Source organism: Thamnophis sirtalis, unplaced genomic scaffold, assembly GCF_051295495.1.
Source record: "Thamnophis sirtalis isolate CommonGarterSnake01/CBP01778 unplaced genomic scaffold, rThaSir2_p1.2 scaffold_4, whole genome shotgun sequence".
In the NCBI taxonomy this organism is placed as follows: domain Eukaryota; kingdom Metazoa; phylum Chordata; class Lepidosauria; order Squamata; family Natricidae; genus Thamnophis; species Thamnophis sirtalis.
The window spans coordinates 110081554-110153642 of NW_028261384.1; the positions used below are offsets into that span (position 1 = coordinate 110081554).

The 72089-nt window shown below is 39.1% G+C and overlaps 5 protein-coding genes and 2 pseudogenes across 5 annotated transcripts; 2 read left to right on the top strand and 5 right to left on the bottom strand.

Annotated features, from left to right (window-relative positions):
• The first annotated feature begins 8945 nt into the window (after positions 1-8945).
• Positions 8946-9878, top strand: LOC106553283 (olfactory receptor 14A16-like). The gene has a single exon (XM_014071752.2). It carries the CDS (start codon positions 8946-8948, stop codon positions 9876-9878), a length of 933 nt encoding a protein of 310 aa, XP_013927227.2.
• Positions 9879-16287: 6409 nt separating this feature from the next.
• Positions 16288-17229, top strand: LOC106553282 (olfactory receptor 14A16-like). Its single transcript, XM_014071751.2, has one exon. It carries the CDS (start codon positions 16288-16290, stop codon positions 17227-17229), a length of 942 nt encoding a protein of 313 aa, XP_013927226.2.
• Positions 17230-24968: 7739 nt separating this feature from the next.
• On the bottom strand, positions 24969-26113 carry LOC148046138 (olfactory receptor 14L1-like; annotated as a pseudogene).
• A 4961-nt stretch (positions 26114-31074) lies between these two features.
• Positions 31075-32002, bottom strand: LOC148046139 (olfactory receptor 14C36-like). Its single transcript, XM_087714541.1, has one exon. It carries the CDS (start codon positions 31996-31998, stop codon positions 31075-31077), a length of 924 nt encoding a protein of 307 aa, XP_087570667.1. The 5' UTR covers positions 31999-32002.
• A 10779-nt stretch (positions 32003-42781) lies between these two features.
• Positions 42782-43714, bottom strand: LOC148046140 (olfactory receptor 14I1-like). The gene has a single exon (XM_087714542.1). It carries the CDS (start codon positions 43712-43714, stop codon positions 42782-42784), a length of 933 nt encoding a protein of 310 aa, XP_087570668.1.
• A 3107-nt stretch (positions 43715-46821) lies between these two features.
• Positions 46822-47369, bottom strand: LOC148046141 (homeobox protein Hox-B5 pseudogene; annotated as a pseudogene).
• A 17789-nt stretch (positions 47370-65158) lies between these two features.
• Positions 65159-66070, bottom strand: LOC148046142 (olfactory receptor 14L1-like). The gene has a single exon (XM_087714543.1). It carries the CDS (start codon positions 66068-66070, stop codon positions 65159-65161), a length of 912 nt encoding a protein of 303 aa, XP_087570669.1.
• Between the last annotated feature and the right edge of the window lie 6019 nt (positions 66071-72089).

Consider the following 72089-nt stretch of genomic DNA (forward strand, 5'->3'; position numbering starts at 1 on the left):
TGGCCATGTATAGCCTTATGGATGCTTTCAGAGAGCTCCTGGGGGCTGGGGAGGGCAGAAATGAGCAAAAACAGGCCATTTTTGCCCTTCCAGCCCCCAGGAGAACTCTGTAAGCCTCCACAAGGTTATCCATGCCCTTCTTTTGAAGAAAAATGGGCCCGTTTTTGCAAAAAACAAGCAGTATTTTGCTCATTTTGCCCCCTCCCGGGAGCACTCTACAAGCCTCCTAAGGACTATTCATGCCCTTTTGGGGGGGGGGATGGGCCCCTTTTGTGAAAAATGGGCTGTTTTTTGAAGGTTTGTAGAGAGCAAAATAACCTTGGTGAATCTTATACTCTGAAAAATATGGTATTCCTTTACATGCAAGTTTGATCTCTGAAGAACTGTCAGAGTTTTGAAAAATATATAACTAATGTTACTAATCTACAACTCCTTTCATTCTTAGACTGCTAGGAATTTAGTTCAACAAATCTATGCGATCAAAAATCCCCTATCCTTAATGTTCATTAGATCTTCAGCTTACAAATATACATAGAAATGTTTCTTATTGTTGAAGATAAAAACAAGTTATTCATTTATATCCTTTGCTTTTTTTACCTTTTTGCAACTAGCTTTACCAATTACTTGATCATATTGTATTTAACAACACAATTGGAGAAACAGTTTGATTTAATTCAAACAGAGAAATCAGAGCTGGATTTGACATCATTAATTTAATAATATTCCCAAATAATTCAATGCATAGAGTGAGAATTGAAAAGGGATAGCAGTATGCCCTGGCAGAAGAAGAATTTGCTATTAATGAAACCTTGATTGTGTGGCATAGAAATGTCAACCAGGTGCAGTCTTTTAATATCTTTGGGGGCTACTTCTTTAAGCAAATGACTACTGGAAACTGAAAAATTTGATCTTATCATGAAAAACTAATTTGATAATATGTTTAAAATTTCATATTACATTCAGATTTTTTTTTTTAAAAAAAGAGTTTAAAGAGCAAATTGCAAAGAGCCAAGGTGGCGCAGTGGTTAAAATGCAGCACTGCAGGCTACTGCTAGATCAGCAGGTCAGCGGTTCAAATCTCACCGGCTCAGGGTTGACTCAGCCTTCCATCCTTCCGAGGTGGGTAAAATGAGGACCCAGATTGTTGTTGGGGGCAATATGCTGACTCTCTGTAAACCGCTTAGAGAGGCCTGAAAGGCCTATGAAGCGGTATATAAGTCTACTGCTATTGCTATATAAGTCTACTGCTATTGTTCTACAAAAGATATAAACATAATTTATTATTGCTATAAGTATGAAACATGTCAAATAGATGACATTGGTGAGATTTTAAATTATGATTTTGGGTTCTCAATAAATATGTTTTGCTACAATAGCCATGCCTAGTGCTCTTGTAAAAGCAATGGTCTGAATAGATAACATTTGTTGCACAATCTGAATTAATAAGTGTGAAAATTCCAATTGTTAAATTGGAATTTTCACAATCTATTATTAATTATTCATATATTATTAATTTTAAATTAAGGTTAATTTAAATATATAACATGTGTTATATAATGTTTCATATGAACACTACAGCTGATAATTATTTTTTATTTTAAATATATTCTCATTTCTCCCAACTAGGGCTTATTAATAGACAAAGCCCACATTGTTTTGCAGTCACTCTTGCATTCCTGGTTATCAGAAAAAAAGAAAAAAAGAAGGAAAGAAATTCTGCTGTTATGATTGCATTCCATGTCATTAGGGGATGGTTGCAAATCAAAATGGTTGGTGATATAACATGCACACATTTATGTACATGCCTACCTATCTGTCTGTCTCTCTGTTTGCCTCTATCATCTATCTATCTATCTATCTATCTATCTATCTATCTATCTATCTATCTATCTATCTATCTATCTATCATCTATTATCTATCTATCTATCTATCTATCTATCTATCTATCTATCTTCTATCTATCTATCATCTATCATCTATCATCTATCATCTATCATCTATATCTATATCATCTATCTAGCTATTTAGCTATCTAGCTATCTAGCTATCTATATCTATATCTATATCTATATCTATATCTATATCTATATCTATATCTATATCTATATCTATATCTATATCTATATCTATATCTATATCTATATCTATATCTATATCTATATCTATATCTATATCTATATCTATATCTATATCTATATCTATATCTATATCTATATCTATATCTATATCTATATCATATATATATATATATATGTGTGTGTGTGTGTGTTTGTGTGTCTGTCTGTCTGTCTGTCTGTCTGTCTGTCTCCCTCCCTGTCTGTCTGTCTGTCTGTCTATCTATCTATCTATCTATCTATCTATCTATCTATCTATCTATCTATCTATCTATCTATCTATCCACCTTCTAATCATTTATTATCTATATACGCAATATCCATCTATCTCTATGTATCATCCTTTTTATATTACAAAAATAAACTGAGCAACAGTTATCTATCCAGACTTGGAAGTCTGTAGGGCTATATTAACCTTGAGCACATCAGGATCAAACTACAGACTCTGGGCAGAGTTACCCTGTTGTACTATATTCTCATTACTGTGCCATCAGGGCTCTTTCTGACTTTCTGAAAACAAATAGGGAGGGGGACAGCAATTGAGGAATCATGATTCCATGCATTTGTAGATGACAATCTCTAATTAATACTTGAGATGATAGCTCCAAAATTCCCATGTCCTGAAACAGGGCTGAAGGTACATATAAAATTATTTAAGCTATTGAATTCTGGATCAATTATAGCTACTTAATGCCTTTTAAGACCAACTCCATGAAATACTCCTGCATTATATAAAATATATAAAGACCCAAATGTGCTTTTTCAAGAGGCAACCGGACTTTCTTGTTTTTCTTTAAAGATGTTTCATTTACCATCCAAGAAGGTTCTTTAGCTCTGACTGGATGGTGGGGAATGGAAAGATTTATATTTCTTGCAGAGCTATCCATCTGTATTTAAAGGACAAAAGCCAGTCTTTTGAAATCAGCAATGTCCACATTTTGTACAGAGAGGCCTGCTGGTTGGAAAGAGGGGTTAAAGAGGCCATCTATGTCAAAATTGTACAGGCCTCTCTCAACAGAGGGGGGGAATATAATGTTATCTATCTCCTGTCTACAACACAGTCCTTTCAGCACTTCCAAGAAGGCTCCACACCCATTAGCACTACTCACGTGAGCCTGAGGGGACAGATAAACCTCCAAGTGGCCTCAATGACTCTCTAAAAGAATGCAAATGACCAGCTGTCTGCAAGGAATATAAATCCTTCCATTCACCACCATTCAATCTGAACTGAAGAAGTTTCTTAGATGAGAATTAAAACATCTTCAAAGAAAAGAAACCTTATTTTGGAGTATAAGACGCACCGGATTATAAGACACACCCAAGTTTTGAAGAGGCAATTGTTTTTTTAAAAAATGTAGGTAGGTAGATAGAGGGATAGAGAGGGAGAGAAATACAGTAGATATATATGTGTGTGTGTCTGTCTGTCTGTCTGTCTGTCTCTGTGTCTCTGTGTCTCTGTGTCTCTGTGTCTCTGTGTCTCTGTGTCTCTGTGTCTCTGTGTCTGTGTGTGTCTGTGTGTGTCTGTGTGTCTGTGTGTCTGTGTCTGTGTCTGTGTCTGTGTGTTTGTGTGCAGGGATAAATAGAAAGATAGATGGAGAGATAGAGAGAAATACAGTAGATAGGTAGGGAGAGAGAGAATAGGTAGGTTGGTAGGTAGAGGGATAGAGAGAAAAATATATAGAGAGAAATACAGTAAGGTGGGGGGAGAGAAATACAGTAGGTAGATAGGGAGAGAGAGAGTGTGTTTAGATAGGTAGGTAGGTAGGTAGGTAGGTAGAGAGATAGAGAGATAGAGAGAAAGAGAGAGAGAGAGAGAAATACAGTAGATAGGTAGGAGGAGAGAGAGAGGATGTAGGTAGGTATTTAGGTAGAAGGGGAGAGAGAGCAAAATATAGTAGGTAGGTAGGGAGTTATTTCCTGGTGTATTTATCCATGTGCTGGAGAAGAAAATTACAACCTATAGCACCTAAAACTTTGTTTCTGCTGGCATAGCACTTGATCAATGTAATTGTCATCAACCACTCTAACTAAACAGCTTTCTGAAAGGGGAAAATGTTTGTGCACTTTGCAAATCTCCCCAAAACAACCTGTTTTCCACAAAAAATAGTTATAATGACAAAGGAAAAAAAAACTTTCCACAGCAATCCCATTTGGATTATTTTCGCCACTCAGTTCTTTTGTTTAAGGATCAATTTGGCTTTAAAGAAACATTTCTTTGGGCAGTCTTTAGCAAAATAGAAAAAATGCCTCACCAGATGGGCTCACTTTCTCTTTTCACTTCCTTCCTTCCAGAGCATCCTGACTTCATCAGCCTAGGGGCTACCTGTTTACTGCAGGCTTGAAACACTTCCCTTGAGTCTATCAGGGATTTTGCAATATTCCTGAGACCAGCAAGGCTTTGTCTTCCTGATCACCATCTCTACAGGACTGTTTAGGTCTCAATGGACCCTCCCAGCGGCAAAAGTGTCAACGGCGGTCTCAGATTATCGAGATCGTACATTGTAACATTGCTATGTGGCTCCTCCTTCCAAGTTGTTAAATTGGAGAATCATTTGTATATTCAGCTATGATAGATGTAAAATTACTGTATCAATGCAGTTGTCTGAATTGGTTAATGATGCAAGAAGTATACTTTACTTTAGCATTTATAACAAGTATATTTAGAAATAGGTACCAGCTGGATATCTTAAGCAGATTAAAGGAAAGCTCATTTGTCCAAGTCTCCAACATTACATTCGGTCTGTTATTGGCAAATATAACAGTGTTTGTTTACAGCATTCCTTTGTGCTGATACTACAAATTGGAAACTGTTTTTTTGAATATAATACCTGTAAATTCTCCACACTTCATTATCTGCATTGTTTTCTTTAATTAGTTAGCATTCTCTTTTATTTTTCACTCAATATAAATAGGTTGGTGATTTGTTAGAGTATTTTCCTTACAACACTAAATAAAATCTACTGTTGAAGCTGACAAAAATTGCCACCTGTTCTCACATTAATTGTTGCAAATCTGTTCTCCCAGGTGCCAAAAAATGTTTCAGATGCCAAGAAGATCAATATCCTGGCAAGAACCAAGATCAATGCATTCCCAAAATGACAACCTTTTTGTCCTACAATGATCCATTAGGAATAAGTTTAACTTCAGCTGTAGGATTTTTTACCTTGATCACAGTCTTTGTGTTAGGAATTTTTATTAAAGAAAAAGACCCTCCCATTGTCAAAGCCAACAATCTGGTCATCAGATATATTCTTTTGATTTCTCTCCTGTTTTGTTTTCTCTGTTCTTCATTTTTTATTGGACAACCCAGAAAGGTGACCTGCCTTTTCCAGCAACCTACTTTTGTTATCATCTTCTCTGTAGCCATTTCTTGTGTACTGGCAAAAACCGTGACTGTAATTTTAGCATTCATGGTTACCAAGCCAGGATCAAGAATGAGAAAATGGGTGGGGAAAAGGCTGGCCACATTTATTGTTCTTTGCTGTCCTCTGATTCAATGAGTGATTTATGTAGCTTGGCTTGCAAGCTCTCCTCCTTTCACAGATGTTGATAACCAATCTTTAAGGAAGCATCCATTGCTATGTTCTACATTGTCATGGGCTATTTGGGCTTCTTGTCCATTATAGGTTTTACTGTAGCTTTTATAGCCAGAAAGTTATCAGTGTGTTTCAATGAAGCTAAGTTTATTACCTTTAGCATGCTCATCTTTTGCAGTGTCTGGGTTTCATTTGTTCCTACTTACTTAAACACCAAAGGCAAATATATGGTAGCTGTGGAAATCTTCTCAATTTTACCTTCAAGTGCTGGTTTATTGGGATGTATATTTTTCCCTAAATGTTACATTATTTTAATGAAGCCTGAACTGAACATTAGGGAGCAGCTAGTAAGGAGAATGAATGGGGGGAAAAAACCTAAGAATGCTTGATATGTATCCTTTATGACCATCCATTTTTAGTCATACAACCAAAGGAAATATAACCAATATGTACATATAATAATGCATGTAACAAAGGCTGAAAGTCTGTGATGCATAATTATTTTTATTGCTACCAATTTCTCTGTTATCTGTGAATGCATCCATTGATATTTTACTATCTTGTGTTGCTTACATATTCTATTGTTTTGCAAGCTCATTAGAAGTTTAGAAGTTTTAATAAACAAAGTCAAAATAATAATAAAAATAAAAACTACTCTACTTCTGACTCTAGCTTCTTGGGGAAAATCTTGGTAGAAAAGACCCTCAAAAATCACAACGTTGTGATAATTGCACATATAAACACATACCCTTATATCCAGAGCAATAGAAAGATCATAAGAAACAAACTACCAAAGAACTGAAAAATAATTATGGCTAGCTGGTAATAGTAAGTGAATAGTGTTGGTGTATGAGGGGGGCATAGTAGATTGTCCAGCTTTATTGAGGATCAATATACTGGTATTTGTTAGTTCCACAGGTGAATATACAAAGAAAATGGAAATTTTTGATTGATTGATTTTTAAGCAAATGAGATACAGGCTTGCTATGCCAAAACTTTGCATTAAAAACATTTTAGGAAAGATGAATATCAAACTCCAAAAGGGTAAGAGCTTAATCAATCCTGTCAATTTGAAAGAGCCATAGACAATGGCTCTTGCTTATGGCAGGATATGGGACAAAATTGGATAGAGTTTGTGTCTCTGGATGGATAATTATTTCTTTGGCACTGTTACTTCTTCAAAGCACACTTTAATAAAATAAATGTTTGGAAACATGGCATTTAAATAATGGATTGAAGCTGTATTTCCCACATCTCACCAACAGGTTGTTTGCTGCTTAAACTTAAATAAAATGAAACTCATGAAACTTCATGAAATACTCTTGGGAATAAAGGTGACTAATTCTATTCTTTCCTATGTGTGTGTGGGCAAATAAAAAAAAGACTCAAGTATACAAACACCTTCATTTCCTACCAGCTCTGGTTTCAACTATAGGTAAGCAATTTTCTAAATCTCATTGGGTACAAAAATTAAAGTTCTGGGTTTCATTTCTAATATGGTAACTCTGTAAGCAAGTAATAATATTCAGCTAAACATTTTTAAAATTAAAATAATATATGGCTATGCTTAAAATTCTCATTTCTTTTCATAAAAAAGATTTGCACAGAAACTTTTAATTAAGTGTATAGTAGATGACTGAAATTTGCAAGACAGGGATCAATGGATTTTGGTAAAACAAAAAATACTTTATTATGCCTATTTTATTAAGTATAGATGGTTAAGTATATGGCTGCATCTTTTGAAATGTATGTCTCATATTGTAGGTAAAGCAAGAGATTCATGCAAGGCTTTAATGAAATTTTGATAGGAATGGTGCTTTTAATTTACAAAACCATTCCATTCATAGTTGATTTGCACTATGTTCAATGGGATGTATTCTCATGTAGTGTGGAAAAACTTGTTAGCCTTTTACATCTGAGAATTTTGTTGACAGATTACTTAGGATATAGTTTGTAAAAGGAGGTGTGTATGGAAAAGATTAGCAGAAAATCTGCTAACATTACTTTTTCCCATTTTAGCTAGGATTTTTTTTGTCATCACAAGCATAAAACTTTGACATTTTTCATTATGAAATCTTCAATACACTTTGCCAATATTTAATCATATAATTCCTTTCAACAGGAAAACTTTCTATTTGCTTAAAACAGTTTAGAACATGGTCTTTTAATCTATTATTAGTCTACATATAGGAAATTGGAGTTACATGTGATTATATATTGCAATACAATAGCAGAGTTGGAAGGGACCTTGGAGTTCTTCTAGTCCCCCTGCCTAGGCAGGAAACTCTATATCATTTCAGACAAATGGCTATCCAACATCTTCTTAAAGACTTCCAGTGTTGGGGCATTCACAACTTCTGGAGGTAAGCTGTTCCACTGTTTAATTGTTTTAACTGTCAGCAAATTTCTCCTCAGTTCTAAGTTGCTTCTCTCCTTGATTAGTTTCCACCCATTGCTTCTTGTTCTACACTCAGATGCCTTGGAGAATAGTTTAACTCCTTATTCTTTGTGGCAACCCCTGACATATTGGACTGCTATCATGTCTCCCCTAGTCCTTCTTTTCATTAAACTAGACATACCCAGTTCCTGCCACTGTTCTTCATATTTTTTTAGTCTCCAGTCCCCTAATCATCTTTGTTGCTCTTCTCTGCACTCTTTCTAGAGTCTACACATCTTTTCTACTTCATGGCAACCAAAACTGAATGCAATTACAGTTGAATTTATGCCTATTTATCCATTTCTCAATATTGGATGCAATAAAATAAATTGTGTTCTCTATGATTATACATTGACACTTAGGTTTATATTACTGTAATCCTAGGAGTATCTGTATGCATTCCAGTTTGAAGAATGCAGGTAAATATCATCCTCAACAGAATATTGATTCTGAAAGTAAATTCACCATTTAATAGTGGAACATATGGAATGGGAAAGAGAACTAAGAGTTAACGTAGACCAATATTTACTGATTTTCAAAGGCTCCCAAGTGTTAAAATAAATCTATATAATAATATTATTAGCCCAGATGTGTGTCTTGCATTAAGTGACTATTTTTCACTCATTGTTTCTGAAAGAGTTGAAGCAAATATGATGGGATTACAATTTAGTTCAGGAGAGTTGATTGTAAAATAATTTATCATTTATTAATCTCAGAGAATACTCCAACAAGCTTCTCAGATGATGATATTGTTAATTCTGGAAAAAGGTATATTTCTCTAAATGTATATCCTTTCCTGTAAGAAATCATTGACCATTTTGTAATCTATTTTTTGCAGAATATTTGGAATAAATGAAATGGGCAACCAATCCATTGTGACAGAATTCCTTTTAATGGGATTTGCAGATGACCATGAAACACAGATTTTGCATTTAGTTATATTTCTGTTTGTTTATTTAACAGCTGTAGTGGGAAATCTTCTGATCATCATGGCTGTCGCCCTAGATCATTATCTTCACAATCCCATGTATTTCTTTTTGGTTCATCTGTCATTTTTAGATCTCTGCTTTATTTCTACTACAGTTCCTAAATCCATAGCCATTTCAATTACACAAAATAGAGCAGTAACCTTTACTGGATGTGCTGCACAGCTATTTTTAATTGTTACTTATACTAGCGGTGAACTTTTTTTGCTCACTGCCATGGCCTATGACCGTTATGTAGCCATCTGCCACCCTCTGCAATACAGTATGATCATGAACTGGAATGCTTGCATTCAAATGGCATCTGCTGCCTGGATAAGTAGCTTGATTCATGCAGTAGTAGAAACCAGTCTAACTTTCAGAGTGAACTTTTGTGGATCCAATAAAATTAGACAATTTTTCTGTGATATGCCTCTGTTACAAAAAATATCTTGCGCTGATTCAAATGTTCACACATTTTTCATTTTCATTCTTGGGCTCTTTATAGTCACATTTTGCATTGGAGTCCTGTTTGCTTCTTATGGATATATCTTTTCCACAGTGCTGAGAATAACATCAGTTCATGCAAGAATCAAAACTTTCTCAACCTGCACTCCTCATATGACTGTGTTTTCCTTATTTGTTATCACTGCTGTATTTTCATATATGATACCAAAAAACCTTTCTACTCCAATTATGGATGTGGTTGCTGCGTGCCTGTATACACTTTTGCCACCAGTTCTAAATCCCATCATTTACAGTTTAAGAAATAAGGATATAAAAAAATCTTTGTGGAAAATATCCACAAGATTAAAACATCTCCTATAGTGATTGATAACATTCTTACAAGAGTTGTGCAAGTAACTTATAATTGAATAAGAATATCATGGCCAAGTGGATTCTGTGTGGAGATTAGAGATTTGAAATGGTTGTAATTGTTGATAGATCATTTTTCCAGAGCCCAAGATGTAAAATATTGGCCAGTTACTCTGCCTACGTTCTAATTCCCCCCCCCCCCCCACAATTCACAATCAACTTTCTCTATATCCTTTTTAGAATAGGAAATTGAACATTAAAGCAATTTGAAGTTGAAGTTCAGCTTGGCTGGTCCATTAATTTTAAACAGTTTTTGTCTGATATTCTTCGCTTGCAAAAGACAGGTTCGGTATAATTTTAAAGTTCTCCAAATGTTTTGAAGCTGAGTGGAGGGAAAGATACAATGCCTAACTGTTCTTTAAAACCAAAAATCTGATATGTATATGATGAGATATGATAACTATTATGATTAAATCCTATTCTTGCCAAATTACAAACAATTTGTAAGAGGTCCAAAACAGGGATGCCAGCAAAAGAAATTTATTAATCTGCCATGAGGTGACAGAGCAAGAGAAAAATCTGATCAAATGTGTGTGTGTCTGTGAAAAGAGAGAGGGAGGGAGGGAGCACACTGCTGCCAGTCCTGGTATAAATCTGTGAGGTTGGATCGGATCTCTCCCCCCCCCCTCCAGAGGCAGTGGCAACGCTTTAGTGCCTGTCCAGCCAGGCTGGCCCCACTTTCCCTCTTTCTTCTCCTTGCTTCTCCTCCTCCTTCCCTTGCTCTGCTTTTTGTCTTTGGGGCTTGAGGGATGGTCAATCCCAATTTGTGGCATAACTGCAGACTACAACAGCGGTGAAGGAGGAAGGCAATCCCACCCACCAGACCAGGGGCTGGAGTGGGAAACTGAATGGCACTGAAAGTAGCTGAAAGTGTGGTGTTCAAGTCCTGGAAGATTGTTTGAAAGGAACAGCATTGCCTGCAATTCTCATCACTATGCATTGCTTCTAAGCACACAATGTCCACAATATTCCAGGGCTTGATTACACAAAGGCAATTTGCTCTGGAAGGGAAGCAGGGAAGAAGTTTCTTTTGAGAGGTCCTGCCCAGCAGTGGAAAGTTCAATGCCACACTTTCAGCTGCTTTCAGCACTGCTTGGTTTCCCAGGCTGGTCTGGTGGCTGGGATTGAATTTTGCCTTTCCCACCACTGTGGTTTGCGACCACGCTGTGAATGGGGATTGACCATCTGCTTTGCACCCCTCACCTTAATTCATCCTCCACCCCACTCCCCACTGACTTGCTTCTCAGTTGCTGGCCTCTCATGGTTACTGGCCTACTTCTTCTCATTGCTCACCACTGTAGGAGACTAAGCAATGCACTAGTGCAGATGCCATAAATCGAGGTGGTGGAGGATGGAGGATGAAACAAGGCAGGGATGTGGAGCTTCCCCAACAACCCACACCGGCTTACCTGAGTAACCTGCAGCCATGCATCAACATCCTGACAACTGCTTCATATTGCAGTGGCTCCAGAAGCCCCATCCAGGGCCCCATGTGGCTTGTGCATCACCCAGCCTCCTGCTCCATTGCATCAGCAAGCAACAAGAAGATGTGGGCTTTGCAGCATTCTGCTCTGAGTGGCGGCACCAGCTCAATACGCCATGTGGCATCTGGCTGCAAATGGCTGCAAGAAGCTGCAGAAAAAGTCAGAAGTCCATGTCAGGGCATGGAAGCATGGTTGCAGCAGTCCTAAAGTAAGCAGGTGCTGGGCACATAGGGTAGCTCCACCCCCTCCTCCACATCTTAGCTTGATTTTTATGCCTGTGCCTCACCTCCATCTTGTACAACCAGATGGTTGAAGGTACTTAGTTAGGGTTTGTTTTGGGGGTAGAGCTTATTTTAGGCACAGGCATGAAAATCAGGCTCAGGCTTGTTTTGGGGGCATAGGTCATATTTTTAGGGAAACAATATTTACAAACAAAAAGTGCTTGGAAAATAGTTTCCACACTAAAGCAACTTCTTGAAAAATTGCAAATAATCTTACAGTAATCATTTAATCATTCCATTCCATTCTATTCTATGCCACTCCACTTCACTACATCACACCACACCACACTACACCATACCATACCACACACCACCACACCACACCACAATCCACTCCACACCATTCTATTCTTTTCATAACTAAGACAAAACAAAACAAAATTTTAAAAACCTGCTTAAATATAGCATGGTTTTTTTTCTGTAGTTCTTTACTGTGTTTGAATCCTATCATTAATATCTTGAGAAATAAAGATATTTTGAAACTATCCTCCATATTGAAATATTTTGGAGATCAATTCTTATAACAATGATGAAACAAACCCTTAATCTGTGGAAGTTAAATAACTCTATTTATATGTTTTCTATATTTAAATAGGGTAATCTGTCATGCCCTGTTGGAAGCCAGGTCTGATGAGGAGGAAAAGATGGAGCCGGGGTTGATAGAGAGGGAGGGCACAGTCTCTATGGCCTATGATGAATGACCTTGGAATGAGGACGAGGCAGTCCTGAGTGCCTCAGGCTTCAGAAGAGTAGGCAGGGAGGAAGAGAGGATGTAGGCTGACTGAGGAAGGAGATAGAAAGAGCAGGCAGCAGAGGAGAGCACAATTCCAGAGATGAGCAAATGCTTCCTACAACTGATCCCTGAGTGCATAGACTGGAGAGGAGGCAGTGTAAGCACAGGGCGACCGACTATTCAGGAGGAGGGCACTCCATCCCTTCTCCTGGAGAGTAGCATTGAAGGAAATGCCATGGGGAGGAATTACTGTCAGGAACAAATGTTGTATTTCGTGGCAACATATTCCACAGCTCTAAGAACTTTACTCCAGAATCCTTGCTGGTGTGAACTGAGGTTTGATCCTTTCCTGTGACATTCATCATGAACTTTGCCAAATTTGAGAGCTTTTCTTGCCCCTGGGGTGGTGCTGGTCCTGTGGACCTTCATTCCCAAAAAGTTTCATGAAGCCTGTGCAGGAACATGTGTTTGAGTCTTCCTTTTGGATTGTAAGGGTAACCTGGGGGCAGAGATCTTGGAGAACAGACTGGGAATTACTGGATTGGGGGGATGGTGGTTGAATAAAAATTGTCAAGCTTCCACTTAACATGTGTTGCTTGCAAGCCAACCCTGAGTCAAAACACATAATAATGCTTTCTCTGTTTTATTGGCATTTGAGATATATTTTGTCTCCTCAGTAATGAATTATCATTTTATCTACCATTATATAGCACCATGAAGTCAGTAGGATAAAGACTCAGGATAAGACCCCATAGTACTTCTCAATTTACCTACTTTCTAACCTACTATAGATAGAAAAGAGCTGTCTCGGTCCCTCATTCTAAAGGCTTCTGGGTAGAAGGACTTAAGTGAGAGGAAAATTTCAGGTATACTAAGTATTTCAGAGAATCAGTTTAATGTAGTTATTAGAGCACCAAGCTGGAAACCAGGCAACCGTGAATTCTAGTCCCACCTTAGGTATGAAAACTGGCTTTGTGTCAATCACTTGCTCTTAGCCCAACCCACCTCACAGTGTTGTTGTTGTGGGGAAAATAGGAAGAGAAAGGAATGTTAGAAATGTTTGGTGCCTTGAGTTATTTATAAAAATAATAAAAGTGCAATAAAATTAAATAAATAATATCTTTATTTTCAATCTTTGTATACTTGCAACAGATAAACCAATTTTCTTCCAGTATTCCTGAATATACTTGTATAATTTTGCTCTCCATATGTTTGCTTGAAAAGCAGTTGGAAAATAAATAAATAAAATTAGGAACTAAAACCACCATAAGGCAAATATTCTCTATAATTGAAAGGATAAGAAATACAACATGTCCATTCCACCTTAGAAATTGATTTGCTCTTTGCATAATTTATTAGTTGATTTGATTTAGTGAGTTAATCTAATTAAGAGGTTTCCACTAAATCTGTAGATCCCTGGTTTGATAGTCATTTGAGGCAGAATTTATTTATTTAGTCAATGATCAGCAAAAGAAGAAGCATATTAATGCTATGGAAGTAATAGGCACATTTTCAGCCCAAAAGTGAAACAGTTCAATTTTCCTAATGAAAAGTAGAAGTAGCATAATGTATCTCAAGAGGAATAAAGCAAATAAATTAGTTGGGTTTTTGTTTTTTTTCAGTTTCTGTTTTTTCAACATTTGTTTAATACCTTGCTCTGGGATTCTGTTGAGCACATATAGATCTCTTGTGAATAGTTGTTTAAACTCTAAACTTGTCAATTTACAAATACAAATCAGTATGTTCTACCAACTTACAGTTCCATTAACTGTCTGCTCTGCAAAGTAAAGAGGTGTGTGATAGTAACTATTTTTTAAAGGGTGAATAATTATTTTGACTTAGGATTTTTCAGCACCAGGAAGAAAAGCATGCTGGAACACAGTCTGGGGGTACAATTTCTCATTACTGTGAGGTTTTGTATATGTTGAGTTCTCTGTCACAATGCTTCCTAATATTATGAATTTTGAAGATTCTCAAGGTTTCACTAGGACTCCTGTTCTAAATAAGTCTGCATTTAACCAGACAGATATTGAAAGTATGAAAGGCATAGGCTAATAATAAATAAATATTGAAATAATATTCTAATATAATTTACAACATTTAGAAATTAAAATTTATTTATTTATTTATTTATTTATTTATTTATTTATTTATTTATTTATTTATTTATTTATTTATTTATTTATTTATTTATTTATTTATTTATTTATTTATTTATTTATTTATTTATTTATTTATTTATTTATTTATTTATTTATTTATTTGGTTGGTTGGTTGGTTGGTTGGTTGGTTGGTTGGTTGGTTGGTTGGTTGGTGGTTGGTTGGTTGTCACTCATCAAATGTCTCTGGGAATTACAGCATGAACAAATATTTAATGAGGAAAACATAAATGCACAGTAGTTAATAATAATCACAGTTAATATTCTGATAAAGAAATATTGAAAATGCACAGTTGTACCCGTAGAAGTCATTAAATTTGAGTGGAACAGCTGATTTGCTTCTCAACATGCCCCTTTTAAGTTTTCTTAAACCTTTCTTCTCATAAAAACATTTGCTGTCTTTTAACTGATAAAGAAACTAAATCTTGCTGGATTACCATAGTCTGGAACGAAAAATTGAATATTTTGGGACATGCATGGAATGGTAAGTTTTGAGCATATTTAGATTTCACAGAATAGATGTCTTTGTTAGAGAATGTACTTGAAATCAGCATATACACAAAATACTGTCAAGTGCAAGAAATTGGGAACAAGAGCTAGATTCAAAATGAATGCAAGTTTAATTCATGCTGCTTCTAAACAGGAATCTGAACTTCTGACAGTCAAGGGAAATTGGTGGTAAATAAGAGTCAATTGAATTCAAGGAGGACTGCATTTAGGTCTCTTTTGGGCATTACTCCAAACTGATGAAATACTTAATCCTTTGTCATCTTCTCCATGTACCTCTGCAATGAGCTGCAATCTGTGAACTAATCCATAAACCAAAATTCTTTGGAATGATAAACAAAAGTATTGCTTTCTGTCCCACTTAGTTCTAACTTATTTTTATAAGCGGGGTTTTTTTTTTGGCAAAGTTCAGAAGAGGATGCTTCTAAATGCCAAATGTATTTTTTCTCAAGTGTTAAATTATTTGTCCTGTTCAATCTACAATATTTCTTTAGGAAGGATAGTCTATGTTTTGGTGTATGAAAAAAAGGAAAATAGAATAAAATAAAGGATAAAATAAAAACTGTGTGATATACCCTATGAATCATTTATACTGATACTGATATGTTGACAGATATGAACAATAATGTAGACACAATGGAATGAGAGAGAAATTAAAAATTGATTGATAAATCTATTTGGATCGATATACATTTAATATATGTTACTTAATACTTTTGGATGGCACGATAAAATAAATTTGTAGAATAACTAAAAATGCACTATCTTGTATTTTGACAACTCCCCAAACTGAAGCATTATGGATATGAAACTCATTGGCAAACATAGACTGATCACATTTTTAGAAGTGGTTTCTTTTTGGTTTATCAAATTTATAAAGTTACCTATCTTAAAAGGATCAAGAATTCAACATTCCTGGTTTGAGCTATTACAGCAAACTGGATTTATACTGTTGAATGGTGATTTAAGAAGTAAACAGCATATTTTTAGGACTAGTGGTTTGCCAGCTTTCACAGTGGAGAACAGCACCTTAATGCTGATGGATGGAAGACTTTTAAGATTAGTGTCTAAATATTTTACTCTCTGTTTATGTAGTGCTGAAACAAAGATGGACCAGACATCTCTGGAGTACTGATGCTGGAAATACTGATTCATTGTTTCTACAATGTTTGTTGTAGTTGTTGTTGTTGCAAGCAAATGTTAAACCAAACATTTGTGACTGAATTCATCCTCCAAGGATTTTCTACAGCTCGAGAGTTGCAGATTTTACACTTTGTGATGTTTTTCTTCCTTTATTTAGTAACTGTGGTGGGCAACATCCTCATTATCATAACTGTAGCCCAGAGTAATAATCTTCACAACCCCATGTATTTTTTTCTGGCTATTCTCTCCTCCATTGATTTCTGCTTCATTTCAACCACTGTTCCCAAATCTATGGGCAATTCCTTGGTAAACAGCAATGCCATCTCATTTACTGGATGCGTCACTCAGGTTTTCCTTGTTGTCTCCTGTGCTACTTCAGAGATCTTCTTGCTCACTCTCATGGCATATGATCGATATGTTGCAATATGTCATCCTTTGAAATACAAACTGATCATGAATCGGAATGTTTGTCTCCATCTTATATTAATTCTTTTGGTGTTTGGTGTAATCAATGGAGCATGTCATGCTGCAAACACCTTCCGTTTAGATTTTTGCTCATCCCACATTATCAAGCAATATTTTTGTGACATCCCTCAGCTGTTAAAAATATCTTGCATCAATACAGAGATCAATGAGAAAATTACATTTGGCTTAGTACTAAGTATAGGTTCATTTTGCTTCATTTTTGTTTCTATTTCTTATGGGTGTATCTTCTCAGCAGTTTTCAAGATTCAGTCTACTCAGGGACAGTATAAAGTTTTCTCTACTTGTGTTCCTCATTTGACTGTGTTTTGTTTATTTGTTTTTACTGTCATGTTTTCATACATGAGACCAAAAGCTTTGTTCTCACCATCTCTGGACTTACTTTCAGCTGTTTTGTATACAATTTTACCTCCACTAATGAATCCCATAATTTATAGCTTACGGAACACAGAGATTCAAATTTCTTTAAGGAAAATGCAAAAGAAATATTTCAGATTTCATGTGTTGAGCTGACTATATAATTGTTTATTTTTCCAGACTTCTACCTAAAGGCTGGGTAGAAAAAAGAGAGATTCTTGATGTGATCTGTCTTGGTAATTAAATATCAATTTCCTGTAACATTCCAGGTTTATATGAAAATATATCTGAGTAAAATTTTTGAAGATACAAGAAGAGGTGGGATTCTACTGGTCTGCACCTATTCACTAAAACATCTTGTTAACTTTTTAAGCAGTTCGGAGAACTGGTTGTTGGAAGAAATCTCCTTTTGTTTTTTCCACTTTACAGGGCTAATCCTAAATAAACTGCCTCTCCATTAACTCTTATTACATTCTTGGCAGTACACCTGGACCAGGGGTTGGTTTCAGTAAGTACGCACCGGTACACACATACCTCGTCTTGAAATTTAGTGTGCTTTCCCATAACCATTCTTCTGGAGGCCCCATACTGGAACACTCCCTCCACTGGCCTGCCCCTCTCACTCCCCCCACCCACCCAGTTGCCTCTCCCTCGCTCCCCCAACCCATCCACCCAGGGCCGCTCACTCACTCGCTTGCCCTACCTATCTGCATCAGGTTTGCCCTGCCCACTCACTTCCTTTGCCGGAGCAGAGGATTGGTAGAAGCCGATGTGATGCATACTCCCTTCTCTTTGATATCTGCCTCATTTCCAATGGGGGTGAGGAAGAAATCCATGTTTTTCCTCCTTCTGCATGGATTCTCCCACATTGGAAATGAGGCGGCTGTCAAACAGAAGGGAGTGCACGCCATATGGGCTTTTCCAACATTTGAATCCTCACATCCTGTTCCTTCTTCAGCTGTTGGAAAAGCCCATGTTGCGCGTGCTCCCTTCTCTTTGACAGCCACCTGGTTTCCAATGTGGGGGAAGGAATCCATGCATTAGAGAGGGAGGAAAATGCATGGATCCCCCCCAAAATTGGAAACTAGGTAGCTGTGAAAGAGAAGGGAGAAAGGATAGGCTGCAGGGAAATCCCCCCCTTTTCCTGCCGAACATTCTGTACTTGGGATTGTAGCACCAGAAACACACCCACAAAAGGCTCAATCCAAAGCCTTCAGCCTTGCAATTCTGGGAGGTGTGTCTGTGCTGCGATCCCAAAGAAAGGACAGGTTGCAGGAACCCCCCCTTTTCCTGCTTATCATTCTTTATTGGGATTGCAGCACCAAAAGCACATCCTTAAAAGGCTCAGTTCAAAGCCTTCAGCCTTGCAATCCTGGGAGGGGTGTCTGTGCTGTGATCCCAAAGAAAGAATGGTGTGTGTGAGAGAGAGTGAGAGTGAGAGTGAGAGAGAGAGTGAGAGTGAGAGAGAGGGGGGAAGGGAAAGAGAGAACTAGAGAGAACCTCCCCTTAAGGGGAGGGATGCGGACAATCCTTTACAAGGTAAGGCTGAGGAGTTTGTCCAATTTCTCACGGATAACGTTGCTCGGCTTCGGGCGAACCTGGACTCCAATTGTGCAGAGCCAGCCGAGGTACCGGGGGTGGGTCTTGAACGGCATTCTTGGATTGATTTTCAGTCTGTTACTCCTGAGGAAGTGGACAAGGCCATCGGAGCAATGAGTGCCTCCACATGTGTACTGGACCCGTGTCCCTCCTGGCTCTTCACGAACAGCAGGGAGGTGACACGGGCTGGATCCAGGCAATAGTGACCGCCTCTCTCTGGGAGGGGTCCTTTCCCCCCCTCTAAAGGCGGCGGTGGTGAGACCCCTACTGAAGAGGCCATCCTTGGATCCAGCCATTTTAAATAACTACCATCCAGTCTCCAACCTCCCCTTTGTTGGGAAGGTTGTTGAGAAAGTGGTGGCCTCTCAGCTCTGGCGGTCCTTGGAGGAAACCGATTATCTAGACTCCTTTCAATCCAGATTCAGGCCTGGCTACATCATGGAAACTGCTTTGGTCGCAATGACCAATGATCTCTGGAGAGCAGGGATGGGGGTCACCCCTCCGTCCTAGTGCTCCTTGACCTCTCAGCAGCCTTCAATACCATTGACCATGGTATCCTTCTGCGACGGTTGTGAGAAGTGGGGGTGGGAAGCACCGTTCTTCGGTGGTTCTCCTACCTCTCAGACAGGTCGCAGTCGGTGTTGGTTGGAGGGCAGAGGTCGACCCCTAGGCCCCTTAACTATAGGGTGCTGCAGGGTTCGGTCCTGTCCCCCCTTCTGTTTAACATCTACATGAAGCCGCTGGGTGAGAGATCATTCGATGGCACGGGATAAAATACCACCAGTATGCGGACGATACTCAACTGTATCTGTCTGCCCCGTGCCAGCTCAGTGAAGCGGTTGACGTGATGTGTCAGTGCCTGGAGGATGTTAGGGTCTGGATGGGGGTGAACAAACTGGCTCTCAATCCTGACAAGACCGAGTGGCTGGTGTTTTTCCCTCCCAAAAATTGGCTATGTATTCCAACTTTCAGGCTGGGGGGTGAAATTATACGCCCCTCAGACAGGGTTCGCAATTTGGGAGTACTCCTGGATCCACAGCTGACTTTAGATCACCATTTGTCAGCTGTGACCAGGGGGGCATTTGCCCAGGTACGCCTGGTGCACCAATTGCATCCCTACCTGAACCGGGAGGCTTTTAAAACAGTCACTCACGCCCTTGTGACCTCAAGACTGGACTGCTGCAATGTGCTCTACATGGGGCAGCCCTTGAAAAGCATTTGGAGACTTCAGCTTGTTCAGAATGCAGCCACACGAGCAATTGTGGGTGCACCTCAGTACACCCACGTTACACCTATCCTCCGCGAGCTGCACTGGCTGCCTATTGGTCTCCGGATACGCTTCAAGGTGCTAGTCGTCACTTATAAAGCCCTACATGGTATTGGACCTGGGTACTTGAGAGACCACCTTCTGCCAATTACCTCCCATAGACCCATTAGATCCCACAGATTAAGCCTCCTCCGAATTCTATCTGCAGGCCAATGCCGGTTGTCGACCACCCCGAGGAGGGCCTTCTCTGTGACTGCTCCAACCATCTGGAACGATCTCCTCGTGGAGATTCGGACCGTCACCACCCTTCAGGCTTTCCGAAAAGCCGTTAAGACCTGGCTGTTCCAGCAGGCCTGGGGATCCTGCATTCCACCCCTACTCGAATTGTTGTGCATGTTGCGACTTTTTAAATTGTGTTGTATTGTTGTTTGTTTTTTTGTCTTTTTACTTTTTTGTATTGTGTCCCTTTCCTTCTGGTTTGTCAGCCGCCCTGAGTCCCTCTAGGAATAGGGCCGCATACAAGTCGAATAAACCACTAAACCACTAAACCAGAGAGAGAGATCCAATCCAGTCCAACCTCGAAGAGTTATCCAGGGCTGGCAGCCATGTTCTCTCCATCTCTTTCCCTCTCTCACACACACACAAACAGACACAGGTTCCTCACCCTCCCACCATCCCTGAGGCAGCCACACCCCTTTACTAACCTGCTGTCAACTTCTAAAGTGTTGCCATGACTATTATCAGCTTGGCATTTGAGGAGGATTCCATGCATACCTTCAACCAGAGTTGGATCTCATATTTCTACAACCTAGTTCATGAATATGAGGTATGATGCATGACAGAAGGGAGGAGATAGAGGAGTAAAGTTCAAATGCAATTAAGTGAAAGCCAGTTTAGGCTCCACAGAAGATCAAGCCAAGTTGTTGATTCTAATAAATGAATGTTTTTGGTTTGAACTTTGTCTCAAGGCTAGTAAATTAATCAGGTCATTTCTTGGAAACTTCACACCTGCTTACCTGCTCCATTCTCAACTGCCATGTGGAGGGTAAGAAAAGTAGTCTGTGGGACTACTTCCAACTTTGTGAGACTTTTTATGTGAGAAGTCGGAAGGTCTGAATTTCTGGTATGCTTTTCACCATGGTCGCACAGATTAATTTTCTTGTCTTGGAGAATGGAGCTGAAAAGCAGGTTAGTTAAGGGATGTGGCTCCCCTGGAGAGGAGGGAGGGTTTAGCATGGGTGGCCTGGCTGAAGGGCCTTCAGGTAAGCTGGTGTGGAACCTTGATTCATCCTCCACCCCCACACCCCAGCACCTTGATCCATTCTTTGCAACGTGCAGCCTCTCACAGTAACAAGAATTGCAGGCAATCCCTGCACCTGCCTGCTTCTCAACCAGTTGCTGCATGGTAGGCGGGAGCTTCCTGTCCATTAGAAAGAAAGGCTGGGTTGCATAAAGGGGCTTCCCCTAGACTTTCTCAAGAACTGGGCTGCAAGCTCCATCCCAGGAAGCCTCAATTGGGGCCAACCTCTTGGCAACTGATTGAGGTAAGACTGTTCCTGAAGGGGGCACGAGGCACATGGGGCCTCCTGCTGCTTTTGCAGCCTCAGTTGGCTGCAAAAGAAGCCATGATTCTTGCCACCTATTCTACCCACCTTGCTGAGCACGGCAGGGCTTCCTTCCCCTTGTCCCCTTTATGGATGCAACTTGGGAGATGGGGCAGGGTGTGGTGTGGAAGAAACAATATGAGCATCTTGCCTGACTTCCAGTTCCATTGGGTTTCTTGCCATTGACAGAACTGGAAGTCAGATAAAACCTGTGTCTCATTTCTCTCTTTCCCCACCTGCCATGCCCAAGTTGTACCCCAAAATAGTAAGACATCTTTGACAATAAGGCCAAGCACTTATTTTGGGATTCAAAAAAAGAAAGAAACAAGAGAGAGAGAGAGAGAGAGAGAGAGAGAGAGAGAGAGAGAGAGAGAGAGAGAGAGAGAGAGAGAGAGAGAGAGAGAGAGAGAGAGAGAGAGAGAGAGAGAGAGAACTTATGAGCCTAACATTTTGGTTGCGAAGCAAGAGCATTGTTAAGTGAGTTTCACCACATTTTACAAGTTGGCCATGCCCACCCAGTCACATGACTGCCAAGACACTTCCACCTGGTCACATGACCACCAAGCCACTCCCACAAAATAGTCCACACCTACAGAATAGGTTCTAAAAAAAATTGAAACCCACCAGTGGCCTGGACTTACTGTCACCTCTGGAGCTTCTCCAGAGTTTTTTTTTCTTTGCTGGCACTTTGCTGGAGCTTGACTTTCTTAAAGGGGGAGGGTTGTTTTAAGCTTTTTACACTGTTTTTTACTCCCCTGTTGGAGTTCTTCCAGATGGGATACAACAATCAGCATTTTGAAGAAATAATTGAACAATGAAAGAGAGCTGCCGGAAAGAAGTTTTTAATGACAAGGAACCAAAATGAGTAAAATTCAGCAAGGCTTCTTGGCTAGCTAGATAAATTGACATTCAAACATGAGTTTATATACCCTTTCTCAGTTTTGGTCTAAAATTGGATTTTGGTGATGTTTAAACCTGTGTTTATTGATGGGATAATTTTTCCTATTCGGCTTTGTTTGGAAGGGGAAAAAACTAATCACTGTTCCTGAAAAGAAACTGCGTTGAGGAATCTGGCTAGTTCCTGTGTCTATTTGTTCTGGTAATTGCTTTAACAAGCAACAGCTATTATGTTTGCTCTTTTGCTACATTCTAGCAGCTATTTATTTTCTTTGTAATTAGGCTTATTTCAGTTAATAGACTGCTTACATTCTATTACAGACTATACAGATATGCTTCCATTGATTCTCACTTGGCCTATTATTTTCTGATGATAAGAGGGTAGAAGTCTATCAATATAGTTGTCTTTTCCAATATTTTTTTAAAAAGTGGATGGATCATCATATCTCAGTAATTGCTTAAATTCCTCCATATAATTATTCTATATTGCACCAGTAGCTCTTCCTGATCTGTGCAGTACATCTTCTACAGCCCAATATGCCATTCTCAACTCTGTGCTCATTGTAGTCATTCTGTTTAGGTAAAGAAATATATCTGATATGATCACCAATAGGACACAGGTTGTCTAGTATACAACTAAATATAAAGAAGCAAACAACCAAACATAATAAAACATTATTTTACCAAACAAGTGAAATAATTGTTGAACATTTAATTTTTTAATGGATTTCTCATTTGTCCAGTCATAAGGTAGAGATATTGCAAAATCAAAATACATATACATATACAAAGATACTTTAATACATTTCTCATTGGATTTTCTTATTATGTACAATTTACAAGCAATTTTCCATAAGGCAACCGAACATTAGATTATTTTTAAATATATTTCATTAATGCTTCCTTCTAATGGGTTTGGGGGGGATGTATATATAAACACAGAGATATAAAAAGAGAAACAGGCACACACCTTTATCTAAAAGCTTAATCTGAAATGCATAACATTCCACTCAATTGTTTAATATAATTTTCTTAATTCTAATTTCATATGTTTAGTTAGATCTTAGTTCAGAGTTTCTATCTTGAGAATTAAAGTAGTATACAAAAGACATAATTTCTAGTTAAGGTACAACTGGAAGAGATTACTCAATTTCATAATAAAATAAATTAAAATAAAATAAACCAGCTGACATATGATTTGTCAATGTAACCTACTGTAATATGTAAGAATGTGTGGGATGTTTATCAAAATTTTATTGCTACTTTTCTCTTTTCTGTTAAAATAAAAACAAATTATTTCATTTCAAACCTCAAGAACATTGAAAAGAACAACATTCATGTCCTTGTTTCCCATAGTAAAGTTTAATGAATTTAAAATGAATGTAATAATAATGGAATACAGATTTGTAGCTATGAAATCAAGAGGAATGTCAGAGAACTAGTTTGGTGAGGTGGTTAAGGTGCTATGCTAGAAACTAGGAGCACATGAGTTTAATTTTTGTTTCAAACATGAAAACCAGTTTGGGTTAATCACTTTCTTATAGCCCAATCTTCTCCCCTTATTGTTGTGTATTAGGAAATCAGTAAAATTAGTTATAATTTTGTAAGTATTTCTTATACGTGTCATTATTACAATAGTACACAAAAGAAAACAAAAAACTAAATTAAATTACTGTCAAATTCATTTCATCAATCCTAGTTTTTAAGGTTATATATAAAGTGAAAATGAGGCTATATGGCAGCAATCAAATACATGGGCAATTGGTTCTTTTTAACCAAGAAACGATATCAAATCAGCAAATAATGGATGATATACTTTATTGTTAGTTCAATCAAGTACAATGTGCAAATCATATATAGTAAGCAAAATAATACCCAATCACTTACAAGTTCTCAGGAGCTCCTTACTCACCAAGCTCCTTACTGGCCAATTTCCACAATACCCAATGCCAGGTTCTGTGCAGAAACTCTCAATAAAGAACAACTCAAAACTTGGCATCATGCTTCATGGTCCTGCTATGGTCATGAGACTGCAAGACCTGATCTGACCCAAAATTCTGACAAATTCACAGGTTTGCAGCTATACGAAGATCTCCCCTGCTCATCATTTATTCAGCAAACAAGAGTGGAAAGCAAGCAGGTTAGCTTGAATATAACACTAAACATCTAGAGTTTTATTAATTTGAGGGGAAAATAAAAATATGGCATTAAACTTGAAATACAGTTGTCTTATGCCTTGCCATTTAATCCTTTTTTCTCAATACATACACTGTAAACATTCTCTTCATTTATATGTTGATTATATGATGCATATTGTAAGTTAGCCAAGAAATAATTGCCTAGAAAATTGTGCAGATCTGTTCATGTAGTCACCAGAAATCATGGTGACAGCAATAAGAGATATTCCTGGATATGTTAAATAGAGATGTTCAATTATAGAAATGAAAAAAAAATCTTTTCTATTATAAGATAACATAAGTGAAAATTAGTTTTTTCTCTTTTTCACTTGATGAACAATAGATGCTGCTTTAAAAAGAAATAAACTTCAGATCAAAACACCTTGAAACAGCAGCTTTGATCTTCTTGTTTCTCATACTGTAGATTATTGGATTCAACGTAGATGGAATAATGGAATACATAATTGTAATTATGAAGTCAAGGTGAGATGGACTGTCAGTTAAGTCTCTTAGGTAAGCAAAGCAAGCAGTAAACAAAAATAGGGAGAAGACTGTAAGGTGTGGTAAACAAGTAGAAAATGACTTTTTCCTTCCTCTGTAGAAGGAATTTTCAGCACAGCAGAGATGTCCACATACTGTAAGTAAAAATCACAAAGACAAAGCAACCAAATCCTAATGTAGAACTGAACATTGTAATTCCAATTTCAGTTAAATATAAACCAGGGCATGCAATCTTAAGTAAATATGGTGTTAGATACTAGCTTCAGCTATAATGGTTTCCACCAAGGTCCTGTGTTCCGGTGGGAGCAGAGGTTTAATCTCATTGGTCGAAAAGTCTGACAGCTCCCTATAAAATGGCTGCTGTCAGACTCAACCTTCGCTGGATTGTACATAGTTGCTCCTGAGTTAATAAAGAGCTGTTGTTACCATTAGCCTGTGTGTGCCTTTCCATTACCTGATCTAACATATGGGATTTCACAATAGAACTGATTGATGTTAGAACAGAAAGGAATAGTGAATGTTGCAGTAATGTGTAATATGGCATTGAGAAAGCAGGCAATCCATGCATTGCCAACCATTTTGGTGCACTCTTTCCTGTTCATTATCATTTCATATTGTAAAGGATTACAAACGGCAATATACCGATCATATGCCATAATAGTAAGGGGGGAAACATCACAGGCTAAGAAAAAGAAAAACAAGAGAACCTAACAAACACGTCCTGAATAAGAAATGTATCTTATATTCATAAGAAAATTAAAAACAGTTTTAGGAATAATGACTGAAACTGAACCAATATCTTGTATATCTAAATTCATCATGAAAAAATACATGGGAATATGAAGATTGTGATCATAGACAACAGCAATAATAATGAGAAAATTCCCAGTTACTGTCGTTAAATAAAGTATCAGGAATAAAGATAAGTAAATAAATTGTACCTCCCAAAGTTTTGAGAAATCCAAAAGAAGAAATACAGAAATGTCATTATCCATTCTTAATTATGACAACCTTAAAAAAGCAAGGGAAATTTAATACAAATCCTTTGAAGTATTTTAAAAAGTAACTGATTAACATTCACTAAACATTATACTAAATCTTGATCTTACAATATTTAGAATAACACAATTTACATTTCTCAATTACAATGACGTGCGGTCAGCTTTATGGCTGGTGAGGCACTTTTTAGACTTGTGGACTTCAACTCCCAGAATTCCACAGCCAGGCATGCTCAGTTCTGATTTAAAGCAACAGCATTTTCCCCCCTTGCAAAATAAGTTTTCCCAACATGGTTGTTCATATCTCAACTGCAATTGAGTCTATCCATCTCTTATTCTTTTTCCTTCTAATTTTTTTCAGTCTTATATACTTCTTTAAAACATTTTGACTTTGCGTAATGTACTCAAAATATAAGAATCTGAACTGCCACTTGTACATCATCTGAGAACTCTTAATTGATTTGTTTTAATGGTTCATTTATTTGCTTTTTAGCTATCCATGGTATTTTCAAAATTATTTTCCAACACTAAAGTGAAAAGAAATGTCAATATATCTATCCTGTTTCTCTCAAATCCAAGTTTGTTATATGAAGATCACTAAGGAACGCCACTGTTTATACATTTCTGATTTTTGCAGAGGTAGATATATCACAGTATCCATATATCTTTTTCAAACCTTTCAAACCTTAAGTCACAGTATATTTCTTGATTGCTGGTTCCTGTACAGGTAATCCTTACAACTATTTATTTACCAGTTCTCTCAAAATTGCAATAGCATTGAAAAGTGACTTATGATGGCATATATTTATCACTGTTGCACTGACCTAGAGTCATAGGATCACCATTTGTAACCTTCCCAGCTGGCTTCTACATGTAAACTCAATGAGGAAAGCTACATTTGCTTAATGGGTGCATGAGTCACATGACGACTGCAGTGATTCACTAAACAACTGTGGCAAAAAGGTTGTAAAATGAAGCAAAACTCACTTAACAACTGCCTTGCTTAGCAATGGAAATTTTGGGCTCAACTGTGATCACAATTCACAGGCTTAATAGATACCTTTCACCCTGGCTTCGTTGATAATGGAAAAGAGCCTGTGGCCTAATGGCTAAGATGTCTGCCTAGTATGTAATATAGCCCAGGTTCAAATCCCAGTAAGGGTATGGCTAGCTGATGAGAGCTAAATAGCTTGAAATAGATCTATACTAGTCTCCCTTTATTTATTTATCAGCACAAATACAACAAAACACACACACACACACACACACACGTGTGTGTGTGTGTGTGTGTGTGTGTGTGTGAGAGAGAGAGAGAGAGAGAGAGAGAGAATTGGTTACAAAGAGCTTTCATGCATCCCTTCCACAGTCATCACCTACAATTCATATCAAGTTATATATTTTAAATTATATATATATATATATATATATATATATATATAGATAGATAGATAGATAGATAGATAGATAGATAGATAGATAGATAGATAGATAGATAGATAGATAGATAGATAGATAGATAGATAGATAGATAGATAGATAGATATATATATATATATATATATATATATATATATATATATATATATATATATATATATATATATATATATATTACTGTCATCATACCTCAATCTTCATATGATTATAATTGTTTTTACGTTTAAAATATTCCAAAATTTAAAGCAAAACCACATGATGGCATTCCGTTATCTATTTTCAATATCATCCAGCACATTACATCTTTATAACACTTTCTAAATAAAAAATAATTATGTTTAATAACAAAGTTTCTAGACCTCCTTTCTTAATCACTGTTTACAATTTATATCCAATTTCCCTTTTATCATGTCAATACAAATATTACATAATTATCATTATCAATCATTTATTTAACAATATCCATCTTCTTAGTTGATGTTAGAGATATGTTGAGATATGATAGTTTTCATATCTCAAACTGTGTCTTTCCAGTAATAGTGCAGTCTTATGTCTTGCCATTTGTGGAATTAATCTTCTGGTTATTTCCTTAATCATATTTGTGTGAACTTCTCTTCACAACTTATTGCTTTTTACATATCTTGTAAAATCTCGACACTCCATCAGCTTCTTTAATCAGCTTATCTTTTGTTATTAATAGTGCTTTTGTCAAAGTTTCTCTCCTTAAATCCATCAATTCTTCTCTTTTTTCTTCTTCTATACTTTGAAATTTGGGGTAGAGATCCTTTCCATCAATCTTCCCTTTCCATGTTGTACTCTTTCCATCTCCAATTACACTCAGTTCACTGTCAGTATCCACAATTAACTTGCCTCTTTGTTCATTTTTCCCTTGGGTTTTTAGGACTCTAACCTCCACTTTTTCCATTTGCTGGATATCTTCAATTTTTCTATCGAATTTTACTGCATTACAATCTATATTTTCCAATCTCTTCTCAATTCTCTCTGTTGTTTCTAATAATTTTTGAATTTCAAACATAATCTGTTGTAATGTTATGCTTTCTTTTTGGTGTTGTGCCATTCTTCCAACTAGTAAACACTGCCACTTTAGTTTCAAAACAAGGTTTTGTTTTCACTTCTCTCCAGCTACCAAAGAAGCATCCAAAGAGCACCTGTATAAACAGCCCATGCTCTTCTCCTTATCTCTTCTGTAAACAAGCTTAAGCCTTTGAAGTGCAAAGTCAAAATGACCAAATAGAAAAAAGAGAAAGCAATATTTCCACGACTCAATCTCCAACCTCCAAGTGGCAGTGTAACTTCTTTCCCATCTGATGTTACTACCCTCTTTATATTCCTTTTATATCTTCTTTATATTCCAGGCTTAAAAGAAACAATTCTTAAATGGAGCAAAATAAAGAGGAAAAAATCCATCCAAACCAATATTATAAACATAAAGAAAAAGATTTAATCCATAGGTAAAAAAAAGAAATAGAAGAAAAACCAATACTTTCACTTTTAAAAGTAGGAAAAAGATAACATGCTGTCCAATATAGCTTATTTTTGCCGCTTATGTTCTTTTCTTTGCAAGTTTAATTTAGCTTTGATTTTTTGGGGGGGCAGTCTCTTTTATAATAATAAAATTTCCTCACCAGATGGACACACTTTCTCTTTCCGCTTTCCTCCCATTGTGGAGCTGTCCCAACTTCAGCAGCTTTTGGCTGCACTTTTGTCACCGGCAAGAAGAGATTCTCTTGGATAAATCAGGGACTTTGTGATGTCCCTGAGATCAACAAGGCATACTCTTCCCTCTCACTGTCTCTTTGGGATAGTTTAGGTCCAAAAGGACAGTCCAGTGGCAAAAAAAAAAATCAACTGCGATCTTGGAGCTCCAAGATTGCACATTGTACCACTGCGACGTCAGCTCCTGTCACCCTGTCTGCCTTTTTGGTTCAACTATTTACACTTCAATATTTGCACTGTTAACTTGAAAATTGGTTGTTCTTCATGTTGCCATTGGTTTGTTATTCTTTATATTTAATCATTATATTTTTCTTTCTTCTTTTATTATTAGAAGTTGTAGATCATGTGCATTTTCAATTTTCAGGCTAGCATAGTGCAGGTGATTGAAAAGTCTCCTCACAATTTTAGAGCCACTCTCCTTTGCTTCCAATATAGTTTCCTTCAATATATATTCCACAAAAATGTGTAAACTATTAATTCCAAAGAAGACTTTATTAATTAAGAATGTTGATAGAACATATTTCTGTTTTATATAGATTTCATAATAGTTTTAAAAATGGGAAAAGTGTGCTTTGTTATACTATTAAATGAGTATGTGATACATCTAGGCGATCTGCATGAATGTGATAAGTTAATTGCTGGAGGGAGTTTTGCATCTTTCTTATTTATTTTTATGTTATTGTTTGTCTGGGTATTATATCTAAATAAGTAATTAATTGGTTGAATGTATATACATTGCTGTTTTGTATATACATTTGTTTTTGTATATGGATCTTTCTGTCAATTTTTTCAAAAATTTTGAATAAAGAGAGAGATGATAAGAGTGAATTAAAAAAAGGAAGAAAGGAGTATGTTTCTTTAACCAAATTGATCTTTTTGTTATATTTTTACTAAAGGGATATGGAATAAATCATTGATATTATATTGAAATTTAGAAGAAAAGGGTAATGAACTTGTTAGATACTATTTCTCCAAACTTTATATTTTTATTTATAATTCTTTTGTAAGTTTGTAATATTTGAATCAATCCTGAGATCATACTTACTTACAAATGTGAATTGCTGATACATACATTACAATTGTAGGGAAAGGCTACTTGACACTACTTTCATGAAGTAATGCCAATAGCTTTTGACTTATATTTCTCCCATAGTGCTTTACAGCACTTTCTGGGTGGTTTACATTATAAACATTATTTGCATATTGTCCTCAACTATATGGGTCCTCATTTTAATGACCTTTGAAGAATGGAAGGCAGAGTGAACCTAGACCCCCATTAAGAATGAACTCTTGACTATGGTCAGTTTTTTTCCTGAAATACTGCTGCTTAATTTTTGTGCCACTGGGACACATTTCACTACATTAATTGAAAAACATATCACAATATTAGTTGAATATTAGTTAATAGAAGTGTCTGCATAATCTCTTTACCCTTATCTTAATCATATTTGTTGTTTCTATAAATTAAAATGCCATTCTTCCATTTTGCTAATACTTAATTCAAATACTAATATTTGATATTTTTTTGTTGTAAGATATTTCCAGATTCTCATTACTAATGAACAGCATTATGGTCATCAAGAGTCAGAGGTAACTCAGTGCACCATAACCATCTCAATCTTAACAGAGATAAATCAAATCTCATAAATGAATTTTAAAAAAAATGGACTTTATATAATGTTTTGGAAAGTAGAAAATTGTTGGGAAAATAATTATTATTTGTATCTTGTTTCATCTCTTACTTTTCCTTATTTGAAAATAAGATTATTCACAGCCCATTCTCATTAAAAAAACAATAATTTCTGACCAGAAAGTCTTAAAATAGCAACTTTGATGTCTTTGTTTCTCATGCTGTAGATTATTGGATTCAACATAGCTGGAATAATGGAATACATTATTGTTATTATGAAGCTTGGATGTGATTCACTGTCAGCTGTAGGTTTGAGGTAAGCAAGGCAAGAAGTAAACAAAAATAAGAAGAAAACAACCAGATGTGGTAAGCAAGTCGAGAAGGCCTTTTTCCTTCCTTGAACAGAAGGAATTCTCAGAACAGCAGAGAAGACATGCACATAAGTAACAATAACAAAGGCAAAACAACCGGTTGATAACATAGCAGTAAATATTTGAAATCCCGTTTCAAATACATATAAATCAGAACAGGCAATCTTAAGTAAATATGGGACTTCACAGAAGAACTGGTTTATACTCTTAGAGCAGAAAGGAGTCATAAAAGTGAAAAGAGTTTGCAATGAAGCATTGATAAGGCTGGCAGTCCATACACCGGCAATCATCTTGCTGCAGGCTTTCCTGTTCACCATCATTTCATAATGTAAAGGATTACAAATGGCAACATATCGATCATAGGCCATGACAGTAAGGAGGGAAATATCACAGCTTAGGAAAAACAACAAAAACATGACTTGGGCAACACACCCAGAGTGAGAAATAGTTCTTACATTTGTAAGAAAATTAAAGAGAGTTTTGGGGATAATGGCTGAAACAGAACCAATGTCTTGCATGGCTAAATTCATCAGGAAGAAATACATGGGGGTATGAAGATGGTGATCACAAACAACAGCTGAGATGATGAGAAGATTCCATGATACTGTCATTAAATAGAGTATCAGTAACAAAGTAACATGCATAATCTGTAGCTCCCAAATCTTTGAGAATTCCCAGAGAAGAAACTCAGAAGTATCATTATCCATTCTTAAATAAAACACTCTAGAAAAGAAAAAGAATTGTTAAAATACTTCCTATTCAGTATAGTTCAGAGTAAGTTGCAGAAAGATGGATCAGATTTTAATGAACATCATATTAAAACTAACATTATTGAAATATTCTGAGTGTTGTGAAAATCTATTTTCTTAAAATTCAGGATTACTCAGAGATATTTGAAATTATTTATTTAATTAAAACAATTTTCCAACATTAACTTCATTGGAACTGAAAGCCAAAGCAAAAAATATTGCTTTCATCAAGTCAAATAAAAGCTCCTGGGAAGTTAGAATTGAATGCATGTATATTCAAACATGTCAATATAACAATAATTGAGGTTGCCCCTCTTTTTTTAAACACTTTCTTCCTCTTGAACATAGTTCAGGCAGTAGTATACACTATAACTATTTGTCATTATATATGATAGAAAAGGAATTGAGATTTTACAGGAATAGCTGTGGGATTCTATGTTTGAGTTTTGTAAATTCAAAATTGTAATATGTACTGAACTCTTCTATTGATTGTTTAAAAATAACTTACTATGGTTGGGATTAACCATATTAATTATTTTGGTACCTGTAGATGGAAATAATTTTTGTTACATTGTTTTTAAGTCCTAAATGAACTGTGGGATTTGAATTATGACATTCATTATACCTGTCAATCCTTTGAATTAACTTCTCATTTAAATCTAGATCTTAATAATATGCATATTGAAAAAAAAATGGCTTAAAATCAGAACCTCCTTTCTATTTGGCAACATAATTTGAATTAAAATATATGGTCAGCTTGTTTACCAAGTGAATGAAAATGTTTTAAAGAGTCAATTTTAAATACTGACAGAGCCCTAGTTTTTAAGGTTATATATAAAGTGAAAATGAGGTTATATTTCAATAGATTAAAGGAAAATTGAAATTAAATTACATGAGACCACGGAAATCCTTCTTAGTCAGCCAACTGAATAATTAATCTGAATAATTGAAGAATATCTGTGCAATAACTGAGGGTGGAAGTGGAGAGGAGAACTGGGAAAAGTTATTGTTTGCTCTATTTGAATAATTTACAATGTTTTAAGTTCTGATGTTGTTTATTTTCATCTCTCCACTTAAACACAAGTTACTGAAGAATGATTTAGGCAGCCAACTATAACCTTCATTTTTGGGAATTTTAATTGCAAAGAAAAGGGAAGGCATATGAATATTTAAATGAAGAAAGGAACAAATAATTTATAATTTGAAATAAATATAGGTAAATGACTCACCATCTCAATTCTTGTTTATTCATGTAGATTGCTTTACTTTGTTCTTGTTTTCCTTCCAAAATCAGTAAAATTTTATACTATACTGTAGCTTCATAAGATTTTCTCTATTTTTTCTTGCCATTTCTCCAAGGATTTTTTTTAAATAACAGTCTCAGTTAATAGTATATTGTAAATAACCTGTGGGGAGCAGGATGGATTTAAAAATAAAATAAAATACATTGCCCAAGTGTCTTTATTATTATAATGGGAGGGAAATGACTAATTTGTAGGCTGAATAATTAAAAACTCATCAGCAGTTAATCTGACTTTATCAGATTTGTGAAAGTCTAGACTGTCCCAATTTTATAATGTTTTACTTTTAAGTTAAGGATGATATGTTATTAACTTCTTCTATCATTTATTTTGCTGTTCTGGAGTAATTACTGTTACTTAATAATCAGAAGAAATCATGCAGCACATTGTACAATTGTAATTAGAAAATTAGATTTTTGATTTTTTTAAAATAATGAAAGGATAGTGACATGCAGCATAATTTTGATGTTTTGTGACATACTGTAAGTGATCCCTAAGAAAAGCTTGTCGGCTCATTTTCTGTTCATTATCTTGAATATTGAATATTTTGCTGAGTGAGAGCTGTTCCTGGCCATATTTTGGAGACATTGCAATCATAATGGGAAGACTGATTGTGAAAATACAATAAAAAGAGATTACACTTCTAAGTGATGTAAGATCTTTCTTCCTCTCTCATACACATTCAGTATATTTCAAGAAAAATATTGCACAGTTTGTCCTTCATACGTCAAAAAGTAAGGTAGTTGTACTGCAAACTCAGAGAAGCTGCCACAATTTTTCCAAAATTTTATTTCCTCAGAAATGGTGGCTCCTGGATTTTGAATACATTCTGTAAATTATCCTATTTGTATGAAATATATTCAGTATGTTGCCTTCCTGGAGCAAAAATCAAAGATGTAGCTGAAAATAATCAAACCCACAGATTATTACTCCTTTCTCATCCTTCACATATGAACGAACAACACAAAAATGAACTTTAAAACAATACAAAGAGTTTATGAATAGTTAGGCAAAATAGTTAAGGTGTTAGGAGCACAAGTGGTGTTTTCACCTATACTTACAATGATAGGTCAACTTCCAATATGAGAACTAAGGTTTTTGGAAATTAATAACTTGTTCAGGAGTTAATGCCAGCAAGAGAACTTTGGATTCCTAGACCATGGTATGCATTACTTCCATGTCAGAATTTTGGTAGGGGATAGGATGCACCTCACAAAAACTGGGAAGAATGTTTTGGAATATAATTAACTCAATTTATCATGAGGACTTTAAACTAAAAATGAATGGGTAGGGTAAACAATATTTAGGATTTCTAGGATAATCTGCAGGATCTTTGGAATTTAATTTGAAACATAAACCCCAACATAAAAAATCACCCAACGATGGAAAGAAAAATGGAAGAATGATTGAAAAAAGTTGCAAATTAGGAGATAAAATAAACATACTCATGAGCCATTAAGAACTCAAATCTCTATATACTAATGCTCAAGTTTAGGGAACAAAATGGGGGAAATTGAAATACTAGTACATAAAGGCAGATATCATACAGTTCTCATTAGTAAAACTTGGTGGGATGAAGCTAATGTCTGGAATGTACTGATGGAATGATAGAAACTATTCAAAAGAAACAACCTAACAAAAGAAGAAGTGGAGTTGCATTGTATATAAAAGATCTCTATATCTCTACAGAAATGCACAAAATTAAGGAATGGAAACCTCCTAAATTCCATATGGATCAATATTTTAAAAAATGACATTGTTAAAGGCATTTATTACAGACCACCAACCAAAGAGAACTTTTTGCTATAAAAATAACAAATGTAGAAACATTTCACAGTTGCCAATTCTCTGTGTTGACATTTCATGCAGAGCAGCGGTGGAGCCGGATCTCAGATTACAGTAGCTGGGTTGAAATGAATGAAGCTATGATTTATGACAGGTTGAAGGGAGGACAGAAACATGGGCAAAAGCAAATAAAAAAAGGAAAAAAGATGGCTGCAAATAAGAAATACCTAATGAAGAATGCTTAATGAAGCTGTTAATGAATCACTGCTTTTTGTATTACAATATTCGGTCACTTATTATGAAGCAGGCATCATTAGGGTACTTTATAGACAGCCATCTTTCACTTTTAAATATCGGGGGTGTCAAACTCAGAAGACCATGGCAAAAGGCCAGCTATCCAAACAGAGCTGGAGAGCAGCTATTAGGCATCAAAGCTGAGATGAGAGAAGCAAGAGGAGATAAGTAATCAACCCCTAAAAACAGCTAAAGCCAGGCCCGCAAAGCCCCAAATGGAGCCCCTGTGAAGTTCCATAGCGCAACAGAGAGAGGAATTTGACAAGATCACCCTCCATGAAGAAAGGCCATTATGCATGCCAAAATAGAGGGGAGGAGCAGTGGATCCTCTTGAGATGATGAGAAGCACATGAGAACGCAGCCCCACTTCTCCACCCATTAGAAGGAAGATGAAGCCAGTGCCTCTCCCACATAGCAGGCAGGCTGCCCAGAGCAGACAATCTCCACCCTCCCTCTGAATTAGAACTGAGGAGTATCTCAGACATATCAAATGCAAGCATACAGAGGCCAACAGGAGGAGGGAAGGGCACTGCTGATTAAACCACCCCAATTTAGAGGAAAGTTTGATGGGAACTCAGACCAGTTAACCCTATTCCTTGACTCAGCTGAGGCCCACCTGGAATGCTATGGACACCTCTACTCATCCCCCAGAACCATAGTGAATACTATCGCAGAAGGATTAGAGGGAGAAGCAAGGGAATGGCTAGCAGCCCTCCACAAGAGGAGAGCCCCCTCACAACTGCAAAGCATAGATTATTTCCTATGACTGCTAGAAGTCAGATTTGAGGAGGTGGAGGAGGGCCTGTATGCGGATGATGAGTTCAGTGACCTAAAGAAAAGGGTCCCCCCCATCAAAGAGCACATCCACGAATTTAGGAGAGTCATTGAAAGGCTACCCCCTTTACCAGAGCATCTGTTAGTGTATTTTTTCAGAACAAGTCTGGACCAGCAGATTGCCCAAGTAAATGCCTACCGCGACATGCCAAACTGACTCTCTGAGTAGTTCCGAGTAGCAATAAAAGTTGACAGCGGGCTGCATGCCAACCACATAAGAAAGCAACCAGACACAAAAGAGAGAGGTCAACCTAACCGGAAACCACACAGCCGATGGAGAATCACAGCACCATAGTGGGCCCTGAGACCAGCCCTCCCTCGAAGTCCACTAAAATGCTACAGATGCAAGGAGATGGGCCAAGGAGATATAGCATCCATGTGCTCACTCCAAACCTGATGCTGTGGCCTGAGCTACTACTAGGGCATGACGGGAACGCGGTCACAAACGGGCTACCCATGCATCCTGGAAGGATGTAGAGGTCCCTCCCCAAATAGATGAAGGTGGGGAAAACACAAGGCAATAATGACCAGTCACCAGAATCCTACAGTGACAAGGGCAAAAATGACCCAATGGTGAGAGGACCAATTCGTCCTTTCCTTTTTCCAAAATGCCTCACAGTCCCAAAGACAGGAAGCCAGGGGGATTTTCAAGCCCTAATAGATTCAGGCTGCACTACATGCTTGTTTTTTTTGTTTACTTTATTTGTATGCCGCCCTTTTCCCTGAGGGGACTCAGGGCGGCTCACAATTCAGGGGGAGGGAAGGACAAACAAGTTACTTGTTTGAAGGACAAACAAGTTACAAACATGAAGACAATACATCAATAAAAAAACACAACAGTCATACTATTCGAGTGGGGTTGGAGTCTTTAGCCCCAGGCCTGTTGGGACAGCCAGGATTTAAGGGCTACGCGGAAGGTCTGGAGGGTGGTGAGGGTACGAATCTCCACGGGGAGTTCGTTCCAGAGGGTCGGAGCAGCCACCGAGAAGGCTCTCCTCCGGGTAGTTGTCAGTCGACATTGGCCGGCTGATGGAATTCGGAGGAGGCCTAATCTATGGGATCTTATTGGCCTAGTGGAGGTAATTGGCAGTAGGCGGTCTCTCAAGTACCCAGATCCAATACCATGAAGGGCTTTGTAGGTGACAACTAGCACCTTGAAGCGCACCCGGAGATCAACAGGCAGCCAGTGCAGCTCGCGGAGGATAGGTGTTACGTGGGTGAAACGAGGTGCACCCACGATCGCTCGCGCGGCTGCATTCTGGACCAGCTGAAGTCGCCGAATACTCTTCAAGGGCAGCCCCATGTAGAGCACATTGCAGTATTCCAGCCTAGAGGTCACAAGGGCACGAGTGACTGTTGTGAGAGCCTCCCGGTTCAGGTAGGGCCGCAACTGGTGCACCAGGCGAACTTGGGCAAATGCCCCCCTGGTCACAGCTGACAAATGATGTTTAAAGGTCAGCTGTGGGTCCAGGAGGACTCCCAAGTTGTGGACCCTATCTGAGGGGTGTAGTATTTGACCCCCCAGCCTGAGAGATGGAACACTTGGCCAATTAGTGGGAGGGAAGCACAGCAGCCACTCGGTCTTATCTGGATTGAGTAAAAGCTTGTTAACCCCCATCCAGTCTCTAACAGCTTCAAGGCCCTGGCTCATCACGTCCATCGCTTCATTGAGTTGGCACGGGGCGGACAGATACAACTGCGTATCGTCTGCATACTGGTGGTATTTTATCCCGTGCCGTCGAATGATCTCACCCAGCGGTTTCATGTAGATATTAAAAAGAAGGGGGGACAGGACCGAACCCTGCGGCACCCCATATGTTAGGGGCCTGGGGGTCGATTTCTGCCCTCCGACTAACACCGACTGCGACCTGTCCGAGAGGTAAGAGGAGAACCACCATAAGACAGTGCCTCCCACCCCCACCTCCCGCAGTCGTCGCAGAAGGATACCATGGTCGATGGTATCGAAAGCCGCAGAGAGGTCAAGGAGTACCAGGATGGAGGCATGGCCTCCATCCCTGGCTCTCCAGAGATCATCGGTCAATGTGACCAAAGCGGTTTCTGTGCTGTAGCCAGGCCTGAAGCCTGACTGGAATGGATCAAGATAGCTGGCTTCCTCCAAGGACCGCTGGAGCTGAAAGGTCACCACCTTCTCAACAACCTTCCCCACAAAGGGGAGGTTGGAGACTGGACGATAGTTGTTTAGAACGGCTGGGTCCAGAGATGGTTTCTTCAGGAGGGGTCTCACCACCGCCGCCTTTAAAGTGGGGGGAAAGACCCCCTCCCATAGGGAGGCGGCAACAACCGCCTGGAATCAGCCCCGTGTCACCTCCCTGCTGTTTACAACCAGCCAGGAGGGGCACGGGTCCAGCACGCATGTGGAGGCACCTACAGCTCTCATGGCCTTGTCCACGTCCTCAGGGCTTGATCAACCTGACCACAGTCCTGAAACTGGGGAGCAGAGCAAAAACACGGGGCCACCAAATCTGGTTTGAACAGGTCGACGGGTCCCTAATGGGGGAAGCCTATGCCACCTACCTGACTGAACCAGTGAGACTAGAACTAGTGGATCACTGGGAAGTAATTCAATTCATAATAGCCCCCCAAATGACAGATGCAGTCATACTGGGACTCTCCTGGCTATACAAGTGGAGACCAACCATCTGGTGGCAAGGAGGTATCTGCAGGCTTAGGATAGAAAAGGGGCCCCAACCCCTTTTCCACCAGCAAGCAGAAATACCATCCAAGCAGGGAACCCCCAAAAGAGCACACCAGAACATTGGGCAGCCACATCCGATGAAACCCCAGAGACCAAACAGATCCCAGGGGAACATCAGGACCTTACTGAATACAGAATGCAACATTCTGCCGCCCCCCCCCCCATGGGGCAGATTGTCATCCCCGGAACAAAACTACTCAAACCCAAGCTGTATGCATGACACCCTTGGAAATGCAAGAAATGAGCAAATACATAGACAAAAACCTAGCACGGGGGTTCATCGAGCCAGCCAAGCCACAGGTTGCAGTGCCAGTCCTCTTCAAAGAAAAAAAAGACAGAACTGTGTGTGGACTTTCGACAGATATATGGTGTGTGCGTACACAACCTATAATTACTCCCTCTCATGAAAGATATGCTATCTCACTTGGCCAAGGGAAAAGTCTTCACCAAATTAGACCTCAGAGAGGCATACTACCGAATATGGATTAGGAAAGTAGATGAGTGGAAAACAGCATTCAACTTCCCCCTAAGGAGCTTCCAATTCAAAGTGATGCCTTTTGCACTACAGGGAGCCCAGCAGTGTTCATGCAGTTAAAAAACGAGGTGTTGAATGAGCACCTCTACAAGGGGGTCCTTGTCTACCTGGATGACATCCTCATCTACCTTGAGACCATGAACGACCACTTACTCCTGGTCCACCAAGTATTAGAAAAACTTCTGGCAGCCAACCTGTACATCAAGCTATCAAAATGTGAATTCCACCATGAGCGACTAGACTACCTAGGCTACCGAGTGTCAAATGAGGAAATAGAGATGGACCAGCCAAAGTTCAAGTTGTCCTAAGCTGGCAACCCCCTTGCACCCGCAGATAGCTACAAAGCTTCCTAGGGTTTGTGAACTTCTATAGGCAATTCATCCCCTCCTTTGTGAAAATTGCCAAACCCCTGATGGACCTTCTGAAGACAGGGAGTTCAGGAACAAAACCTCACCTGGGACAACCTCTACAGTGGGACTTAAGCTGCGAAAAGGCATTTGAGACACTAAAAGAAATGTTTGCAAAGGAGTCAGTGCTGACTCTGACCCCGAGCACCCCTTCATGATTCAAGCAGATGCCAGTGACATGGCAGTGGGAGTAGTGCTACTCCAAAGAAACAACCAAGAAAACCTACAGGCCTGCACCTAAACCTCCCACAAGCTCACAGACACAGAGAGATGATGGGCTGCATGGGAAAAGGAGGCTTTCATGGTGAGATGGGCACTGCTAACCTGGAGACACCTGTTGGAAGGGGACCAGAAACCATTCAAAGTCTGGACTGACCATAAGAATCTGGAGGCTCTTAGGACCCCACAGAAACTATCACCCAAACAAGTCTGATGGGCTCAATATTTCAGATGCTTTGACTTTGTACTAAAACACATTTCAGGGCAGAGGAACTTTCTTGCTGATGCCCTCTCCTGCATGCCCCAGTACAAATGACAACACTGTGACCAGCATAACCAACCAGAAGGTGACCTAACCATGAGACTCAAAACTGAACTGCTATCAGACCCTTGGTTCCAAAACAGCCAACACATTCTGATTAAAAGAGATGACTTTTCATGGAAGGGGATGCAACTCTATGTCCCAGAATCCCTACGCACTCTAATTCTCCAGAGGAGCCACAATGCAAAACCTGCAGGGCACTTTTGATTCCTAAAGAGATTACACTTAGCCCAGAGGTAGTTCTGGTGGCCCAAAATAAAGAAAGATGTGGACAGTTATGTGAAAAGTTGCACCATCTGCACCACAATGATGAGGTGACCAGGAAACCTCCCCGCATTGCTGCAGCCAATAGCAGAGCCAACGAGGCCGTGGGAGGAGATTGCAATGGACTTTATAGTAGAGTTGCCAAAAAGTGGGGGAAACATGGTGATTTGGACTGTAATAGACCTGTTCTCCAAACAGGCACACTTCATACCCTGTAGCGGACTACCTCAGCTCATAAGCTGTCCAAACTGTTCCTGAAGCACATCTACTGCCTGCATGGAGTACCTCGAAGAATTATCTCAGACAGAGGGGTCCAGTTCACAGCTAAGTTCTGGAGGGAGTTCCAGAGGTCCATTGAGTCATCCCAGGGCCTTAGCTCAGCTTTTCACCCAAGCACTAATGTGGGGGGGGGGGCAGAGAGACTGAATGCTATGAAAGAGCAGTACCTGAGGTGCTACATGAACTGGATCAGTAGTCCAACTGGGCAGACCTTCTGACCTTCGCTGAGGTTGCATACAATAATGCTGTTCACAGCAGCATAGGAATAACAGTGTTCAAAGAAGTGAACGGCATGGACTTCGTCCCAATGCCTGAGTATCCAAGTGGTGTCCCTTTTTCAGTCAGCTTGACTGACTTGATGTCAATGCTAAAAGCAGCCTGGGAGAATGTGAAAAAAGTGCTAGCTAAAGCAGCACAAACCTATAAGAAACAGGCAGATAAGCACCAAGCTCTGCAACGACCATTCCTGGTAGGAGAGAAGGTTTACCTCTCCACAAAATATTTGAGGTTAAGACTCCACAAAATATTTGAGGTTAAGACTCCTTAGCAAGAAACTGGGACCAAAATTTGGGGGACCATTCCCCATAGTAAAGATCATCAACCCAGTCTCACTGCAACTGAAACTGCCCCGACTGCTAGGGAAGGTACACCCAGTATTCCATAGCCTCTTAAAACCTGTGGTCGGATCCACTCTGAGACCACTGCCGCTGGAACCCCCGGGCCCTATGGTCATAGGAAGCCAAACCTATTATGAGGTGTAATACATCCTTGATTCGAGGTGGCACAGGAGGCAACTTTAGAACTTAATTAAGTGGAAGGGCTATCCCTTGTCAGAGGCATTTTGGGTAAAGAGTAGAAATATCCAGGCTGATCGCCTTATAGAGAGATTCCATGAAAAAATCCAAATAAGCCTGGGGGGAGGACGCAGCCTTGAATCCCATACTGGTACTCAAATTGTTTTTGTTTGTACAGATTGCCTTTGAAAAGTGAGGGGAGCCGGATGTCAACTCTCTGTGTTGACATTCTATGCAGAGCGGCAGTGAAGCCGGATCTCAGATTACAGTAGCTGGGTTGAAATGAATGAAGAATGCCTAATGAAGCTATTAATAAATCACTGTTTTTTGTATTACAATATTCGGTCACTTATTATGAAGCAGGCATCGTTAGGGTACTTTACAACAGTAGTATAACTAACTACCCTGTTATCAAATGGGAGATAAACTCTGAAAAAAGTGAGAGATTGAACAGATTCATAACCAACCTAGCTGATAATTTTGTCATCCAGAAGCTAGAAGGAAGGAATTAGAGAAAAAGCTATATTGGATTCTTACAAACAAAGAAGAAGTGATAGAGGGAGTTGAAGTTGCAGATAATTTTGGACGAGAATGAACATGTCATATTGGGATTTAATATAATGAGCCAATAAAAGTAAATGTGATCCGAGCATAAAAATTCTTAAAGTAGCCCTCCATGAACTTGCTTAGAATTGAATTTGACTTGAAGGAATCTTCCCATGTGAGATGGATACTTGAAATAAAATGTTGGCAGTCCAGTTTTGAAAATACTTCCATCAAAACTGAGAAACATGTTTCATACTCACCAGGAATTAGTGTTGGCTTAAGGGACCATAGCCACATCAACAAAGATGAAATGAAACTTATAAAAGAACAAAAGGAACATTATAAGCTAGAATAATTTGCAATAAATGTGATGATTATATCAATATACATTGTATGTCTATTTTTCCCTTTCCTGATCAAATGTATACATAGATAGGTAGACAGTTCATATTTTTAAAAAATTATATAATCTCTGACTAAGAAGTCTTGAAAGAGCAAGTTTGATGTCCTTGTTTCTCATGCTGTAAATCAATGGATTAGTCATGGGTGGAATAATGGAATACAGGATTGTAATTATGTAGCCAAGGTAGAATGAATTGACAGATATGTCTGATAAATAAGCAAAGAAAGCTGTAAACACAAATAGGGAGAAGACAAGAAGATGCGGCAGACAAGTGGAGAAGGCCTTTTTCCTTCCATTAACTGAAGGAATTCTCAGAACAGCTGAGAAGACACGTACATAAGTCAGAAGGACAAAAGTAAAACAAATTAGTGTTAATGTAGTACTGAAGATTAAAGCTCCAGTTTCAGATGCATACGCACCAGGACAGGCAAGCTTAAGTAAATAAGGGATTTCACAGTAAAACTGATGAATAATATTAGAACAGAATGGAGTAATAAAAGTGGAAATAGTATGTAATGAAGAATTGAGAAAGCTGGCAAACCATACACCACCAATCATTTTCATGCAAGCTTTCCTATTCATTATCATTTCATATTGTAAAGGGTTACAAATGGCAATATACCGATCATATGCCATCACAGTTAGAAGGTATACATCACAGCTCAAGAAAAACATGAAGAACATGACTTGGGAAACACATCCACGATGAGATATTGTCCTAATATTCATGAGAGAATTAAAAACAGCTTTGGGGATAATGACTGAAATGGAACCAATATCCTGCATGGCTAAATTCAACAGAAAGAAGTACATGGGGGTGTGAAGGTGATAGTCACAAACAACAGCAGAGATGATAAGAAGGTTCCCTGATAATGTCATTAAATACAATATCAGTAGTAAAGCTATGTGCATAACCCGTAGCTCCCAAATTTCTGAGACTTCCCAAAGAAGAAACTCAGATGTGTCATTATCCATTCTTAATAATACATTCCTAGAAGAAAAAGGGAAAAAAAGATTTGTTAAAATATTTCTGTTCAATATCATTTTGAATTATCTGTGGAATACTGCATTTTGTGGATATTAGATTAAAAACTGACTTTCCAAATTTATTCAAATATTGAATAAATTTGATTTCTATTTTCAACTGATTTCTATGACTATGCTTCCTTAAAGTTTAGGGTGATGACACATATTTTTAATCATTAATATCATGATTATCAAAACTTAGGGCATCATTTTATAGTCTTTTGTAACAATAATTCATCAGCACTGGGGATCTAAAGAAAGCAAATATTTCTTATTCAACAGATAGAAAGTGCTGGAATTTGGATTTGAATCCAACTATATTTAAAGATATCAATGTGATTTGGTTACCTTTGCTCTTCCTCTTTCTTTCTCTCTCATTTTTTAAAAAAAGATTCTTCATCTTTAACTGGCATGCTGTAACTGGCAAATACAATGTGCTACCTACTGGTTGAAATGAATTTAATATACCATAATACACAAGTTTAAATTGTCATATAAGAAGTTTTTAGCTTTTACTGGCATAACTCTAGAGTTCTGTATAAATTCTCCCCACCCGCTAAACTCTTTTCTTTAACTGTTGTAGAAGTATGATTATTTTGGTTTGGGATTTGCCACATTTGTTAATTTTAGCAAATGTGGGTTGTTTTTGTTTCATTATTTTTAAAACCATCATTGTAAACTTTCTTGGCAAATGGACCTTAATAAACTGAAATGTTTCAATTATGGCATTCATGTAAGAAAAATACATTGACTCTTTGTGTTCTCTACTTTGTTTTATGCAAAATTGAGATTTTAAAAATGCTTTCAAATCAGAGCCTTCAATTCTATTCTACAATTCTTTATCTGAATTAAGAACTATAGGATCACTTTGTTTAAAAAGTAAATGAAAATGTTCTAAGAGAGTCCATTTTAAATAGTGAGAGAACCTTACATTCCAAGCCCCCCCCCAAAAAAAACTAGTTTCTATACTAAAATGAGGATATAATCAAAATGGTTAAAGAAAAATAACTTGAAATTTATTAACAGTAAGCCATGGTAAATCTTAATACTCAGTCATTCTTCAGCCTTTAACCTGTTTGTATAATAACTGAAGGTGGGAGAGGCTTGGGAATTCTGGGGAAAGGTCTTGCTTTCTTACTTTACTCAATTAATCTAAGATGTATTACATTCTAACAATGTTTTTTTTTTCTACTGAAGAATCATTTCTCTGTAGATAGCTAACAATTCTGTATTCCAATCTGTGTTCAGTTGGAATCATAATTGTAAAAGAAAGGGAAGGAAATACCTATGAAAATTTAAAGGAACAAACAGAAAAATAATGAGCAAATCAAAATAAATGAATAACTCACCATTTTTGTCCATATGTAATCATACAGATTTCATTATTATTTTTTCTTATTGTCTTTCTAAAGCCATAAGATGTTATGCTGTGCTGAATTTCAATAAGATTTTTATCTAACTTCTCTTACTATTTCCCCAAAGAATAATGGGGGGGGGAGAATGCATGTCTCAATTAATAGTATAAATAAGTTACTGCGGGAAAGATAATTGTTTTTTTTTAAAGAAGCAAAAACTGCTTAAATGATTGCCCAAGTGCCTTTATTATAATAATTGAGAATTGGGGGAAGGGGAGGCAAGTAATTTACATGCTCATTAATATATGAGCACTAAATCAGACTTTGTCACTTTTAAAGTAATGAGAATCTAAACTGTCTCAATTTTATAATCTTTCAGTTTTAAATTAAGGATAAATTAAGGCTAGGAAGTCCTTCATTGGCTCGAGGGCAGGCCACTGGTCAGATCTAAGGCCAGATGCAGGAACCAATGCTGTCCATGGCTAAGGTGACCAGACGTCCTGCATTTGGCGGGACAGGCACGCCTTCTCATAATTTTTCCCGCATCCTGGGCCATTCCCAAAAGATCCTGCTTAATTTTGGCACCTTCTTCGACTTGTTTCCCCTGCACATCCCCTGTCGCTCGCATGGACGGGGTAGCGTAGCGAGTGAGTGGGCGGATGGGTGGGAGAGCGAGCTCGCCTTTCCAGCCCCACTTCCGGACAAGCCATGGGAAAGCCTCCACAAAAAGAGCCACCTGGGGCCGCCGATTCTTCTCCAAGGTGATGGGTGGGGTGAGTGAGCGGGCGGATGGTGGTGGGATTGCCGCCTGCTGCACTGCAGCTGACTCGTCCTGGGCCGGGTGGGCTGGGAGGCTTTGGGCGTCCGGGCGGGAAGAGTGGGGAGGAAGGAAGAGCGGCGCTCGACGTGACTCTGCTACTTCTGCTGGAGAAGCCCCTAGATAGGGAAGGTGGGTGGCGGGGCGTTGCAAGGGAGTGCAATTGGCAGATCCCGGGCTCATATGCAGACAGAGCTCTCCAGGCACAGGAGCGCTGGAAAAGTGCTCCGCTCATGCACCCACAGGGATGGAGCACGCCCGCTCGCTCGCTGGCATGACTTTGAAGTGCTCGGCCCACGCGGAAGGCAAGCCGGCACTTCAAAGTCATGCCGGCAGTTTAGCGTGCCCCTCGGCCACCATTCAGCGAAACATGTGTCGCTGAATGGTGGCCGAGCCCTTCCGGCAGCCTTCCGGGCCGGCTGGCCATTCAACGCTCACACCCAGCCCTCGCACGCCCACAGGACGGCGCTGGGGAGGAGAAGAACTGCGTGGGTCCCACCGCTCATGGTACGGGTGAGGGTTGGCTGGCTGGGGGTGTGGGTGGCTGCTGCCGAAGCCTCCAGCCTTGCAATCCTGGGCGGGGAAGGCGAAGGGTCACTCCAGAGCTCCGGGAGGCCTCTGCCCCGGGATTCCCCGCTCCACCCATTCGGATTACCCCCAAACCCAAAGGAGCCTGGGTGCAGGGGTGCAGGCCAGGGAAGATGGGGTTTGGGGGCTCGGAGGAGGAAGGGGCGATCTCCCCCTCCATTCGTCTTTCCCACTGCAGAACTCCTCCCGGGGGAGGGGAAGGCGGCAAGTGCGCTGATCCCCATTTGCACGACCAGCCCTCCACCTTCTTGTCCCGTTGGGAAGAGGATGGGTGGGAGAAAATAAGTTGGCAGGCTTTATGCAGCCGGCGTGGAGGTGGCATTTGGCTCCGTCTGAACTCAGGCGCCGTTGTTGGCTTGAGAACCGCTCTCTTCAGTTCGCGAGGACACGCTGGTTTCGTCTATTTCAGCAAATGCGGTGATGCTAACTGCACCAACAGAAGCTACTGGTTGGCATGGGAGGACCTGGCTGTCTTGCCTCCATGGCTTGCGTTGACGCCGCCACTATTGGTGCTGCTTGTGCAAGGGAGGGATTCAGGACAGGACAAGGAGCAGCTGAACGCCTCTCTTAGCCTGCTTTCGAGCGCTGCCTGGGCAGAAAAGACCCAAGAGCTCTCCCCAACCGCTCCAAATTGGCTGGAGGAGGAGGAGGTGGTGGTGGTGGCTGATCCGCTGATGCTCAGATCCATTCCATTGTATTTGTATCCCCTGTAAGAGCTGGAGTGCATGTTGCCTGGATCTCTATAGGATCCATCCATGGATCTGCTGGCCCAATAATTTAACAGCTGATAGTCTGGGGCATTAGAGTAGCGTCCTGAGAACGAATGTACAAAGTAATAACTCATGTGGGTTTGTATCTTGGAGGGCTTGATTTGTGGGGTTTGTGGTGTCCCCCGTGCTTGAGAATTTATGATGTATTAATGAGTTATAGCGATGCACTGTATTTCGTTTTTGCTGTGAGGCCAAATATGGGTGGATGGGGTTTGCGTTTGCTGCGGCTGTGCCTCCCCCTCCCCCTCCTCCGCTAGGAACACCTCAGCTAGGCAGGCAGGGGTGCTGGGCTTTGCCAGCTTCAGCTCAGCTGCAGCGTCGGTCAGCAAATTTTAAGAAGAGGCACTGGACAGCCGCTTGTCTAAAATGGATAGGATCTCCTGCTTGAGGGGGGGGAAGGACTAGAAGACCTATAAGGTCCCCTCCAGCTCAATTCTGATTTGACCAGAGCCCTGGTCAACAGTTGCAACACCGACATTGTGGAATGAGGGTTGCAATTGCCATTGCAAGCCACTAAATGGACTTTCCAGCCCCTGTTGTCTTTCTTAGAGAAGAATGCAGAATACCGGAGCTGGAGGTCATCTAGTCCAACCCCCTGCTCAAGCAGGAGACCTGATACCATTTCAGGAAAACTGTTGTTCATTATCTTTTTCAAAACCTCCCATGATGGATCACCCACAACCTCTGGAGGGAAGCCTTCCACTGGTTAATTGTCCTCACTGTCAGGAAATTTCTCCTTAGTTCTAGGTTGCTTCTCTCCCTGGTTAGTTTCCATCAATTGCTTCTTGTCCTTCAGGGGCTTTGGAGAATAGGTTGACCCCTTCTTCTTTGGGGCAGCCCCTCAAATATTGGAAGACTGCCATCATGTCACTCCTAGATCTTCTTTTCTATAGACTAGAAATCCACAATTCCTGCAACTGTTCTTCATATATTTTATCCTCTGGTCCCCTAATCATCTTTCTTGCTTTTCTCTGCACTCTTTCAAGAGTCTCCACATCTTGAGACTGATTGATTGGTCGATCTCAAGTAGCTTCTATCCACCTCAAAGCCACAAAGTGTTTCCTCCAGGCTCTTATCACAGATCACTTATGTTACTAACTTATCAGCTGCAGTTATTCACTTAAGAACTGTGGCAAGAAAGGTGGTATAATGGGCTTAGTGACCAAAGTTACAATGGCATTGAAAAAAGTGACTGATGACCATTTTCACACTTAGCGACCGTTGCAGTACAACACGTGATCAAAATTTTGATGTTTGGCAACAGTTACAATTTATATTTGTAAATTGTAGTTATGTTGAAATAAAAAAAAATATTACACTACTATTTTTGCGTTGTATGAAAATTTTTATAGCTCTGTATAAAATTTTTATTCAAGCCCCCCCCCCCCCCGGTCAAAGGTGTCCCTCTTTACTAATCTGAAAATCTGGTCACCTTATCCATGGCCAAGGTGCACTGCTCACCTACAAGCACAGACTTTATGGTTTGCCATACCAGAGTTTGCCATGCCAGGGGAGGAATGAGACCCCATTGTCCCACAGAGCATAGCTGCATACAAATGGGGATTCTGTATGCAAATGGGGCATTTGGAGTGATATTTGGGAGCAAGCCTGCTTCTGCGCCTCCACTTTCTTCAGCTCAGATGCAGCCTGTAGTGGAAGCAGGGGTCACCCGAGCAGCCATGATATCTAGCCAGCCAGCCCCGCCTGACCTACTCCCTGTCTGACCAGATGGATGGTGGAAAACCTCACCATTCTTCACATCCTCCTCATACTCTCTGCTCAAGCAATGGTAGTCTCTGTGGGACAATGTGGTGTCTCACTTCGCCCCTGGTGTGGTGAACTCCAGCAGGATCTGGCAGGCTGGATGCAGATGTGAGGGGCCTGGCCCCACAGTGCCTCCTTACTCAGTTGAAGACTTTGTTCTTGCCTTCAAACAGTGAGGCACACAAATTGAGTAGCACACCTGGGCCAAGGAGATTATTGGTTTTTGGTACTGGACGATTCTGATTAAAGAGACGGCATTTCTGTTTGAATGCAGGAACACAACTCAGCAAGGCAGGACCATGGGATCAGGCCCTGACAAATATGTCCAACCTGCCAGAGCTCACTGTGCCAGGGGAGAAATGAGACCTCATTTTCCCATGAAGCCCACTGTCACTTGAGCAGGGAGGAAGAGAAGAATGATGAGAGTTTGCCCCAGTCAGCTGGCCAGGCAGGAAGTAGGTCAGGTGGTGCTGGCTGGCTGGAAGGGGAATCATGGCTACTCAGGTAGCTGCTGTCGGTAGCAGCCTGGGTGGCTGAATAAATCCAAGCTGAAGAAAGTAGAAGCACAGCAGTGGGCTTGCCTTCAACGATAGCTCCAAGTGCCCCATTTGCACACAGACGGACCATTTGTGTGCAAGTGTGCTCCATAAAACAATGGGTCTCATTCCTCCCCTGGCATGGTAAATTCTGGCAGGCTGGATGCAGGTGTGAAGGGCACACGCAAAGAGTAAGGCCTGTGCATGTGAGTGAGCAGTGCACCTGGTCCACACACAGCATTGGGTCCTGTGCCCCACCAATTTCATGGTTACCTTCCTGGCTCCAGCCACGGAATGGGTTGTTGAAGGAGCTCTGTCTGCAGCAGATTTTAGTGGACAGGGAGAGATGGAAAGTAGTTCAGGGGGAAGGAACAGGAGCCTGGCACCTCAAACACTTTTTGGGTTGAAAATGAAAGTTTCTGGGCTCCTGACTTTGCAAAAGAGGATTGGTGCCTGAACCTGCATGATATTATGGCATCCAGAAGCATCCATTCTCAGTACAAAAAGATTTTCAAGCCAATTCTCCTCTCCCTCCCTCAAAGGCAAAAAAACAGTGACCTAGAGGAGATAGATGTTTTCAAACTGAGTCCAGTGTGGCAGGAAAGGAGGGAGAAACCTGAGGTATCTTAGTGGGGGTGCGGAGGCCTTGAGGGACTTTTCTATCCTTGTCCACCCTGAGTTATCTCATGTGCACTTAAGGAAAGGCACATTGATATTCTTAAATTGTGAGCTCCTCCTCATGTGTGCAAACAACCATTTTAAGTGGGGAAAACAGGACAAAGCAGAGTGGACAAAAATATTTTCCTTTGCTATATTTCCAGTCTTAATTTGACCATGGCAGGGTCCCTACATGAGAGTCCTTTTAAGGATTATGTATTAATAGAAAAGCAAGCAATTTACCTCTGTTCCTAAATGCTAAATCTGTCACACATAAAAAACAGAGAAGCTCTGATGAACTAACACAATACAGCCACAGCTGTACTATTGTCTGTGAACTCCCCCACTAAATGCAAGCATGAGATAAACTGAGCCTGGTTTGCTCTCAGTCTTTTAAGTGGTCACAACTAGCAAAAGTGGTCCCAACTAGCAAAATTTGATCACAGCAAGGAGACATTGAGAAATGTTTCCCCTTTTGCATTTGAGCATCCAAGAAGGGACAGGAAAAGAAACAGGAAAAGATGAAAGACAAAGACAAAGAAGGAAAGAAAGGAAAGTGAACAAGGAAGGGAAAAGAAAGAAAGGGGGAAAAGGGAAGGGGGAGGGAGAAAGGAAGGAGATTATAACAAGAGAGAGTGAGAGTTTGGGGAAAATCCTGCTTTAGCACTTGGCCACCAGCAGCCCTGCTGCCTTTTTCCATCGTCTTGTCCCCTCCTCCTGACTTCTCCAGGTGGTATCCCATCCTATTGCTGAGGATGGTTTAGTTACAAAGCAAGGTATCCTTGCAAGGAGAGGGAGTGGGCCTCCTCTGACCCATACATTTTGCCCTCCAGCATGAGCAACCTGGCCAAGGAGAGCGAAAACAGCAGCAATGGAGCTGGCGATGCCCCCCCAGCCGTACACACCCCAGCCATGCCATCCCAGGCACACCCCATCCTGACCCCCTGAGGTGAATCACAACCTATATGTGGCCCTCAATGAAATTAAGTTTTGACACCCCTGATCTATAACTATCTATTTTAGAACAATTACTGGATATTACTGCCGGGGGCTGCCTCTGGATAGCTCCTGGACGCTATTACCTCCCTCAACGTCTGTTTTAAACAGCTGGCCGGCGGCGGCAGCAGCGACTTTACGCGAGCGGCGGTGGTTCTGGCCTCGCCCCCCTGAGAAGCTGCCCCACTGCCCTGGGAGACCTGGTCCTTTACTAATTAATCTTTATTGTTGGCGTGTGGGCTTGTGCCCCGAACAGGGAGTGGGGTACTGTATGGAAGTGCCTGTTCTCTCCCCCCATTACAACTCTGCAGCCCTGCAACGCAGCCCAGCTGATTTTCTCTCTTCCCCTCTGGCGTGGCATTTATTTTGCATCTTGCCGTTACCTCTGTCGGACTCTACCGATTGTTTAACTGCCGGGGGTGTGACTCTAGGGCTTCAACATCGAGCTCTCTGCTGTATTGGCTGTGTTGGCTATTGTCTGCTGCTGCCACCATCTCGAGAGAGTCACGTCCGACAGAATTATTCATGGAACTCCTTTATATCGGACGCCATTGCTTTGGAAAGGCAGGATATCTGGAGCTTAGACTCCCTCCAGTGGCCACTATTGGTATTTTTCTCATCTTCGGGCTGGCTCACTATCTCGAACTCCCCCTTGTGGCCATTACTGGTACTTTTTGCATCCTCTGGCTGGTTTGTCATCTTCACCGCCTCTTCAATTAACATCTACCTGCCCCCTCTGCAATCATATCTCCCGGGCCCCCACAGGCGTGAACAAACTGTACCTGCCCAAACAACGCTACTCTTTACCACCCCAGGGAAGCCATTTCAGTCACCTAGACTTTGCCTTCCCTAACATCGTTGGCAAACCGGACTAAACATCATTGGCGGTCTTTTTAACCGCCTAGACTCTCGGGACCCTTGGGACCTTTCCACTTGTATAAGAAGGGAAGCAATGCCATCTCCCTCTTCTGTACATCTTTTATTTGACTTTTAACCAACTTTGCGCAATTTATAATTTCTTTCTTTTCTTTCATCTTTTTCTTCTTCCTTTGCATGGGCTATATATGAGGTACGCATGAGATGAATGAATGTCCCACTTTTATGACCATATTGTTGTAAATTTGTGTTTTTAACTTTCACGTGGGGACTGTTTGGGGGAGTGTTTGTGTATGTATGATTCGGAGGACCTGCCGGGAGTTGCGGGGGCCATGGGGGTGGTTGAGGGGACCAGAGGCACGGGAGAGGGTCGGGGTATTGCGGTCGTAACAGGGAGGGGCAGATACGGCGGGGACTTTAGGGCAGGCCATTACCGGGGAAGGAGGGTTCGCTACATTGCAGAGATCCCTCCTTCCGGCCCTAGGAGTCCCACTCCAAGACCAGATGGCGGAAGTAGTCAGGACCCTGGTCTCAGGCTGTTGTCGCTAAATGCCAGGTCTGTTGTTCATAAAGCTCCTCTCGTCCGGGACTTAATTTTAGACGAGAGGGCAGACCTGGCATGTATTACTGAAACCTGGCTGGGCCCAGAGGGAGGAGTCCCCCTTGTAGAGCTGTGCCCAGAAGGATTTCAGGTGCTGCATCAGCCGAGAGCCCAGGGAAGGGGTGGGGGTGTGGCCGCCGTTATCCGGGAGTCGTTAGTTCCTCGTAGGGTCCCTGCTCCGGAGATTGTCGGGTGTGAGTCTTTGCTGTTAAAGTTGGACCTCAAGGGTCAAGTGGGTCTGCTGCTAACGTACCTGCCTCCCAACAGCGTTGCAGCAGCCCTCCCCTCGCTCCTCGAGTCGGTAGCCGAGCTGGCAATTGAGTTCCCTAGGTTGATGGTCCTGGGGGACTTCAATTTGCCGTCGCTCGGTGAAAACTCTGATGGGGCGCAGGAGTTCATGGCCTCCATGACAGCCATGGGCTTGACCCAAGTAATTCGAGGCCCAACCCACTCAGCGGGACACATGCTTGACCTTGTATTTCTCTCGGAGCAGTGGATTTGTGATCTTGGTCTGAGGGGGAGCGACATCATACCCCTGTCGTGGTCAGACCACTGCCTACTGAGGCTCGACTTCCGGAGGCCAAACCCCCACTGTAGGGAGGAGGAACCGACCAGGTGGTTCCGCCCCAGGCGCCTTATGGAGCCGTCAAGGTTCCAGACAGAGCTTGGGGTTATTCCTGACACTCTCGCCCACAGTCCGGTGGAGACTCTGGCTGCTGCGTGGCACTCGGCAGCGTCGGAGGCCCTCGACCGGATTGCGCCACTGCAGCTCCTCCGAGGCAGCGGATCCCGGAGACCCCCTTGGTTTACCGAGGAACTCCGGGAGATGAAGCGCCGGAGGAGATGCCTAGAGCACCGTTGGAGGTCCGATAAGTCCGAAGCGAACCGAGCAATGGTAACCACCTGCACCAGGGAATACACCAGAGCACTTAGGGCAGCAAAAAGATCGCACATAGCCACCCTGGTTGCATCCGCTGAGTCCCGTCCAGCCGCCCTGTTTAGGATAACCCGCTCCCTATTGAACAAAAGGGAGGCGGGGGAACCCTTGCAGGGCAAGGCTGAAGAGTATGCCCAATTCTTAGCAGACAAAATTGCTCGGTTTCGGTCGGACTTGGACTCCACCCCCGCAGTTCCAGCCGAGGCACAAGGGGACCAAGTAGAACAGCTCTGGGTTGAGTTTCAGGACGTTACCCCCGGGGATGTGGACAAGGCCATGAGAGCTGTAAGTACCTCCACCTGTGTTCTGGATCCGTGTCCCTCATGGCTGGTTACGAACTGCAGTGAGGTGACACGAGGCTGGATCCAGGCGGTCGCGACCGCCTCCCTTCGGGAGGGGAACTTCCCCGCCGCACTGAAAGCGGCGGTGGTGAGACCCCTCCTGAAGAAACCATCTTTGGATCCAGCTGTTCTTAATAGCTATCGTCCTGTCTCCAACCTTCCCTTCTTGGGGAAGGTTGTTGAGAAGGTGGTGGCCTTTCAGCTCCAACGGTCCTTGGAGGAAGCAAACTACCTAGACCCCTTCCAGTCAGGCTTCAGACCCGGTTACAGCACAGAAACCGCTTTGGTCGCATTGATTGATGATCTCTGGAGAGCCAGAGATGAAGGACATTCCTCCATCCTGGTCCTCCTTGACCTCTCAGCGGCTTTCGATACCATCGACCATGGTATCCTTCTGCGACGACTGCGGGTGGTGGGAGTGGGAGGCACCGTGCTACGGTGGTTCTCCTCCTACCTCTCGGACAGGTCGCAGTCGGTGTTAGTGGGGGGGCAGAGATCGTCCCCTAGGCCCCTAAATTATGGGGTGCCTCAGGGCTCGGTCTTATCCCCCCTGCTATTCAACATCTACATGAAACCGCTGGGAGAGATCATCCGCAGGCACGGGATTAGATACCATCAATATGCGGACGATACTCAATTGTATCTGTCCGCCCCGTGCCAACTCAATGAAGCGGCAGATGTGATGAGCCAGGGTCTTGAGGCCGTTATGGACTGGATGAGGGTTAACAAGCTTGTGCTCAACCCAGAAAAGACCGAGTGGCTGTTGTGTTTTCCTCCCAAAGATTTGACTAATATTCCAACACTCAGGCTGGGGGGTCAAATTTTGCACCCCTCAGAGAGGGTTCGCAACTTGGGAGTCCTCCTGGATCCACAGCTGTCATTTGACCACCACCTAACGGCTGTGGCCAGGGGGGCATTCGCCCAGGTTCGCCTGGTGCGCCAGTTGCGACCCTACCTGAATCGGGAGGCTCTCACAACAGTCACTCGGGCCCTTGTGATCTCTAGGCTGGAATACTGCAATGTGCTCTACATGGGGCTGCCCTTGAAGAGCATCCGGCGGCTTCAGCTAGTGCAGAACGCAGCCGCGCGAGTGATCGCGGGTGTACCTCGATTCACCCGCATAACACCCATCCTCCGCGAGCTGCGCTGGCTGCCTGTCGATCTCCGGATGCGCTTCAAGGTGCTATTAATCACCCATAAAGCCCTACATGGCAGTGGATCTGGATACTTGAGAGACCGCCTTCTGCCAATTACCTCCCTGCGACCAATAAGATCCCATAGACTAGGCCTCCTCCGTATCCCATCGGCCAGCCAGTGTCGGCTGGCAACCACAAGGAGGAGGGCCTTCTCAGCAGTAGCCCCGGCCCTTTGGAACGAGCTCCCCGTGGAGATTCGTACCCTCTCCACCGTCCAAGCCTTCCGCATAGCCTTGAAGAACTGGCTCGCCCGTCAGGCCTGGGGATAAGGATAGTTACCCCTCCCGAATGATGAATGTATGTTGCCTACTATTTTATTATATGTCTTCTATCTTGATGTTTGTGTTCCCCCCTTCCCAGTTTTATGTGAGCCGCCCTGAGTCCCCTCAGGGAAAAGGGCGGCCTACAAATTCTAATAAAACTAAAAAACTAAACTAAACTAAATTACAAAAAACTTCAGTCTTTTCCTATGTTAAAAGAATGATTGCGGGGCTTCCTGGGCGGAGCTTACTGATGGTGGCAGCTTAAAATAGCTGCCCCCGAATTCCTGGTCATGTATCTGTTTAGATGATCATCTATCTGACGTCTAACAGGTTTCTTATCCTTCAGGCAAGAAGGGAAGAAGATATAGTTTTGCTGGCAAATGCCCTTCGATTTTTGCAGCTTTTGTGTCTGCAGAGAGAGGGGGGCCAGCCCAAGGCAGAACAGCGTCCATGCTGGGAACTTCAAACTGCCTTGTGCAGTACAAAGTAAGATCTCTCCCACTCAGTTCACAGTTTTGATTTATTTGATTTTAATGCGAACTGAATCCATTTACGAGGACATTAATTGTTTACCAAGATCCTAGCTTCTTTTTTTTTTTTTACAAGATCTTCTTCTGAAAATCTATTTACTTAGAGGCTTTTAAAATGGTGCCGAGCCGGCTGGATTCTCCTGTAACAATGATTATTTTCTTAATCTCCTTGTTAAACACTACAGAACTTTAAAACTTCAAAGGAGACAGGAGTGACTTATCACCCTGCCTCACAATCGGCCAGCAGAAACTTTTTAATTAGTTTCATTTTTACAAGACTTCCTTTCTCTCATTAATTTTGCTTATCTGGAATTTAAATGGTGATGAATCTGCTGAACTGTCTTGTTACAATGCTTTTTTTCTGAAATCCTTGGTAAAGCCTTGCCAAGCCTCAAATTTCAAAACAAAGGGAGAAATTCAGTATCTCTTCCTATAGCTGCACAGTCGGCCAATAGAGTTTTATTAACTGCTTGAAGATAAAATTTGGAATGGCCTCAAAACCAAATCCTAATTTGAAACCATAGCCCTCTATTCCCAGGGGCACATCCCCAGTGCCTGGCACAAGGTCGCAGCCTCCGCTCCCTACGTCCCCTGCTGGAGACTTGTTAACGAAAGAATTCTTCTTGAGTGAATTAAGTGTGGCTCTCAACGCTCAGACAATTAAAATGGAAGATAAACTTAGAGATCTTCAAGATGAGATAAAACAGGAGATAAAACAGGAGGGAAAAGAAGAAATAAAAGAAATAAAAGGGGAAATAAAAGAACTTAAACAGGAGTTGTATGATAAAATTGATGCCAGGGTTGTTAAAATTAAAGATGAAATGCTGGGATTTGTAACTGTATTGACAGAACATGTTTCCGGAATTGAAGATAGTCTAGAGGATCTTAATGAGGATAATACCAACTTGACATCGAAAACAGAGGTGGTGCTATAGACAAATGGAACTGGCATTAAGAGTAAGGGGGCTGCATGAGGAGAAACAGGAGAACCTGAAACAGATTCTATCAGAAGCCTTTGACCGTCTGGTGGGAAGACCAGGGACTAAGCTTGACTGGCAGATCGACAAAGTTTATCGCGTTAACTCCTGGGTGGCAAAGCAGAAACAGCTTCCTCGAGACATTGTTATATACTTCACTACAAGAGAGCTCAGAAACACGATACTACAAGAATCTTATAACACTAAGCTCCAAATTGGCGGTCAAGACCTGATTGTTTTGAAAGAGATACCACCTCAAATGTTAACAGCCAGGAGAGAGTATGCTTTTTTAGTCGAAGAACTCAGAAACCGTCAGATACAGTATAGATGGGACGCACCATTTAGTATTATACTTACATTTGATAGGCAAAGATATCGCCTCAACTCCGTATGGAAAGCCCGAGATTTTTACCATAATATTTTGAAGGCTGGACATCCTGCATCATCTGGACCTGGAGAAAGACCACAAGAAGGACAGGACAGACAGCAAACTACACAACTATCAGATAAGATGGAGCATCTCTCTCTCCTAGAAGCGCAAGGTGTTATGGAACAAAAACCTAGCCGTATGATTACTAGACGAATGGAGAAACAAGCTAAAAGGCAACAACCTCAACAATCACCGGCCATCAATCAAGGAACTACAGTAACAAGTCTGGAAGCAGTGGGAGGAGCTAGGCCTAAGGTTAAACAGGCCATGCAGGAAGCTCTATAAAAGCTTCAGCCAACCAAAGATGACAACTAAGATCTTAACATGGAATGTCAATGGATTGAATTCTCCACAGAAGAGAAAGAAAATACTTCACTATCTTAAACAGTTTAAGAATGACATAATTTGTTTGCAAGAAACTCATATCAAATCAACTGATCAAAAATATCTGATTAACTCAAAACTTGGTCAACATTTTGTAGCTTCTGTTATGGAAAAGAAAAATGGTATAGTTGTATACTTAAGAAAAGACATGAAAGCTGAATTAATTGAAGCAGATCCCTTCGGAAGATATATCGTGTTAGATCTAATCCTAGAAGGGAAAAAGACATTACTTTTGGGAATTTATGCTCCTAATCAACAGCAAGACGGATTCTATAGAAATCTTCATGCCAAATTAGTACAGTGGGACTATATGTCCTCTATACTATTGGGTGATTGGAATGGTGTGATAGACACTAAAAGAGATAAGAAGACTTCTCACCCAAATACTAAGATGCGAGCAAAGCTACCCAAACTTTTTTTTGACATAATGGACGACTTTGAATTGAGAGATATTTGGCGAGAAAGAAACGCAGAGGAATATGATTTCACTTTCTTCTCTGATAGACATCAATCCCTTTCAAGGATTGATTTTATACTAATCACTAATGATTTGCTTTCTAGGGTCAAGAAGACAAAGATTGCAGCTAGGGTCCTTTCGGATCATAACCCAGTTTGGATGGAATTGGGAAGGGTAGTGCAGGCAAGAAGGTCTTGGAGATTGAATGAAAACTTATTTGGATATGAAAAGTATATTAATGATTGTAAAAAATTGTTATCAGAATATTTTATTTTGAATATGAATAAGGGTACATCTATGGAATTCGTATGGGATGCAAGCAAAGCACATATGAGAGGAGTGCTGATGAATATAAATAAAACACATAGATATAAACAAGGGCTAAAACGAACAGAATTGGAAGAGGAAATTAAGAGAAAAGAGTTGGAGTTAACAATGAATCCAGGCGATACAAAGGTTAAGCAAGCTATCACCATATTAAAATCTCAATTTGACATGTTGATCTCTGACCAGGTAGCCACTAATTTATTATATGCAAAACACAATACTTTTTGTAACGCAAACAAATCTGGCAGATGGTTAGCTTATCAGACTAGGAAAAAAAAGGAAAACTCGAAATATATCTAAACTGATTTACAGAGGGAAGGAGGTGTTTCAACAGGAAGAGATTCAAAAGGCATTTCGGGAATTTTTTACAGAATTGTATAAAGAGGATAAAATTAATGGTTTAGATATAGACAAATATTTAGATAAAGAGAAAATACCCTCAGTTAGAGAAGAGCACAGGCAAAAATTGAATCAACCAATAACCTCGGGGGAAATTTTGCAGGTAATTAAGCAATTAATGTTAGGGAAAGCACCAGGTACAGACGGTTTGATAGCGGTTTACTATAAAAATTTACAGTTAGAAATGGTAGAATCTCTTAGAGAATTATTTAATAAGATTCAAATGGAAGGTAAAGTACCTCCATCTTGGAAGACAGCGTTTATATCTTTGATACCCAAAGAAGATACTACCCAACCAAAAAATTATAGACCTATCTCATTACTTAATGTAGATTATAATTTTTTTACTAAAATACTAGCAAATAGGTTAATGCTGGTTATTCAACAATTGATACACACTGACCAAACAGGTTTGATACAGGGGAAACAGATGAAAAGTAATGTCAGATTAATTATTAATGCATTAGAATATTTGGGAAAGAACAACCAAATCCCTGCTGCGTTTATATTTTTCGATGCTGAGAAGGCCTTTGATCAAGTTAACTGGCAATTTCTGTTGAAGATATTGCAAAAAATGCAGATAGGAGATAATTTTTTACAGTCAATTAAAGCAATATACCAACAGCAAACAGCACAAATCATAGTCAATGGAAGTCTAACAGACTCTTTTCAAATTGGAAAAGGTACAAGACAGGGCTGTCCTTTGTCCCCATTATTGTTTATTATAACTTTGGAAGTATTGTTGAATAAAATACGGGGCTTGGATGGTCTAAAAGGGATCAAGATTAGGCAGCAAGAATACAGAGTCCGCGCTTTTGCGGATGATTTGGTCATAATATTGGAACAACCGCAGGAATCCAGTATGGTTTTAATGAATACGATTAATCAATATGGTCAAGTGTCTGGTTTTAAAATAAATTTAGGGAAAAAAATATTAGCTATAAATATGAATACTAAACAAAAGGAAGAACTAGGAGTGATGCTAGGATGTGAGGTAGTTAAAAAAGTAAAATATCTTGGAGTTAACATCTTAACTTCAAATGGGAAACTATATAAGCATAATTATGAACCACTTTGGCATAGTATACAGACAGAGATGAAAAAATGGGAGAAATTGCACTTATCTTTGTTGGGTAGGATAGTGGCAGTGAAAATGAACATCTTACCAAAATTTTTATTTCTCTTCCAAATGTTACCTATACTTAAAAAAGATGCGAATCTTTTAGAATGGCAGAAGGGTATCAACAAATTTGTATGGGCAGGAAAGAAGTCGAGGGTAAAGATGAAAATAATGCAAGATGTATGCGAGAGAGGAGGCTTGAAACTACCTAACTTAAAACTATATTATGATGCAGTGGCACTATCTGTAATTAGTGATTGGACTCATTTAACTAATGACAGAATATTGAGGGACACGATCTGGTATATGTTTGGCATGCTTACCTGTTATTCAACAAAAAATTGGACAAGAATTTTAAAAGTCATATTTTAAGAAATGCTTTACTGCGGGTCTGGAAAAAATACCAATATAAATTAAATGACAAGATACCCAGTTGGGCAATTCCTAGACACGCAATTGAAAATATGAATATAGCACAAAAACAGGATAGAATTACCTACAGACAGCTTCTTATCTTGGAAAGGGGGGTACTACAATTAAAATCCTTAGAGGTATTAAAAGAGGAGAAGGTAGTTCAAACATGGTTCCAGTATGGGCAATTACAGGCTAGGTGGAAAATAGATCAAAAAATTGGTTTTATTCAAGTTGAGGATAATCAGTTTAAACAAATAAGAGATCAAAGCTTAATGCATATAAAGAGGATATATAATGTATTAATACAGATGGATTCGAAAACAGAATTGGTTAAAGATTGTATAATAAAGTGGGCTCAAAACATTGAAGAACCAATAATGCTGGATACATGGGAAAGAATCTGGGTAAGAAATGTGAAATTTACACAAGCTCAAAACCTGAGAGAAAATTTTTATAAGATGTTCTATAGATGGCATTTAGATCCTAAAAAGCTGGCTTCTATGTATCCGAATTTACAGCCTTAATGTTGGAGATGTGGCTCTCTCGATGCTACATATTTTCATGTAAACTAGAACTATTTTCATATATGGTGGACCTGCCAAAAGGTTAAGGCATTTTGGATAAAAATATGGTGGATTATGCAAAATATCTTTAAAAGAAGGATAAAGTTTACTCCTCAGTTATTTTTACTAGGTATAAGTATTGACTTTACAGTGGTAGAGACTAACTTGATTCTGCACCTAATAACGGCAGCAAGACTGTTGGTGGCGCAATACTGGAAGAAGGAAGACTTGCCTACAATTTAAGAATGGACATTGAAAGTTACAAATTTAGCCGAGATGGCTAAAATATCAGCATATCTTAAAGATCACTCAAATGAGAGATATAAACAAGACTGGAAAAAATGGATTGACTATATACAAAATAAATACGGGACCAAGAAATTCCAGTTAGCCTATGCTTAAGATCAGAAATGATTTAAATTGTTTAAAGTTAGCTCAGCAAGAAGAAGCTAAGATCAATGTAAAGATGTCATTAATTTCTTTATTTCTTTTTTCTCAATAGATTTTAGACTGTGTTTGTTAAAAATCCATACCGTGTACAGGTTCTTGAAAGTCGGGTGGAAGGAGGAGGGGGGTGGGGGGAGGGTTGGGGGGGAGGGGTATACATTAGGCTAGACAAGAATTTGGTGGTAAACTAGAACTATTTTGACACACAAAAAAATTGTACTCCGATGTCTCACTGATTGAGGAATGATGAAATGTTTGTTTTAAAAGAAAATAAAACTTTTGAAACATGGGGGGGAAAAAGAATGATTGCGTACTTTTTAAAATCATTATCCTATTATATTTAACTAATTAAAGAATGACTTTGTAAAAAACTTATAAAAGTTTCTGGACTAGTTTGAAGTTTACTTTCCTTTTTATTTAGTTACATAAGATTATCTGGAGCTCAGGGTTGAACTATGGTATCTCTGAGTTTGTTTGATTTTTTGCAATTGTTTTGTTGCCCAGTTATGTAACATCTTCAATTGAATTTAATTAAAACAATATTTGCTTTATAAAATAAGTCATGCCTAAAGTGAATTGAATCAAAGACTTTATTTTCTATAGATTAAAATATTAATGGGACCAAACTATCTCCTATTCTCTTGCTTCTAAATATGATGACAGATAATTTTATCTGGATAATATAGCTTTTATTAAATCTATTTTTAATAAATTTATTTGATGGGGAGCATGATAGATGAAATAGTTGAGGCTTTTTTCCTTCCTTGAACTGAAGGAATTCTCAAAACAGCACAGAAAACATGCACGTATGTCACAAGAACAAAAATAAAACAACACAATACTAATGTAGCACTGAAGATTAGAGCTGCAATTTCAGATACATATAAACCAGAACAAGCAATCTTAAGTAAATATGGTATTTCACAGAAGAACTGGTTGATAATATTAGAGCAGAATGGACTCCTAAATATAAAAATAGTGTGTAATGAAGCATTGAGAAGACTGGCTGTCCATATGCTGCCAATCATTTTGATGCAAGCCATTCTGTTCATTATCATTTCATATTGTAAAGGGTTGCAAATGGCAATATACCGATCATAGGCCATAATAGTAAGGACAGAAACATCACAGCTCAGGAAAAAGAAGAACAACATGACTTGAGCAACACATCCAAAATGAGAAATACGCCTTGTGTTCATAAGAGAATTAAAAACAGCTTTGGGAATAATGACTGAAACTGAACCAATGTCTTGCATTGCTAAATTCATCAGGAAGAAGTACAAGGGGGTGTGAAGGTGTGTGTCAGAAACAACAGCAGCGATGATAAAAAGGTTCCCTGTTACTGTCACTGAATATAGTATCAGTAGTAAAGCTATACACAAAACATGTAGGTCCCAATTTTTTCAGAATTCCCAGAGAAGAAACTCAGATGTGTCATTATCCATTCTTAAAATGTTTTATTGTAGAAGAAAAAATGAAAAGAAATTAGTTCCTATTTAATAAATTTCCAATGAAAATTTAGTGAAGATTACATTATTTTTCCCAGAAATGCATTAAAATATTCTGCACTACAGTAGCAGTAGCAATACAATAGAAATTGTATCCTAAGCATCCATTCTCATCACAAAAACATTTTCAAGCCAATTCTCCTCTCCCTCCCTCAAAGGCAAAAAAACAGTGACAGAGAGGAGACAGATATTTTCAAAGTGAGTCCAGGGTGGCAGGAAAGGAGGGAGAAACATGAGGTATTTTAGTGGGGTATGGAGGCCTTGAGGAACTGTTCTATCCCTAGGTGCCCATGGCCTTGTCCACCCTGAGTTATCTCATTTGCACCTAAGGAAAGGCACATTGATATTCTTAAATTGTGAGCTCCTGCGAAGGAATCCCCTCCTCATGAGTGCAAACAACCATTTTTAGTGGGGAAAACAGGACAAAGCAGAGTGGGCAAAAATATTTTCCTTTGCTATATTTCCAGTCTGAATTAGACCATGGCAGGACCCTTTTAAGGATTTGTATTAATAGAAAAGTATGCAACTTACATCTGCTCCTAAATGCTAAATCTGTCACACATAAAAAACAGAGAAGTTCTGATGAACTAACACAATACAGCCACAGCTGTACTATTGTCTGTGAACTCCCCCACTAAATGCAAGCATGAGATAAACTGAGCCTGGTTTGCACTCAGTCTTTTAAGTGGTCACAACTAGCAAAAGAGGTCCCGACTTGCAAAATTTGATCACAGCAAGGAGACATTGAGAAATGTTTCCCCTTTTGCATTTGAGCATCCAAGAAGGGACAGGAAAAGAAAAAGAGAAAGATGAAAGACAAAGACAAAGAAGGAAAGAAAGGAAAGTGAACAAGGAAGGGAAAGGAAGGAAAGGGGAAAAGGGGAAGGGAGGGAGGGAGAAAGGAAGGAGATTATAATAAGAGAGAGTGAGAGTTTGGGGAAAATCCTGCTTTAGCACTTGGCCACCAGCAGTCCTGCTGCCTTTTGCCATCCCCTTGTCCCCTCCTCCTGACTTTTTCTATTGCTGAGGATGGTTTAGTTACAAAGCAAGGTCTCCTTGCAAGGAGAGGAACTGGGCCTCCTCTGACCCACACACTTTGCCCTCCGGCACACATCATGAGCAACCTGGCCAAGGAGAGCGAGAACAGCAGCAGTGGAGCTAGTCATGCCCCCTAGCCGCACACACTCCAGCTATGCCATCCCAGGCACACCCCATCCCGACCCCCTGAGATCAATCACAATCTTGATGTGGCCCTCAATGAAATTGAGTTTTGACACCCCTGATCTATATCTATCTATTTTAGAACAATTACTGGATGTTACAAAAAAAATTCAGTCTTTACATATGTTAAAAGAATGATTGTGTACTTTTTAAAATCATTATCCTATGATATTTAACTAATTAAAGAATGACTTTATAAAAAACTTATAAAAGTTTATGGACTAGTTTAAGGTTTACTTTCCTTTTTATTTAGATACATGAGATTATCTGGAGCCCAGGGTTGAACTATGGTATCTCTGAGCTTGTTTGATTTTTTGCAATTGTTTTGTTGCCCAGTTATGTAACATCTTCAATTGAATTTAATTAAAACAATATTTGCTTTATAAAAGAAATCATACCTAAGGTGAATTGAATCAAAGACTTTATTTTCTATAGATTAAAATGTTAATGAGACCAAACTATCTCCTATTCCCTTGTTTCTAAATATGATGACAGATAATTTTATGTGGGTAATATAGCTTTTATTAAATCTATTTTTAATAAATTTATTTGATGGGGAGCATGATAGATGAAATAGTTTGAAATATATTTTGATGATCCTGCATGCAATTCCCATGTTATACAAAAATGACTGTCAGATTGTTCACATTTTTCTGCTCTTAAAAGTGCATTTGGAAGTATTTTAAAGACTTATGATTCTATCTCATTCAATGTGTTTGTGTATGCAACATTTTTTTGTTTTGAAATCTAACTGATCTTTTCTATCTTTTATAATTTATTTCAGTATCTTTTCACATATCCTGAATAAAAATAATATGAAATATATATTTTCTAAGGGCAAGCTAAGATTTAACAAACAGGTAATGCTGGAATTTAGCATCTACCCTATGTCAACTCAGGAAATAAATAAGTATAAAATTCATACTTCCTTAAAATGAAATAACATCTGATTAAAAAGTCTTGAAAGAGCAACTTTGATGTCCTTGTTTTTCAAGCTGTAGATAAATGGATTCATCATGGGTGGAATAATAGAATATATAATACTAATTACGAAGTCAAAGTGGGAAGGACTGTCAGATATGGGCTTCAGATAAGCTAGGGTACCAGTAAAGACAAATATGGAGAACACAATAATATGTGGCACACAAGTAGTGAAGGCTTTTTTCCTTCCTTGAACTGAAGAAATTCTCAAAACAGCACAGAAGACATGCACGTATGTCACAAGAACAAAAATAAGACAACACAATGCTAATGTAGCACTAAAGATTAGAGCTACAATTTCAGATACATATAAACCAGGACAAGCAATCTTAAGTAAAAATGGGATTTCACAGAAGAACTGGTTGATAATATTAGAGCAGAATGGAGTCATAAATGTAAAAATAGTATGTAATGAAGCATTGAGAAGACTGGCTGTCCATATGCTGCCAATGATTTTGATGCAAGCCATTCTGTTCATTATCATTTCATATTGTAAAGGGTTGCAAATGGCAATATACCGATCATAGGCCATAGCAGTAAGGAGAGAAATATCACAGCTCACGAAAAAGAAGAACAACATGACTTGAGCAAAACATCCAAAATGAGAAATACGCCTTGTGCTCATAAGAGAATTCAAAACAGTTTTAGGAATAATGACTGAAACTGAACCAATGTCTTGCATGGCTAAATTCATCAGGAAGAAATACATGGGGGTGTGAAGATGTGTGTCAGAAACAACAGCAGTTACTGTCACTGAATATAGTATCAGTAGTAAAGCTATAAGCATAACATGTAGTTCCCAATTTTTTGAGAATTCCCAGAGAAGAAACTCTGATGTGTCATTATCCATTCTTAAAATGTTTTATTGTAGAAGAAAAAATGAAAAGAAATTAGTTCCAGTTTAATAAATTTCCAATGAAAATTTAGTGAAGATTACATTATTTTTTCCAGAAATGCATTAAAATATTCTGGACTACAGTAGCGGTAGCAATACAATAGAAGAGAGGATTTAGTATATATGACATTCCAGTCTTTTCATCTCTGTGCTTAAAGAAAAATGCTTGAAAAATCTTTTCTTTGTATGCTGCAATCTCTTGTAATTTATATTTCATTTGAATTTTAATTGCAAAGGAAAATGAGCTTTACGAATATTTAAAAGATGAAAGGGTTAGAATTAATGTATAATTCAAAGTATAAATAAGTGAAGGGCTTGCCCTTTTAATCCCCTTTTAATTTTTATTCTTACAGGTTTCTTTATTTATTATCTTATTGTCCTTCTAAAGCCATCAGTGAGACTTTTTGCTCTACTAAATTTCCATGAAATTTTATATAATTTTGTTGCTATTTCCCTGAAAATATTTTTAAATATCAAGGACAAAACAAGTGGATTCTAATGTAGAAGCGTACATTACCATTCAAATTTCAGTTACAAATAAACCAGAACAGTCAGTCTTATGTAAATATGGGGTTTCATTGTAGAACTGATTGATGATGTTAGAGCAGAGAGGAAGAGTGAATGTTGCAGTAGTGTGTAATATGGCAATGAGAAAGCTGGCAAAATTCATCACGAAGAAGCACCTGGGAGTGTAAAGATGGTGACTAAAGACAACAGCAAAGGCATTATTAAATTTATTGAACTTGAAGATATTTGAGAATGCATTTTAAAATTTAAGGTATTTCTTCAGTACTCATGTGTGAAGTCTAATTAGATTCAAAATTTGGGTGTCTTTGTTGAGATGGTCAAATGGACGCAAATGGAAGTATCCAAATTCAGTCAAGGTCTTTCCATTTGGAATTATTAGGATGCTGGATCCAAAGTATGCATGAGACAGTAGGTTTTGTGTAAGCTGAAGCTTTTCAATCCTTTAAACAAATCAATACTTGTTCTAATTAGTGACTTTAGTTTAGAAAGAGAATGAAAATGTCTTTTGAGAGAATGTTCATCTAAAGCATTTACAAAGATTATAAGGACATCTTAAAAATTAAAATGAGGAGATAAAGGGAAGTAAATGAATATAGATTGCAAAAAAATAATATAAAACCCCAAATTCAGCTGATGCTTAGACATTGACTTCAGTGGATTACATTCAGTCAAGACAATGGAATAAGCTAAGACCCCATCTCTTCCCCATGTACATCTTGCCTCCTTCCTCCACAACCTTGACAATTTAAAAATAATTTTAGGTGTTTTTATTTATTATTTTAAACTTTCATGTTGATCTATTTTTGATTACTGTACATTGTGCAACCACTGCTGATATTTTATCCAACCACATTTCATGTGAGATTTTTCACAAACCAAGTCTTTTCTAGACAAGATGGGCAGTAAATAAATTTAATAAATGTATACAAATAAAAGACAAAAGAAGCTTTTGCTGAATAAGTTCAAAATCAAATAAGTAAATGACTCACCATCTTTAGCCATCTTGATATATATATTTTTACAACTATTTGTGACATTTACTGTATGTTGTAAACTACTGCTGTTATTTTATGCAAGCACATTTCCCCAGAGATTTTTTTTACAAAACTGTCTCCTTTGGAGGTAGACTGTAGAATACTTTTTTTTTACTCTTTAGATTATTTCCCTACAATTGCTATTGTTTTAATTGGGATGACGGGGGAGTAACTTACAGGCTCAATAATAGGAAAGTTATATCAAACTAGATGAACACCAACTATAACATTGTACATTTTCATGTTATGAAAATCTCAAATGCTTCAACTCAGAGAAATTTTGATGCTATTTATGCAGGATATTTTGCAGATGTCCTTAGATTTAGCTATTTGTTCTTGTTTTAAATATTGTCAGATGATGATATAAGGATATTTCTTTTTAGTTCACTGTAATGTGAGCCCTTAAAATATTTCTCAGTCCTATTCAAACAAATTTCTTGTATTATCCTGAAGATAAAGGGTTTACTATATAAAGGCTGTGCATAGTTATCTTTTGGAGAAGTGAGAAAATGTGAAAATTAATCATGCATGTTAAATTGAAATATGCTTTGTTTGTAAGTGAAGTGACATATTCAGATTTTTCCCTTTATTTTACAAGATTCAGTTTGCAATGTTTGTGCTATCTGTTACAAAATGGCAGGAAATTGTTACCATTTCACCATTCCTATGTAAAAAAGTATTGTTTTCTAATTTACTCTATAGAATCAATAGAAGAATAAACTTTTATCTACTTTGATAAAGTTTGGAGTCTGATTCATTATGTGTTTTCAAGTTTGTATTCACCATTACCAAACACATGGATTTTCTCTAGGATGATCAATAATTCTTAACATCGTCCTTCAGATCTCAACTGTAATCGAATCTATCCATCTCTTCCTAATCATCCCCTTCTTTTTCCTTTCAGTTTTCTCAGTCTTATATACTTATTCAGAACTTTATAACTTTGAAGATGCCCAAAATATGAGAATATAAACCTGGTCATATATACCTTAACTGAGAACTCTTGATTGATTTTTTTCAATTATCCATTTGTTTCTTTTCTTATCTATTTATTGTATTTTCATAATTCTTCTTCAATGCTAAAGTGAAAGAAAAATGCCAATACTTCTGTCCTGCTTCTGTAAAATCCAAGTTCATTACATGAAGTTCACTAGGGAAAACAATTGTCTGCACATTTCTGATGTTTGCAGGTGTAGACACATCCCACATCTATATATCTTTTTCAAACCCTTCATTGCTCATTACTAACTGCTAGTTCACAGCGTGTTTCTCAATTTCTGGTTCCTGTATAGATAATCCTCAAGTTCCACCATTTCACAATACATTTAAAGTGGGAAAAAGTGTAATTGGATATATCATTAAATGAGTATGTGATACATTTAAGTCAGTGGTGAAATTCAAATTGTTTTACTACCAGTTCTGTGGGGATGGCTTGGTGGGAGTTGCAGGGGAAGAAAACTGCAAAATCTCCACTCCCACCCCACTCCAGGGGAAGGATATTGCAAAATCTCCATTACTACCCTACTCTGGGGCCAGTCAGAAGTGTTGTTTGCTAGTTCTCTGAACTACTAAAAATTTCCACTACTGGTTCTCCAGAATCTGTCAGAACCTGCTGGATATCACCCCTGATTTAGGTGATTTACACCAGTTTGGCAAACTGATTCCTAGAGGGATTTTTCTGCATCGTTATTATATGTGTCTATGTGAATATTGCTACAATGAAGTTTGGAAGAAAAGTATAATGAAGATGTTAGATACTATTTCTCCAAATTCTTTTTTAAATGGGAAAGTTTGCAATGTTTCATTCAGTCCTGAGATCATGTTTACTTGTAAATGTGAAGTGCTAATATTATTTGGGAAGATGAACTAATATGCATGCATTAAAATTGTAATGAAGAATGGCCTGACAATACATTCACAAAACCATAGGATTTAGATTTATATATTCACCACATAGTGCTTTCACTTTTGGATGGTTTACAATGTGAACTTTATTTGCATTTTGTCCTAATAATCTGGGTGCTCATTTTATTTACCTTAGAAGAATGAAAGGCTGAGTCAACCTGAAGGCCAATCATGATCAAATTCCAACTTCGGTAGAGTTTGCCTGCAATACTGCAGTTTAACCACTGCCCTATCAGTGCACATATCACAACATCATTTAAATGCTATATTAAACTTATCCAGTTAGTGTCAGGGCTGCTTCCCTCAGTAACAAAGAAAGAAACCACTCAACTCCATTTTGGAGAATTAAGACTACTTTTACTGGTCATGAGGTGATAGTAGCTAGGCAAAGCAAGATCTGAGGCAAAAGCATGCGTAATCATAGATATCAATATGTGACCCAACCCCCTCCCCTTGGTAACCCCATCCCATAGTCCAATCAGTACACCCCACAGGTGTCATGTGGTAGACATCTTCAAAAAGCATCATCAGGCTGGTATGCCGGACAGTTGGCCTTGGCGGCAAATCCTCTATCTGCAGCATGCGCAGTAGATGGTGAGAACAACTCCCTTTTTACAGGCACTCCTGCACTGACACTTCCCCACCCAAATACAGTGCCCTCCTCCCCTTTTCAATGGCAGCCAAAAGTAGTAGAACAGAGGCTGACATTTACTTAATACAAATATCTACACAATCTCTTTACCCTTACCTTAATCATACATATTGTTTCTATAAATTAAAATGCCATTCTTCCATTACTGTAAATTTTAATATTTGAAATTTTGATTGTATGTTCTCATTACAGTATCAATACTAAATTTACTCAGAATATTGAATTGATGACCAGCCACAAAATATGATTTAAAATACAATGAAGATCAGGTGGATTGGTTTAATTTGTTAATAAATTGAAACAGGTTCAAACCTCCATATTTACCTTAACTTTATTTTCTTGAAGAAATAAGAAATGTGCCAATAAATCCTGTAAAAAGGTAAACTACTTAGATCTTATTCCCTGCATTTTTAATCAGAGAGTTTTAATAGAAGATGAACTTTTTTTTCATAAAGAGTGGATTATTCAGATTAATTTGATGCTTCAAAAATGGGAGATACCTTGATTCATAAACATATTTCTATATAACTATCATAGATAAATAGACCTTACTATGTAAGCTGCATAGGATTTGATGACTAAAGGATAATATAAATGAACAAATATATTAAAGTACAAAAAATAAAACCTCAGTAAAGAGGGATGGTAAACAACTCATGTGCATTAAGTTTCTCATTTAAGCTTTATTAGAAATTCCACATCAATATCCATATACATTTTAAACATTGTGCATATGGATTTTTAAACACAATTTATAATAGTTTTTCCTAAAACAAACAGATTATTTAATTGCAAATACATTTATTTAATGCTTTCTGCTAATAAATATATCATTTACAGGCTTTCTGTACTGCATCACTATTGGAAATATGCAAAGTTCCATTTGATTCAATATGTCATATTTGTTAATCCTAATTTTATATTTGTTAGCTGCCTTTCACTGAACTTCTCTTGTGATACTTATCTCTGAACTTTGGAATCAGGCAAAAGAAACAAACCTTAATGTATGTTTTTTGACAGAGACAACCATTATTGTCTAGTGGTTAAGTAAAAGGGCAGAAAATGAGCATGGGTCCAGCCTGATCTAGTTCAACAAATTTATCTTAGCTGCTTCATAAAATGTTGGAAAGAAAATTAGACATGTATGCCCCATGGCCACCAAGAATCAGCGGTAACTCAGTGCACCACATTTTCAATCATTTTTTTAAACATAGTATCATATAGTAATAGTATGTAATTCAGTTATCTAGAAAAGAAGACACTGAAGCATATATTTTACTTTACAAGTTCAATAGATTCCCAAAGACATAATATACACTCAATTCTATGGGGCTTTACTTTGTAAATTGAAAAAGGTTAACAAGAAAAAAAATTGTCTCCCTAATCTATATTTCATTTTTAATGTTACATATCTTTTGAGCAATGTAAAAATTCTATAAAATCCAGCTTCCTTGATCTTTTAAAATTAATTACACCATTTAAAGGTAAAAATATAATAGAATGGATGACACCACTAAATCTAATGGAAAATTATGAAAATGAACATTTTATTCTTTTTCTCATGCCCAAATGATAACATAGGATAATAAAGACTTTAGTATTGATTAATAAAACTTGTTATATCTAAAATTATATTGATACTGTGGTTTTTATTTTAGAACAATTATTGAATATTTCAAAAAGGTTTCAGTCTTTCCTATGCTAAAGGCTAAATGACTTTATTATTTTGTTTGTTTCTACTTGCTGGACGTAATTATAACCATTGACAGCTAGGGAGAAACACAAATTATTTTTTAAAATAATTGTGACCCATGAATTATTTATTATAAATACTTTTTCTTGTTCAATCAATTCA

What these genes read in the sequence shown, in the direction of transcription:
- LOC106553283 (XM_014071752.2), top strand. Translation starts at nt 8,946, where the DNA reads ATGGGCAACCAATCCATTGTGACAGAATTCCTTTTAATGGGATTTGCA.
- LOC106553282 (XM_014071751.2), top strand. Translation starts at nt 16,288, where the DNA reads ATGTTAAACCAAACATTTGTGACTGAATTCATCCTCCAAGGATTTTCT.
- LOC148046139 (XM_087714541.1), bottom strand. Translation starts at nt 31,998, where the DNA reads ATGGATAATGATACTTCTGAGTTTCTTCTCTGGGAATTCTCAAAGATT.
- LOC148046140 (XM_087714542.1), bottom strand. Translation starts at nt 43,714, where the DNA reads ATGGATAATGACACATCTGAGTTTCTTCTTTGGGAAGTCTCAGAAATT.
- LOC148046142 (XM_087714543.1), bottom strand. Translation starts at nt 66,070, where the DNA reads ATGGATAATGACACATCAGAGTTTCTTCTCTGGGAATTCTCAAAAAAT.